The following is a 72089-nucleotide window of genomic DNA, read 5'->3' on the forward strand; positions in this document are numbered from 1 at the left end:
CGCTTAGAAGCAGTAAGCAGTAAAATAGGTTATATGGTCGCACTGGACCGAGGAACAGTCAAAGGTTTAGACGGCCACAATGGAGCATGGACCGAATACAGAGACCCACTTGCTGAAGCAAAGAATCTTTATTCAGGCTTGCATCGGCGTCGAAGAAGATGCAATGTGCAGCTGAAGCAATGCGTCGGTGACGAGCCATACAGTGGATGAGATGCGTAGAGAGTCTCCACGCAGTGGCAGTGATGCATCATTTCAGCGGCTCTGGTTCGGATGGTGATGTGATGCTGCTGCTTCTGTAGCAGGCAATGATTTTTTTACAAATGCGATGCACCAGCCCTATTACATGTACTTACCGGGACGCCTCGGTTCCAATCCACACAAAGGCAAAAATGTGCCTGTTCTGACCAACGCAACGACAAAGATGTGCTGGTTCCAATGAATATACATGGGTTTTGATTGTAGAAGCACCTTAGGCCTCATTTTCAAGGGTCCAGGACTGGGGTTGTACCACTTGGCAGGGCAGACTCACAGCTTGTAGAGTCTGTATGCAGATGCCATTATTTAAAGTCTTTGATATCCCTGAGACTTAGGATAAGAGGCAAGCCAGCAAGCCCCTGGAGTCTCGCTGGGTTCAAGTGATGAAGTTCCAGTCGTTATGACCCAGGGAGGAGAACAGCAGGCAGCAGGACAGATCAGAAAGGCAAGAGTCCTGCAAAGCAGGAGTCTAGTAGAGTGACAGACCGTTCAGAAGCACAGCAACTCTTCTTCCTTGCAGAGTGGTCACAGGTCCAGACGTGATCTCAAGTTATGGTGCCACAGGTCTGGTACTTATACCCAGTTGAGCTTTTGAAGTGCAGGATACTTTAATGAAAGCACTGAAGTGTGCTGAAGTCCTTCCTTCCTGCCCTGGCTCCAGACTCACAACAGGGGTGCATGCAGCTCTTTGTGTGTGGACAGGGCACAGACTCTTCAGGTGTAAGAGTGAGGGTCTGCCCAACTCCTCCCCCTCTTCTCCCAGGATGGCCCATCAAGACACACCTCAGTTTCCTTTGTGTAAGGCCATCTAGAGAGTATACACAACGCTCAGCTGTTACCCAACCAAGACTGAATAGAGACAGGCAACAGGCTCAAACTAGCTAAAGCAAGTAGATTCCAACTTTATAAAAGTGGCATTTTCTAAACAATTATTTGAAATCCTACATCTCCTTAAGTTATGATTTTAAACTGTGAATCCAGTGACACCAAACTTGAAAAGGATATCTTCTTCACAATTAGGAATTACATTTAAAATATGTAATAAGGTATTCCCAATGTTATCCTATGAGAGAGAAAGGCCTTGCAGTAGTGAAAAAATAAATTGGAGTTTTTATCTAGTAAGACATGTAAAACTTAAAAGTACATGTCCTGCCTTTTAAATGCATTGAACCCTGTCTTGTGGGTCATGCAGACCTTATGTTAGGGCTAACTTACATCTACAAACAGGGAAGGTTTAGGCCTGGCAAGAGGTTTATCTTGCCAAGTCGAAGTGGCAGTGTAAACTGCACATACATGGTCATGGTTAGAGAGCTACTAAAGCGGTTGGCACCATGAGTACTGCAGGCCCACTAGTAGCATTTAATTTACAGGCCCTGTGCACATGTAGTGCACTTTACTAGAGACTTTGAAATAAATTGAATATGTCAATTGGGGTTAAGTCAATGTTACCATGTTAAGAGGAGATAGCACAAGCACTTTAGCACTGGTCAGCAGTGTTAGACGGCGCAGAGTCCTAAAAGCAGAAGAAATTAGGTCTGAAAATAGAGGTAGGCAGCCAAAAGGTCGGAGGAAGTCCACCCTAAGGCTGCAAGGCTTAATGCCTTTATTCCCCCTTCTAGTGAGTTTAAAGGACTGAAGTGCAGCTGAAGGGCTGCCACTCTGCTAGACTTCTGCTTTACCGGACTCCTGCCTTGCTGTGCTGCCTTGCAGCCTTATGGTCCCATGCCTGGGAAAGAAGGATTGGACCTGCATCACTTGAATACAGAGTGGCTCCAAGTGCTGGCTGGCTTCCTGATCTGAAATCTCAGGGACATATTAGACTTCCAACTTACATTCTTCTGCACCTGGGCTCTGCCATCTGTGAGCCAGCCCTGCCAAGCAGTGCCACACCTGTCCTGGACCCTTGGAAGTAAGGCATAAGGTACTTGCTGCAGCAAAACCCACACATCCTCTGTCAACACTGCGCATCATCACTGTTGCATGGATCAGACCTGACACATCACCCTTTTTGAGTGGATCAGAACTGGTGTATCACTCCTGTTGCGTGGATTGGAACCAGGGCACTGCTCCTGTTGTGTCACCAGAACAGGCTCATCACTTCTACTGCGTAGATTGGCCTTGGTACTCTGCCTTTGGAACCACCACTTCACAAGGTCTCCACATCTCCGTCGACAATATCCCCTACGACAATGATGAAACTTCGCATCCCAGCTCTTTGCACATCAGAGTTGACTAATCATCTCGGCTGCACAGATCCGGACCACTGCATTGCCTCCTGTTAGACCTGGCATCATTGGCGTGAGTCTCCCTTCCATTTTCACGGATTGCCTCCTCTGTTTTTATATGTTTTTGCTGGTTTTATGCTTTGGGCATTGTGCCACTGCTAATCAGTGCCACAGTGCAAGCGCTCTCTATGTTAAATTTATGTACTAATTAGTTGTTCCATGATTGGTTATTTGATTTATCTGTTAGACCCTAGTCCAGTGCACCATGTGTGCCCAGGGCTTGTAAATCAAATGCTGCTTGTAAAGTGTGTTCCAGGCCTGCCATTTCAAGGCCTATGGGCAGTCTTGCACTGCCATGTCGACTTGGCCAAGTGCACCCACTTGCCAGCCCCTAAACCTTCCTTTTGCTTCATATTAGACATCCCTATGGTAGGCCCAAGGGCAGGGTGCATTGTAAGTATAAGGTAGGACATGCTCTGATGTGTGTCACATGTTCTAATAGTGAATTACAGCAATTTTCATCTTTCATTATTGAAGGCTACCTGTTCTCCTTAAGCTAGAATGGGCAGTTAGATTATTACATTCTTATAATCCTAACTGACTCAGGGAACATGGTAGAAATTCGAATTTAGTGTGCCTGAACTCAGAATAATAAAGTACATATTTTAGTAAAGTTGGTTTTAATATTCTGTGTTTGAAAATACCACTTTTAGAAAGTAGGTATTTTCTTGCCTAACTGTCCAGGCCTGCCTCTGCTAGGTTGTGTATTCCTTATCTGGGTTTGTGAGTGACAGAGCTGGGGGATTCCAGGAGACAGGCTGGGGGAGCCCGGTGGTGAATAGAGAGATCTGCATCTAGATGGGAGGGAGGAGTTGCACCTGGGACCTAAATAGGGCTGGGACTTCCCTCTACAATGCTGGCTCCACCTCCTGTGGCTTGTCCGATGTCTCTGTCCTGCACAGTGAAAGGAAAAAGAGAGTCATGTAAACAAAGTGCTCAGGAACTGGTTGGGACTAGGCAGTGGCCTCTCTGCCTTCAGAAAACAAAGGATTTTGGGGTATAAATATTGGAGCTCTGAGCCCAAGAAATTAGATCACTTCTGGACAAGAAACCTTTTGCCAAGGAGTAGAACCAAGGAAGCTGCAGGAGTTTTACTGCCCCTCTGCCAGTGTGCTGTTTGCTGGGATGGCCTGCAGTGGATGCATCATTGCCAAGGAATGGAGAAGGAACTTTTTAAGGACTTTTATCGTTTACAGAATATTCTCCAAGGGCTTGAACTGTTCTTGCCTCCTGCTGAAGTCTCAGGGACAAAAGACTTCACCTCCCACTCCCCACTGAATTTCCTTGCTGGGAATTCTAACTCCAGACATTTGCGTGTTGCCGGGAGCTGGAAGCACGACGCATTGAGAAGAAGCGTGTCACAGCCACAGCTGAAATCGCTGCATTGTCGGAGAAGCGAGCCTTTGCCGCATCTCCCTGGAAGCGTGTGTTCATCGAAGCTGCCTGCTGTCGCATCACCGGGGAAGCGTGACGCCATTGAGAGAGTCGCCATCACATCACTGGAGAAGCGTGTCGCAGGGCCTGTCGCGGCTCCAAAGTACAGAGTCGTCGCAAGGCTGTCAGGGCGCCATCGCATCGTCATCGCATTGCCGCATCAAGGGCACCATCTTCCCACATCGCAACTGGATCATTGCCTCAAGGCGCCATCTTGCGCACCACAACAGGCTCGCAGGCCGAGAATCTACGCATTACCTTCGCACCGGTAAGGATCACAACGCATCCCCTGCTCTGCGCAAGCATTGAGGCACGACGCATAATCTCCCCTGGATCACGGAACCGACCCATCTCTCCTTTTGCGAGCCTTTTGTTTACTTTGCATTACGCATCCAGGTACTTTGTTGAGAACTTTGTCGCATTTACCATTAACTTGAACTAAGCAACTTTAATCATCTTTTAAGTAACCTTAAGTGTAGTATTGTGGATTTTTGTTGTTTGTGGTCTTGTGTTTAAGTCTATATAAAGAATACTTATTTTTATAAAACCTGAGTTGTATCCATCTGTAGTGTTTTCACTGTATTACTGTGTATATTCACAAATGCCTAACACACTGCCTATGAGATAAGCCTGTCTGCTTGTGCCAAGCACCAAGGGGTTGAGCAGGGGTTATTAAGGTATGTAATCCCCTTATCCTGACTTATAATTAAGGGTCCCTATTTGGACAAAGGTGAATACCATTACCAACTAGAGACCCCCAGATCTAACATTGGTGGTCAGCGGTGAGGATTTGGACTTTGCATTTGTTTTTCATATACAGTGATTGGTGTACACTACTAGTGAGTGCAGACCAAACGCGACCACATACTTTTTTTTAAATTGTTTTCCTTGGACTGTTAGGTTTTCCTGAAAACTGCCAATTGTTACTACCATGAGTAAACCAGCATCTGATGCATCTGTGGATCTTGAATTTGAGGAAGAGAGGTTGGATACCTACACTCTGAAACAACTCAAACATCTGTGCAGGAAATTGAAAGTTGCTACACCTGGCATTTCTAAAAAGGGAGACTACCAAAAGGCGCTGAGGGCCTGGGTAGAAGCAAGAAATTCCCCTGATTTTGTGGTGGAGCCAATTGTGGATGCTGATGGGCCTATTGAGAGGCCAGTGTTTTCAGCTAGGGGAGGAGGGTTCTTTCCACCTGGCAGCAGTATCTCTTTCAAAGGCCTGTCCCCTAGAGAGTTGGAAGACAGTGAGAGAAATAGGGCACTGAGGCTGGAGTTGGCTAAGTTTCAAACGAAGAGTCAGTGGGAAACAGAGAATAATAGGTTGTCCTTCGAAAGGGAGAGAATGAGAATGGAACATGAGAGAATGTTGAGGGAGTTAGAGATCAAGGCCAAGGGCTTAGAAATCAATCCCTCTGGTGGCAGTGCACCATCTGTGCCTTCAGAAGGCAGAGTACATATTCCCATGGATGTCATCAAAGATTTCCACAAAAATGAAGATATTGGGCAGTGATTTGCAGCCTATGAAATAGCAATGCTGGCCCACCAGGTCCCTGAGAAGGATTGGGGAACAGGGTTGTGGGGTCGCTTTTTAACTGACGGTAGGGATACTTTGTTAGACTTTCCCAGTGATCATGGGATGTCTTATGCCCGCATGAAAGAAGCATTGCTGACAAGGTATGGGTTAACTCCAGAACCCTAGAGACAGAGGTTCAGGAATTGTAAGAAGTTGGAGGGAACCACTTGGGTAGGATATGTGTCTTTGTTTTGCAGTGCTATGGATGGTTGGGTGAGGGGTAGCAATGTTAATAATTTTCAAGCGCTCTATGATTTGATTGCTAGGGAGCACCTGTCTGCTAATTGTTTTCCAGAGCTACGCCAGCACCTTATTGATAGCAAGATGACTAACCCTAGAAAGCTTGATGAAGAGGCTGACCTCTGGGTCAGTACCAGGGTCCACAAGGGTCTTGTGCCAAAGGTGGGCAGGGTCCCCAGCAGAAGAGTGGGGGGGGGGGAAAGGGTAAACAGGTGAGTTCCAGAAAGGGCCCCAAGTAATTCCCAAGGGAACCAAGGTAAGGGTACCCAGCATCCCCCTGAGAAGAAGTCGGGATCCCCGACAGGTAATCCTGTTCATAGGGGGCCTGTTACCTGCTTTCAGTGTAAGCAGGTGGGACACCGTTGGTATGATCCCCAGTCTCCGCAAAAGGGTCAGTATGTGCCACCCCATGCACCACCCCGTCAGATGGTCAGTGTAGCCCTGGGTAGGGAGGAGAGGGGTACCCAAGGTGAATGGGGTCCTGCAGAAATGTCCCTTGTCTCATTAGAAGACTTTGAGATAGTCCCCAGAACTCAGCTGCCTGATAACACTAAGAAATACAGGCAGTGGGTGACCATCAATGGCCATAGAGTGGAGGCTCTGAGAGACACAGAAGCAAGTGTGAAAGCTGTCAAGTGTCACTTGGTGTCTGAAGAGCAGGTAGTCCCTCATGCATTCTTACCAGTTGTTGACACTGACAACACAGAGAGCCATTGCAAGGTGGCTCAAATTCCCTTTGAGTGTGGGGGTCTCTGGTACTCTTCAAGTACCTTTGAGGCCATCCATGCCTGTTGATTGTCTGTTAGGCAATGATTTAGAAAGCTCCTCTTTGACTAAGGTGGAGAGGAAGGCGCATTAAGAGATGATGGGTCTGCCTGAGTGGGCATGTGTGACCACCCGTCTATGGCAGCTAAGGGTGTTCAAGAGACCCTGGAGCCTGAAAGTATGGCCCAGGGACCTGCCTTAAAGAAAGGAGGCAGGGCGCATGGAAAACCAGCCCCCATTGTTCCCACAGTCCAGGAGAAGGTAGACCTTGAGGCGGATGCCCTGGAACCTACAGGGGAGCAAGTTTCTGAACTGGGGAACCTACCTGAGCTGACCCATTGGCCGCAAGAGGGGTTCACTCCAGAGAAGTTTTTTGTGAAGAGCAGCAGAAGTGCCCTTCTCTTGTGGGTTTGAGGCAACAGGCCACAAACCAGGCAGCAGGTGATCAGTCTGTTTCACATTAGATCTACTGGGAGAATGGTCTCCTGTATAGCAAGCCTAAGTTTGCCTGGGTCAGCCCGTGTGCTGGTGGTACCCCAGTGCTTTAGAGCCATCCTACCTGCTCCAGGGCCGGGTCGCTCCCCTGCCGCCTCAGCACCACCTGTGAGCGCTCCCCCCCACTGCTGCCGTCCTGACTGGGGTTCGAGCCTGTGCCCAGATCAGCCGTGGTCTGTCTCCCGTTTTTGCCAATATTGTTTTTGTCGGTTGCAATTTCTGCTTGTTCCTTCCCTTACTCCGCTCCGTAGCTGCACCCTCTGCCCCCCTCACCCCCCCACTTTTGCCTTCTGTGCCCAGCTGTTCCTGTCGCTCCCATACGGCCAAGCCCTCCTCGCTGCCCCGCTCCCACCTCCCAGCTGCTTCTCCCTCGCTCCTCGCCTCTTAAGGTGGCCGTGGACGTACGGACAGGGTGACCCTCGACCCTGCTCCAGGGCCAGGTCGCTCCCCTGCTGCCTCAGCACCACCTGTGAGCGCTCTCCCCCGCTGCTGCTGTCCTGACTGGAGTTCGAGCCTGTGCCCAGATCAGCCGTCGTCTGTTTCCCGTTTTTGGCATTATTGTTTTTGTCTGTTGCATTTTCTGCTTGTTCCTTCCCTTACTCCGCTCCATAGCTGCACCCTCGGCCCCCCCACTCCTCCACTTTTGCCTTCTGTGCTCAGCTGTTCCCGCCGTTCCCATATGGCCATGCTGCCCTCGCCACCCGGCTCCCGCCTCCCAGCTGCTCCTTCCTCCCTCCTCGCCTCTTATTGCAACCACCGCCAGGATGCGCAGCGGACGCGCGCAGCGGGTATGCCGATTGTGCGCCGAATGGCCGCCAAAGGCAAGCCCGTCTGCGCCCATCTGCGCCTGGACCACGCCCAGCGCCAGAACCCCTGGTCCTCGGGGCCGCCAAAACACCGGACTGCACTATGACGCCAGCACCCTCCTGCCACCGGGCCTGCCCGAAGCGCACCCAAGGATCCTTCACCTGCCGGAATTGCAGCTTTACCAGCATTCGGCCCACCAAACCATCATCAAGAGAACGCAATCACCTCCGATACATCCTCCTCAACACCCACTCCGCTCGCAAGCACGCCATCGAACTCTGGGACCTTCTCGACTCAACCACCCCCGACGTGGCGTTCCTGACGGAGACCTGGATGAACACCTCCTCAGCACCAGATTTCGCAATAGCCATCCCAGAAGGATACAAGATCTTGCGCAGAGACCGCACTAAGGGAGTGGGAGGGGGATTCGCCATCATCCACAAGAACACCCTCAGTGTCTTGACCAACACCGACGACACCCTCGCCACTGCTGAGCAAATGCACTTCCAGATCAACACCGACTCCAACACCACCCTCAGTGGAACACTCATCTGCAGACCACCCGGACCCCGACCACAGTTCAGCGACACCATCGCTGATCTCGTCAGCACCCACGCCCTCGCCTCCACGGACTACATCCTCCTGGGGGACCTGAATCTCCACCTCGAGAACAACAACGACGTCAACTCCACCGCCCTGATCAACAACCTCACCAACCTCGGACTCAAACAGCTCATGACGACTCCCACCAACGCCGCTGGACACACACTGGACCCCATCTTCTCCTCAAGTCCTCACATCTCCTTCGACCACACCACCAAACCCCACTGGACCGACCACAGATGCGTCCACTTCATTGCCACGCCACTGCTGGGGCAAGGTCACCAAGGACCAACTGACCACCACCCTAGCCTTGGGACCACCCGCTGACCCCACTGATGCAAACACCGCCGCCATCAACCTCAAACAGTGGATCAACAACTGCGCCGACACACTCGCCCCACTAAGGACACCTGCCTCCAGCCACACCAACAAGAAAGCCTTATGGTTCACCGAAGACCTCCGGTCCTTCAAGCACGCCTATTATGAATACGCAAATGCGCATGATCTGTCATTTATCAAAATGCACACAAACGGTTTTTTTAACTTTCCTAGCCCCGAACTTCCAAGTAAGTTGTCAGTCATAACTGAAGTGGGAAAAAAAGAAATCAAATGTTCTACAAATTTGCAAATCCTATACCATAGACTGCAGTCTTAGACAACTCCTGGAGGATCATAGATTAACTCTCAATCCTGTAAATTTATTTACATAGAGTTTCCAAGAACAAACATATTTCATCCTTATTAAATTATCACTCTCCACACAGCAGTAGTTAAAACATAGAGTACCCATTGTAGATGTTGTAAGACCTTCACACAAGACATGGAACAATAGTCATGATAGTCTGTGCCCTCTGGCAGCGTGCAACCAAAATCAGTAATTAGCCTCACCAACACTGCTTTAAGTATCCCTTAAAAATTAGATGTAAATAGTACTTTTAATGGAAAGAACTTTCTAAGGGGAGATTGCCAGCACTCTCCCAATGTGCGGAGGAGACGAGACCTGATTGCTGGGCTGAGCTCACATCACGGCATAGCACTAGTCCATTACCAAGCCCAAACACACACAAAACTGTGGCATCTGGTAGTGCCTGCATGAGAAACCAAACGATAAAGTAGGGCAAGAGGGATGTTTTAAGACCCTGCCTAAGTATTATCCCCCGCTATAACTAAACTTATAAACAACAAACTTAGGGGTCTGAATCAGAATCCAATAGTGATTCTCTAATGCTGTACCTGTGCCAAAAGGTGGAATTAACAGACCATATCGCCAGAATGTGAGACACCGGTAACCGTGAGTCACCCCTTGTTGAGGATTCCCATCAAAGTCTTGTATGGATCAATATTATCATCTGGTAATCCTTATCAGGTATTGTGTCTCTTGATCATTGAGACCACTAGCATACCCTGATAACCGGTTTGGGGTAGCGACCCACAATCACTCAGGTAAACCACATGATGTTGACATGATGGGAATGTGCAGTGCAAAAATAATATATGTGGTGATTAAAAAAGGATAGGGAACTTAACCAAAACTTATTTTAATGAACGTTAGCCCCTTCCTGTTTAAAAACAAGAACAGTTTGGCATAAATATCGCAGTTCACACAAATAGCTGCGGAGAGACCAACATGTTTCAGCCTCAGAGGGTGATTCCCCAGTCTTTCATCAGGGTCTCTGTTCTCTTAATAATGCTACTGCTTGTGAGTGATGAATAATGTGTGAAAAACTATATGAAAAAACACACAAGTGAAATATAACAGTAAAGGATATAATGTTCCTTCATCTGTACGAACTCCTCTTCGGCACCTGGTGTCTTAGTATTGTCCAGTGTGTCCGGGGAGTGGACCTCACCTCTTCCTGGACCTGGCTAAGGATATGTGAGACCCCGCTCTGTCCGTCGTTGTCTCGAACTGTGACTGAGTCAGGGGGAGGCCACAGTGCAGACACAGACTGAGCATTTGAATATCCTCTGAGGCGGAAGCCGGAGGACTGCACACTCACACTTGACCTTTGATTTTAAAAATTGTCACTTTCATTGTTATCTGTGCTTTTAAAAATCGAACGAAGCTCACCTTGAACACAGCGCCAGCTTGTCAGCGCTAAGCAGCCCTCCCAACCCTCCTGACACAGCGAGCCCACCGCTGATACAGGGGAACGCCCTCACCTCACCGCCAGCGCGGTCAAAGGCTTAGCCACGCCCACTGCGTGACCACGCCCACCAGGAAATAGTACTTAAACGCTGTCAGACAGCGCAACGATCCACTCGCATTTGAATATCCTCTGAGGCGGAAGCCGGAGGACTGCACACTCACACTTGACCTTTGATTTTAAAAATTGTCACTTTCATTGTTATCTGTGCTTTTAAAAATCGAACGAAGCTCACCTTGAACACAGCGCCAGCTTGTCAGCGCTAAGCAGCCCTCCCAACCCTCCTGACACAGCGAGCCCACCGCTGATACAGGGGAACGCCCTCACCTCACCACCAGCGCGGTCAAAGGCTTAGCCACGCCCACTGCGTGACCACGCCCACCAGGAAATAGTACTTAAACGCTGTCAGACAGCGCAACGATCCACTCGCATTTGAATATCCTCTGAGGCGGAAGCCGGAGGACTGCACACTCACACTTGACCTTTGATTTTAAAAATTGTCACTTTCATTGTTATCTGTGCTTTTAAAAATCGAACGAAGCTCACCTTGAACACAGCGCCAGCTTGTCAGCGCTAAGCAGCCCTCCCAACCCTCCTGACACAGCGAGCCCACCGCTGATACAGGGGAACGCCCTCACCTCACCGCCAGCGCGGTCAAAGGCTTAGCCACGCCCACTGCGTGACCACGCCCTTTATTCCCACTACAAATGTGCCGGCCATACCAGCGCAGCGGACGAGCGCAGCGGGAGCGCCGTTTGCGCGCCGAAGGCGCGCCTAAGGCAAGCCCGTCTGCGCCCGTCCGCGCACGGCCGGGCCTAGGGCCAGAACCCCTGTCTGATAAATCCGCCATAAAGGTAAGATACTCTCGTCGGGACCTCCTCAGTCTAAGACCCCCTAGGGCTCCCTCCTGCAAATATGTGCACGACTTAAACGGAATATTCAGTAGCTGCACTCACTGTCACCCAGTCCAGCTTAAACTCCCCACCCAACCCCAAAAACCCTCAGCCCTTAAACTCGCGACGCTAAATTGTCGCTCGCTCCCCAAGCACGCAACACGGATTAACCACCTTATAGAAGACCTTGATATAGACGTCCTGTTCCTGACGGAAACCTGGCTTTCGCCACACTCGGCGTCAGATATGGTGCTGGCAACTCCACCTGGCTTCCTCATTCAATCCCTACCGCGTCCCTTAGGCAGGGGTGGTGGGGTCGCCATCATCCACCGAGATCATTTTCTCTGCAAAACTAATGATGCGCAGATCCCCGAATCTGAAAGCCTGCATTTCACTATTAAATTAGACCCGACCATCTCACTTACAGGGCTCCTAGTGTACCGCCCTCCGGGCTCCCCAGGCATCTTTGCTAGCGCTCTCTTGGATACGGTTGCCACACAGGCCCATGCCATCACCAACTTCATGATTTTAGGGGACCTTAATATCCATTTTAATGACCCTTTAGACTCGGTGGCTGTCGACCTGATCACCGATCTAGAGGCTCTCGATATCCACCTCCTAAACTCCGGGGCCACTCACAACAAAGGGCACCTGTTGGACCCTGTGTTCACGAGCACCCTCACTATGCATGCGAATGAACCCCTCCCTCTCCCCTGGACGGACCACTTCCTAGTTGCATTCCAACTACCGGGAATGTTTAAGAAACCCCAAAATCCACCTACATACTCCAGGGACAGGGCATGGCCCAAACTCTCCACTGATGAATGGACCAGGACCCTAAAGTCATCTACACCTGCTTACGCAGATGACCCGGCCATCGCCGACGGTAAATATAGAGAGTGGATCACCACCTCCCTGGACTCTGTCCTCCCACTTAGAAATCGTGAGAACAAAACTGGCAAACCAGTTTCTGCACCTTGGTATACCGCGGAACTCCGCTCACTACGCAAAGAGTGCAAGAAAGCTGAACGATTTTGGAGGAAAAATTGGCAGCACTCCAACAAGGAAGCCTATCAAAATGCAGTCAGACTCTACAAAACTGCCATTAGGCGCTCTAAAACCGCACACTACGATACACGGATAAAAGAATCCACTAACTCAGCCAGGGAATCTTTCCTAATTGTAAAAGAGCTTCTGAAAGTCCCTTCCACCCCTCCCACCAACTCCCCCCTGGTAGACCGGAGCAATGAATTAGCCACCTACTTTAATGATAAAATTGCCCGTATCCTAGCATCACTTCCACCTCCCCACCCCTCCAGTCACACGGACAATGACCCACCCCGTAGGCAGATTGATGACAGTTCACACCCCCAACTGGCAACATTTAGGCCAGTAACCTGCAACGAGGTTAAAGACACGCTAACTAAAATGAAAAGCGGATCTCCTTTGGACCCAGCACCCATCAGAGTCCTCAAAACGGTAGCACCCGTCATCATCCCTACTATCACGGAGCTCATAAATACCTCACTTGCCCAGGGATCTGTTCCGGCCAGCTGGAAGAGTGCAGTGGTGAAGGCACTCCTCAAAAAACCCCAGCTAGACCCAGCAGATTTGGCAAACTATCGGCCAATCTCACTCCTCCCAGGCATTAGTAAGATAGCCGAGAGACTGATCAACGGACAATTGTCTCAGTTTCTGGAGGATAACGACATCCTTCGACAATCCCAAACTGGGTTCCGCCCGGGCCACGGCACAGACACGGCCCTTCTTGCCGTCATCGAGGAGGCAAGGCGCATTCTAGATTCAGGAGGGTCAGTGGCAGTGATCCTCCTGGATCTCAGTGCTGCCTTTGACACTGTCAACCACCGTGTCCTTCTCCAGCGGCTGGCAGCAGCAGGGCTCACCGGAACGGCACTCAGATGGATGGAGTCCTTCCTTGCCGGGCGTACGTTCCAAGTGTGGGACGGCAACCATCGCTCTTCTATCCTTCCCCTCACGAGCGGAGTCCCTCAGGGCTCGTCCCTGAGCCCGACGCTCTTTAATGCCTACATGGCCCCCCTGGAGGACGTGGTAACACCATACGGTATAAAAATTGTGAGCTACGCCGATGACACACAACTGGTCGTCTCCCTTTCACAACTTGACGACCACCCAGACAACCTGGCTAACTGCCTCACAGAGATCCATGGTTGGATGTGTGAGTCATCTCTAAAACTTAACGGGTCAAAGACCGAAGTGATGCTCATGGGGAAACAGTGGGCGACTATTCCCTCAACAGTCTGGCCAGAAGTGTTCGGAGAAACTCCCATCCCGAAACGCGAAATTAAGACCTTGGGAGTATGGATCGAACCCGAGCTATCAATGAAAACACAAGCGGCCAAAACCGCAGGTACTTGCTTTGGGCTCATGCGCACCACACGCAAGATCCTCCCCCTACTCCCCCTTGCATCCAGGAAACTATTAGTCCAAGGGCTTATACTATCACGCCTGGACTATAGCAACATGGTCTACTTGGGGGCCCCCGAGTACACCCTGGCGAAACTGCAACGTACTCAGAATGCAGCAGCCCGTCTAATCATGAATCTCCCCGCCAGAGCATCAGCGAAACCTGCCATTAAGGCCCTGCACTGGCTCCCTGTTCGTCAAAGGGTGGAATTCAAAGCCATGTGTACGGCGTACAAACTGATTAACGGAAGCGGCCCCTCCATCCTCAGCGACCTAGTTACGCCCTACAAAGCTTCCAGATCCCTGCGGTCCGAGAATGAACATCTAGCTAACATCCCCAAATTCAAAAAGACTCGCACGGGAGGTCGACGATTCTCTGTTAAAGCCTCCACAGGTTGGAATTCTCTCCCACGTGCCCTCAGACTCGAACCCAACTACTTAGGGTTCAGAAAAAAACTGAAAACTCTCCTATTCCCCAAGTAATGCCTTCCCCCTCTTCCATCTCTTCTGGATATACAAACCCTCATAGCGCGGGGATGCCTCCGGGTCACCAGGCGCTTTATAAATCACCAAATAAATAAATAAATAATAAATGTGAGAATTTGGTGAAAATGAAGGCAGTCACACATGCTTGCCCATTGGGCATATGTCTTTTGCTTTTCTTTTTTTTCTTTTGTTTTTTTTATTCTTTTGTTTTTATATACAGTACAGATAAACAGTGGACAGATAGTTCAGCAGTGGGAAAGCAACAACCCAATCTGAAAATCTCCATCGTCTCCAATCGCCATTGGGCCAGGTGCCCCTGCATAATTGTGTCTACGAGAAACTTACGCAGAAGAGAAGTTCGTTCAATGTACGCATTTTCCGTCGCAACAATAATATGTCTAAAATCAGGTTGAGCCTTGCTTCAGCTTAATGTTGAAGCGAAAACAAAATGTATTTTGAATTCTTTTTGTTTTCAAGCCACTTATATTGTGGATGGGAATGCAACCCCCCTGTGTCCCTGACTATTCTTGTCTGTAAACAGGAAGATGAATATGCTTTACTCACTACCAAGAACTGCACTTTTTGACAGAAGTTAAGTCATTAAAAATGCCCCAAATGTTCTGTAACAGCAATCCTATTCTGTATTCACTTTGGACACCAATGGTTTTTCCGTGACACTGCCTAAAACCTTTATTATAAGAAGTCATTCTCATTAATCGTAGCAAAACATGCAAACATCCCTCTAAATAAATGTTCCTTCCAGAGACTTACGCCAGGGTCTCAGCATCTTCATGGAGAAATAAAGCCAACAAGAATCACCCCTAATTTGAAATTCAGTTTGTCTCATTAATACTGATAACTGCGTAGTAGACCTTTGTCACCTTGCATGAAATCTAGAATTTAAAAATTGTTAATTAAAAGCCTAAATTCACCCCGGGCTGAGAGCAGAGTCAGAGCTACAGGTACGAAAAACAGACAGCACTTCACAATTAGTTGTGCAGTATTGCGTGCAGAGATGACATTTAAATTCTCACAACTTCTGCCAGATATGCAGATTTCCCTTCAGTCATATTTGATACATTAGAGTAGCGTTTGCCAAACTGTAGGTGGTCAAGAGCTGATTTTTGTGGGTCGGGAAACTCAAAGCAATAAGTAAAGATGACTTTAAATTCTGTATTTAACTTCTCAAATTTGCAGTGATATATTGAAAGAGATCAAATGTCAGGGCCCTATATTATTTTTAACATGGGATTGGTGTTTATTCTTCTTTCTCTGACTTCAAAGTGGGAGGAAGTTTTAAAGTGAATTATGTGACAATGTAGAATGATGTTTTTTGCAATAGACAACAAAATCAAAATGCATGTAAAAGAACTGTATACATCCATAAGTTAGTAAAGCAAACATGAAACCCTATATCTGTACAGAACAATGTCATACTTACACTCCAGTACATAGATCTGGGCCTAAATCCATTGTTTTTTTGCTCCCCATGCCATACCAGTTTGAACCCAGCCATATGCAAATCAGTCTTGACCCTGCACCCAATAGGAACAGTCCAGCACGAACTTCCAGGCCAGGTTCTCCCTGAACTGGAAGCAGGCATCCTAGGACCGGTTTCAGAGTTTCACCCCTCATCAGCAAGAATAGCTTGACTCCAGTGGCATGGAGAGCACAGGACCCAAGTCTGGATATGCCCGTCCCACTCTGGGTTACAAATGCAATAAAGAACAATTGATGGACAGAATGCAGAAAGACGTCAAACATTCACCCCAGTTACGAGTTCTGGACCTAAATACCTTGTTTTTTTTGCTCCCCATGCCATTCCAGTTTGAACCCAGCCATATGCAAATCAGTCTTGACCCTGCGCCCAATGGGAAAAGTCCAGCCCAAACTGCGAGGCCAGGTCCTTCCAGGTGTGGAAACAAGCATCCTAGGACCGGTTTTAGGGTTTCACCGCTCATCAGCCAGGATAGCTTGAATCCAGTTGCATGGAGAGCAAGGGACCCACTTCTGGGCATACTCGTCCTACTCGGGGGTGACAAATGCAAAAAGAACAATTGATGGACAGAGTGCGGAACATTAGTGTCATTTCAATGAAAAATTAGCTGTCTGTGAATGACAATGAGCGGCCACACAATTGTTTAAGTACATTAAAAATAACCCCATATCATGTCCATTAAAGGTAAGTATGTCATGAAAGTTTGCTGTTCTAAAAAGTTGGTTGTGGTTCTAAAACGTTTGGGAACCACTGCTTTAGAGGGTAATGGGAGCACAGGAGACTGGATCATGCAAATGAAGGGAAGATCTTCGATGTTATAAATTTGTAATTACAAATAGTGGTGCATAAGTTCTGTCTCAGGACTGCAACTTCAGAGACTGTGTGTGCAGTTTTAAACTGCCATTTCGACCTGGCAAGTTCACCTACTTGCCAGGCCCAAACTTCCCTTTTATTACATACTAGCAGCCCGTCCCGATGTTGTCCGGGTATGAATTGCTGCCGGCCAGTAGTATATTGTTTTGTAGGATTTCGTTTTGATAGCATTTCTTATCTGTGACAGGCCTGTGAAACGCTCCGATTCACAGTGCACTGCTGATGCACTTAAGAGTGCGTGTTCAGTAGTGTGTGAACTCGAGTTTCCCTACTTTATTTTTCCTTGCAATATTGTATAGCGCAAACGCGACAACATGGCATGAGCACAATTTACATTACAGAAGAACACATTCATTTGTGGTAGGCACGGGGAGACAAAGCGATTTGCCTGGAATCACAGGATGTTGAGCTGATGCCGAGATTCGAACGTAGCTCCCCAGCTCTAAAGTTCGCAATTCTAGAACTTGTGGCGGGAGGTGTGTCTAAAAGTGTATGTCGGTGCTGGCCATCAATGAGAGAGACCTGTACATTTTTCAAATGGGTGGTGAAAAAATATAAGTATGTTGCTGGAGATGTGGGCCGCCATGCCACCAATGTACTTACTGGGGGAGGGTAAACAAACACCCATTATTCCGCAACTTTCTTTCCGCATACCATCACTCCGCATACTTTCATTACGAAAGTACCATGACTCCGCAATGCCATTATAACGCATGGCATCACATTTTATATGCTTTTACCATGCATACATTTACAACGAAATTCGTTGTAAATGCATGAATGGTAAAAGCATGTTTTTTTTAATGTTTGGATAAGGTAAGTATGGGTATAGGGGTATATGTTTTGGGGTACTGAGGTATATGTTTTGGGGTGTTTGGGTATTTTAAGGGTTCAGATATAGTTTTGGGTTATGGGGTACAGTGGTAGTTTTAGGGTTTAGGGATAGGTATGGGTTTTGGGGTACAGTGGTATTTTTAGGGTTCAGGGCTAGGTTTGGGTTTTGGGGTATAGGGGTATTTTTAGGGTTCAGGGGTAGGTTTGGGTTTTGGGGTACAGGGGTATTTTAAGGGTTCAAGGCTAGGTTTGGGTTTTGGGGTACAGGGGTATTTTTAGGGTTCAGGGCCAGGTTTTGGGGTATTTTAGGGTTCAGGGGTAGATTTGGGTTTTGGGGTACAGGGTTATTTTTAGGGTTCAGGTCTAGGTTTGGGTTTTGGGGTACAGGGGTATTTTTAGGGTTCAGGGGTGGGTTTGAGTTTTGGGGTACAGGGGTATTTTAAGGGTTCAGGGCTAGGTTTGGGTTTTGGGGTACAGGGGTATTTTAGGGTGCAGGGTTAGGGTTGGGTTTTGGGGTACAGTAGTATTTTTAGGGTTCATGGCTAGGTTTGGGTTTTAGGGTACAGGGGTATTTTTAGGGTTCAGGGGTAGGTTTGGGTTTTGAGGTACAGGGGTGTTTATAAGGTTCAGGGCTAGGTTTGGGTTTTAGGGTACAGGGGTATTTTTAGGCTTAGGGATAGGTTTGGGTTTTGGGGTACAGGGTATATTTATAGGGTTAAGATGGGTTAGTGTTTAAGGGTGTTGGGGTATTTTAAGGAGTAAGGGTGGGTTATGATTATGGAGTGCAGGGGTATTTAAAGGGAGCAGGGTGGGGTTAGCACATGATATGAGACATGGCATGAAGGGGGGAACGTACCACACCCCCACAGCGTTTGTCACGCCCCCAGCACACGCCCACAGCACAACGCAGACACCCCCACAAGGGACTACTTTGCTGGCTCGGTTCTTTTACCTTTTAAATGTATATGGTGGGCGTCTACATAGCCTATGTCCTTCTACTGCAACTGCCCTTTCCAACGCTGTATTGGGTGTTGTGATTGGTGCTGTGGTTCCTGAGATTCCCCGCCTCAAAGGTTTGGTTTCTCTCTTTATTATATTAGTATAGATAAGTCACCCCTAAGGTAGGCACTAGGTAGCCCCATGGGCAGAGTGCAGTGTATTTAAAAAGTAGGATATGTACTTTGGTGTTTTTGCATGTCCTGGTTGTGAAATACTGATAAATGTGTTTTTCACTACAGCAAGGCCTGCCTCTCACATGGGTTGGCCGTTCTTATCTTCTCAGAGGTGCTACAGCATGAGTCCAGCCACTGACACAGTATTACAGGTCCTTGAAGTTGGAGGACCCATATAGCAATGTCAAGGACTAGGCTGCATGTTTTTGTTACTGACCAAGATGCTGAATGCTTGATCTGCAACCTCCACATCGTCTAGACTGTCCTCTGTATCTTGGTCGAGCAGTCACGTCCTAGTTCTAAGAGGTGGACTTCGATGTAGACTAGGTTTGCGATATACAAATACCACATTCATACATACATAAAAAGATAGCTACTATTCCTAGATCTTGTTTAGTGAAATGCTTTAGTTCTTGGGAAGAATGTCCAGGAATCTAGAATATGGTATATCAAGTCTTTTAAAATACAGTGCCTGAGGGTCGATGCTCAGAGTCCCACTGAGTCTCTTCAATGATGAAGAGAGCTGGGCTAGCTTCTAAACACTAGCCAAGATGCTAAACCGTGGGAGATGAACAAAGGGTACGAGTGACCTTACAGTCTATTTGCTACCTCATGATTTGGGGACACGCAGGCATGTCAGATGCTGGACCAATGCACAGCCTAACAATGGTAAAGAACGTCCTAGGGTTGCAAAGTAACACTTTACCAGTACGCAAGGCAAGAGATTGTGGGAGGTCCAGACAGTCAGCACATCAGACTGTGGTTAGGGTATAACAGGGCTACTGAAGAAAATTCCCTACTGAATCAAAAGGGACTAATATATAGGCTGGTCTCACTCTTTTCCCACAAACAGAAAACAGGTGCTCTATGTAGGACCCTTCAGCACAGGAGAAAAGCTATTAAAATGTGATGTCCCACAGGGATCAACTCTTAGTCTCACTTTATTTAATATCTATTTATGCCCTCTGATGGCTCTAATGGAATCCTTTGGTATTTCGACCACATCTTATCCATATGACATTCAGTTGATTCTCTCGCTTGATAAGAATTTCTCTGGCTCCAAACTTTATTTTAAAAACTGTTGTACCCAGATTACCCGCTGGATGGAAAATAACCAGCTTAAATGCACTATAGATAAGATGGAAATCATCTTATTTGGGAGGAATAATAAGTTTCAGACATGTAACTGGTGGGTGGAAGGTCTGTCTGCTCCAATGTCCCCGGGCAAGGCAGCTAGAAACTTACGAGTTAAGTTTGATGGGGATCTATCTTTTTGATCACAAATTCTGGCAGTGTCAGGCATCTGGTTTACATTGATTAAACTCATGAAAACGTTTTTTTTAAATCCTGCTGCTAACTGCAAGGAAAACTGCAGCTACCTCACTGATTACAGTGAGGCCAGACTATCACAACCAGCCCTGTTTAGGCATTTCAAGGTACTTATTGCACAAGCTTCTAACCATCCAGAAAGCGAAAGTCAGATTAGTGCTTTAGATTAGTACCCGGAAATATGGGGCACCGCAGGGGCTTAGTGACCTCCGCTGACTACCAGTCCATTAGGGGGTGCTATTTGAAGCCATGACTCTAGTCTTCAGGGCTTTACATGCTATTGGTTCTAAATATCTTGTAGTTCGCATTGTGCACTACAACATACCTAATTTCAGGCTTAAAATGAGAGGTGGTAAACTTCCTAGGGTGTTAAGATCTAAAGCCTGTAATCCGCTCACCCCTTCTTTGAGACTGGCAAATGAGGAAACAGATTTTTGGAAACTTTTGAAAATCTGGCAACTTTGGTTATCTGAGGAGAAATTGAATCTGATAATATAATTGAGTAGGATGGGGCTAGTTGGTTTCCCATTTGCTAGGTTTTTTGGGCCTTCATTGCAATGATTAAGATACTTTGGGGCACATTCACAAGGCAATATCGCTGTTTTAGCAGCACTTTTCTGCCGATCAAGCGGCAATATTTTTATCGCTATACTCACAAGCTGTCTCTAACAGTAGTTAGCGGCAGCTTTCAGGTGAAATGGACCTTTTTCAATATCGCAACTTCAGTCAGCGATAATTATCGCTAATGATATGCAAGGCGTTCCATTGTAAAAGCTGACGTTATACCAAGATTTCCCTATTCACAAGGGGAATCCTTAATTTAAGATGACCAAAGAAAGTGGCTATAACTGCAACTAGAGGCAGTTTTTAAGACCAGAAAATATCTGGTCCTAAAATGGAGATAACCATTGGGGCCTTATTTCTGCAGGTTTTGTTGTTGGACCGTGCTGCAAGCATTGTTGCTGCACTGCCCTGTCACAAAATTACAAGACAGGACTGTGCACCATCAACAAGATAGCGCGCATTCCTGTGCCCCAGTCATGAAAAGTGTTGCAGCGCTGCGACAAGCCAGCGTTGCAACACGCCCTTCTTACGACAGCACGGTTGTGCTGTACTAACTGGACAGCGATCCATGACGCAAGTAATGACAGTTACGTCAGGAATCCTGACGTATCTGTCTGCTCTAAAGTCAAGAATTGCTGCAGTTGTGTCACAATCATGACGCAACTCCAGCAAGGCATGGGGCCAGCCTATCTCTGTGGCACGGCGTCACCCTCATGCCTGCCATCAGGCAGGCGGAAGGTACTGAAGCAGTACAGTTCATGAGGGGAGCCCGAATGTCGACACTGTTGGAGATCCATCGGAGGTGGTTTTGTGCTGCGGTGTCATCGTTTGGAAGCAGTGGCGGAGTGTTGGTGCTGAGAGAGTTGACGAGATGTTCAACAGTGACCTTGATCCAGCTGCGAGAGGTTGCGATGATGGCGTTGGCATCCGGGGGGCAAGGGAAGACATGATGTAACCAATGATTGTTGGTCCAGGAGAGTCCGGTGTTGTTGCTGAAGTTAAAGCTCCAGCTTGGGGCGGTGACATGCTCAACCGTGTGTCTGGCTATGTGGCCTGTTGATGTGAGTTGCTGCTTGCGTCTGATGTTGGTGACCTTCCCCAGAAGGCGGTGGTGTCCTAGTCACTGGGGTTGTCTAGATGGAACTTGAGATCGCGTAGTAGGATATTATCAGTGGATGGGAGATCCTGGGGTACAATGAGGTCAACAATGGTATTTGAGAATGGGGTGAAATGTCCAAGGGGCTTGCACATGAGTGTGCTGCAGTGGATGTGCTTGGGCTTTGTCCGGATCTGGGAGTTGAGGTGGTCCATGGTCACCCTTGGGTCATTAGAGTGCGTGGTCAGTCGGAGTGTGCCTCTGTAGGTGATGGCAATGCCTTGTCCTTGAAGGCTATGCTGCTCTTTGTGGGTGCTAATGTAGCCATCAGTGATGGTGATGGCCCGTCTGGAGCAGATATTGGTCCTGGCAGGCGATATGACGTCCAGGGTTGATGGCGAGGAGGGTGCTGGTGTTGTAGCAGTGGAGTGTCAAAGAGGAAGGCTCCTTGGTGCTGAGAGCGGTCTAGGGGCAGACAGAGTCAAACGGCGTAGCCTATGGGTTGTTTTTGTCACATGAGACGACCATTCCAATGCAGGCAGTACATCATTAACAAAGCAACTCCGATAATGCAGGTGCCATCACATTGCATTTCATTTCAACGCATTGTGATGTCAGTAATGGTGTCATTTCAATCATTATGGGTGGGTATGTACTCCAGATGTAAAATATGAAATGAATTGGGTGTTTTTGGGGGTAAAATATGAAAATTGGGGTATTTTGGGGGGTAAAATATGAACATTGGATGCATAATTTGGGCTTAAAAAGGAATTCCTGTGTTCACATTTGAGATTGGGCTGCAAAGGTTAGTTTAGGGTTGCATTCACTGGAGTGGGAATAGTGATATTTAGGTCAACGCTATACAACACCTACTCCACTGTTGCAATGGGCCTAGTTGTAGTATGCATTGGAATTTAATGCGATGTTATGGCATGCGTCGCAAACAACTATGTGCCTCTGGCACATGATTGGTACGCCCACTGTGCATGAACGCACAGCGGACAACATTGAGAAGTGCTGGGGGGGGGCATGTGCTGCATGCAGGTTGTAATGCAGCCTGCATTGCAAACAGGGAAGTACGCATGACTGTTTTGAGTGGCCTGAGTGGGCCGTACAAACAGTCATTGAGCACTTGAGTGGGCATGACAATCCACCTATGCCCTGCTCTGTGTTTGGAGCACTCCAAACCACCCTCCCACCCCTTGAAGATACATAGATTGATTGCAACAGTTAGTTATCATAATGTGATGATTGTTCCTCTTCTGCACTGCTTGAGGCAGTGTGGCAACGCTCTTCCGCCACAGCAGAAGAGATGCCACTGGGGGACATCATCTACTTGTAATAGGCCTGAACGACTCGCCCCATGGCTTTCCTGTGCTGCGCGTCCCACCATCTCCTTACCTGTATCGGGAGAGGGTGGTCAGAGGGCACAGCCCGGGGCCGGGCCACCTTCCCCTCACAACATCTGCCACTGGAATTGAGCATGGTGGAAACAAGCGGGCGAATTGACACTGTTATGCTTGGAAGTAAAAGAAATGGAAAGAAAGGCAAAGGATTACAGATAGGTTTTCGTACCTGTGGCAGGACTGGGGTGTAACCTAGCACCCCACTGGCATTGGGCAATCTACTATGAATCACCATATCACTCCTGTTAGCAGCTACCACTGACCACATCATTTAAATGACACATTTCATAGATATGGCCAGGGTTGTCCCGTCGACTAGCGAGAAAAACTCAGCCCACGTGCACCTCACCACTCCCCGGACTGAGTATTTTTTCATCCAAGCATTTTAGAAAATGTTTCACTAGAAGTGCTCACTTAAGCCACTTCTTTCCTTGTAAGCGTCTGGCAGGTTAGCGGAGATGACTCCCCGGGTCAGATCTAATCATCGGGTCCTCGTGTTTATTTGACCTTTAAGCAGGTTTTGTTCCTCTTTCCTTTACTTCTTCAGGCTGTTGAGGTGAACATTTGGAGTTTCTGTGAATAATGATGCTCACCGGAGAAGTGTGGCTCAATGATTACAGCGGCAGACCCTGATGCTGAGGTCTAGCTCGGGACCAGGGTTCAATTCCCGCCTCAGTGTGACTTGGGCTCAAAATTTCACGGACCTGATAATTCTCGCCTCGGTGCCTATTCCAATCATGGAGTCCCACTCTGCAACTCTGGGCAATAGCTTGCTTAATCTCCACAACGGCCCCCACAACGCTAAGGATGCCTGGCCTCCACCTTGGGGGTGCCCAGGAGTGGACGCCTCACAGGGAAAGCCAGGATGGGTTCCACAGCGGTATTCGTAGAAGCGCCTTGAGACTCTTGCGGGTGAGTAGTGCGCTATACAAGCACTGTTACCAAGAAGCCGCGCAGCCGCGCGCGCGCGCACTTCTCTACCCCCGAGTGCGCAGTCCCATGAGTGGAGCGCGCACAGAGGGCACAGAGGGCACATCCCGGGAGAGTATTCACGCTGCCGCCGCTTTTAAAAGGCACACGGCGCGAAAAGCGGGCATTTCCAGAAGTTAGGAGACAGCGGCGATAGGGGCGGAGGTAAGTGTTTCCATGTGGCCCTTTGTGTTATGTATTTTCCTAAAAGCACCTGTATTGTTTTGAGAGTAACGCGAGGCTGCGGGGGAGATGGAGTGCTTTTATTTAAGAATCCATGTTAATTGCAGCCCCTTCACGAGCGGCGATTAACATGGATATTTAAATAAAAGCACTCCATCTCCCCCGCGGCCTCGCATTACTATCAGAACAATACAGGTGCTTCAGGAAAATACATAACACTGTAGGCCTTGCCCTCTGCAGCCCCAATGCACGCCTCATTAAATCATGCTGTGCTGCTTAAATGACGCGAAGCAGCACTCAGTCCCCTTTTCGAAGAAAGCCGGTGGAAACCTGAGCCTGCACAACACTATGATAATCATGTGCAGGTTCACCCGACCCTCCCTTAACAACCGGGACATAACCCAGGCACTACCCAAAAACCGACACTTTTCTACAAATTTCACAAATGTTTCGGTTTTTGGGTATTGCCTGGGTTATGTCCCGGTTGTTAAGGGAGGGTCGGGTGAACCTGCACATGATTATCATAGTGTTGTGCAGGCTCAGGTTTCCACCGGCTTTCTTCGAAAAGGGGACTGAGTGCTGCTTCGCGTCATTTAAGCAGCACAGCATGATTTAATGAGGCGTGCATCGGGGCTGCAGAGGGTAGGACAAGCCCACCAGCAGCCGGACCCCGGAGCTCTTCCCAGAACGGGCGGTAAAGTAATGAAGTAATGTGATTTTTTTTTAAAGAGCACAAATATAAATCAGCAACGTGCAATCAACATGTGTTAAATTACAGTCAAGTCGCTGTCAGTCAATCAGACCAGCTTTCTGTTTTGTGTGAGGCTAAGTGAGAAATGTTGGTCACACATGGCGCAGAGGTTAGTAGCACCTTTGAGCAAGAGGGTGATGCTGCAGCTATGGAAGCAACGAGAAGGGGGTGTCTGATTCTCATGCTATGCAGTGTTTAATAAAGAGTTATGACTGGTGCTCATGAAGGTGAGTAAACAGGTTTGATGTGTTTGCGCTCTTGGATGTAATTTTCTTTTTAAAAGATCCAGAAATGGGGAACCCATCTGTAGTGACTTAGTTATTTCTCGTGTAACTAAAATAGTTTAATTCAACTGACGTTAGATGGAAATCTCCCTCTCTGCAGAGGCACCCCTCATACTTTTAGCCTTCCTCCTCTACATTTTGCTGAATTGGTTTTTATTGGCCTTCGGACTTTTTTGCTTTGCCATGTGCAGGTAACATTCCTAGGAAGTTGCTCTGGCATGTAAAATCAATTATCCTGTCAAAGACAGATATCTACTTTACAAAAGGTGGAGGGGAGCATTGGATGTCCTTGTTGTTTCCTTGTGGAGGTAGCTATTCTCCATTATAGTGTAAAAGTTTCTTAAATCATGGATTTCTACATTACCCCACACAGACTGAATGAGGGAGAAAACGGTTTCCAATACTGAGGCTCACTGGATTTTACGTGGAGGAGTCAGTTGACCTCAGTCGCGGGAGGGAGGAGGATTAACATTAATGATTAGTGACCGCAATGTGCGATACAAATCATTGATACATATCATTGAGATTCCTACGGTGGGCAAGAGCACTTTCACTATTCCTCCTGCCTCCCAATTAGAATGTGTGGCAGAGCGTACATAGTAAGCTGGAAAGACGTTTTCAACTGGCATTGCGCCTTTAGTGCATTGTGACATGAAAAAATGAATGAATTTGGAATTTGTATTGCGCGACTTAACTAAGCATGGGCGAATTTTGCGAATCTCGCGTTCGCGAATTTTGCGGATTTGCGAACTCGCAATTCGCAAAATCCGCGAATTCTCGCGAATTTGCGGATTTTTTTTTGTGTGTTCGCGCGGGTTTCTGCCAGTTTGCGAGGGTTTTGTACAATTTCGCAAACGCGAACTTACCTGTCGGGTCGCAAGTTTCGCGAACTTGTTGTTTCTACGTGTCCAGCCTGTTTGGGACACTCTTCTTCATCACTGCCACTCTCTGTCACCACTGCCACTCTCTGACTACTCATGCCACCCTCTGGCCCACCCATGCCACCCTCTGTTTCATCACAGCACCCTCTGGTTGTCCAGTCAGTGTACATTATTGTGGCAACGCAAGCACACCTTCCCTGCCTCAAGTGACCTGAATTAATTTGGGGCTGATTAATGTGTCACAGAATATTTTTTTAGCTGGCACCTGCTTCCTTAGTGCTTCCTGATTAGTGATCTTTTGCACTTGCTAAGTGCTTTCATTGTTGCAAAATTAGTTACAATACCTGCCCTGCCCCAACTGACAATAATGAATTAGGGGCTGATTAATGGATTTGAACTTCCAGCCTGGCTCCTGCTTGTCTCCCTTAGCTGTAATTCAGGACCTTTGTGGCATATGTGTAACTATTCTGAGGTTCAGAGCAGGGTCACATAATAGTTGCAACTGGCAACTGAACTCTGGAGGGGCCCCTCAGGAAGCACTACAGGAAATGGCTACTAATGATGAGCCTGAACTTTTTAACCTGGTAAGTAGTTTCAGTTTTGCTAAGATCGTATTTCTGCAATTTTGCGCTTATTCGCGGGGCGCGAAGTTGTACTGGGAAGCCGCGAACTCACGCGAACAGTGCGAGCAAGCCATAAAATCCGCTGCTCGCGGATTTGTGGATTTTGCGGGAGATTCGCGAATCTCGCGGATTGCGAATTTACCGAAAATCCGCAAAATCCGCGAGCGAAACGGATTTTCCGCCCATGCTTAGACTTAACCCGGAGGCATCAAAGCGCATCTGATGGAAACAGCTGAGAGGTGGGTGTCACCAGATGAGGGAAGTTACAGGTAGGCTTCTGTGAAAAGCCAGGTGACATGTGGCTTTGCTGTCACAATTGCTGACATTTTGCAAATCGTAGGCTTTTTGATGTTTAGAACAATTAGAATATTGGTTCATTAGCCCCTAGAGGTCTCTGTAGAGACTAAAGTGCAGTACACATTAAGGGCCAGATGTACATCTGTTTCTAGCTCTTGGGAAATCAGGCCATTTGCAACCGCTAAAAAGAGTTGTTGCATGTGCAACTCCTCTTTAACGAGTGAGTAACCTATTACCAACTCGCAAAATATGGTTTGCAATTCACTTTTAGGAAGGGGCATTCCAAGGGCGTCCCTTCCTAATATCAAGTCTCAGAGGGATGTTCAATTGTTTTGCAACCGCAAATGCGGATGCAAAAAAATCACAGTTACCACAAATTTGAGATTGGTGCTAAGCCAGTCGCAAATGGGAAAGGGTTCCCATGGGACGCCTTCCCCTTTGTGTTTATGCGAAAATATTTCTAAGACCAGGCAGTGGTCCCAATGACCCCTGTCTGCGCTTAATAAATTGAAAAGAAAAGTTTTCTTTTTTTTCTTTAAAAGCATCCCGATTTCCTTTCAGGAAAACAGGCTGCATTGGAAATAAAACATTGCTTTATTTAAAAAGCAAACACAGACATGGTGGTCTGCTGCCCGCTGCAGGTCACCATCTCTGTGATTGTAGCCCATTTCCCATGGGTTGCACATTGTGACCTGTCTCATGAATATTGATGAGGCAGATCATTTGCGTACTCCATTGGTAATCGTTAATGTGTCTGAGACATGCTAGTACATTCCATTCAGCAAGTTGCAAATTGCAAGCCGCAAACAATCTCAATTTGCAATCCGCAAAACAGAATGGTCTTACATTTGGCCCATAGTCCTTTTCTCAGCACATAAAGAGCCAGGCAGATCCATTTTACAAGCCCTGTTGATGGTACCAAAGAGACTTAGAGGGATTGCTATATATTCTTTACTGCCATCGACTGAATGAAACAAACCTGGATTGAGCATTTCACTGACCCTTCCATGAAAAATTCAACTAAGGAAAAAAAAATTCATGTACAGAGGTGTGCGATCCCAGCTTCCGTGACTGCGTATATCTGCCTGCTTCTTCAAAGGACGAGCGACGGGAGTACCAGGGGGCTGGCGGGTCGAGACCTCTCTGCCTGTACATCTCTGTACCTTGATGTATCGACGGATAAAGACAAATCACAGAAAAGCTTGCATCACTCTTGCCTCTGTACGAGTCATTACCCAAGGCAACACAACTTTGGCCAACTGAGAAATATAAAGTTGAGTAGCCAAGCATCCGCAACGCTTTGCCCGAAGGCACTGTTGCCGTAACTGACTCTGTGCTGTAAAAGTTTTTTAGTTTCATGGACTTTGCTATTAGAAATAAGTTTACAAAATATTGCTCCTGACCAAATTGTAACTTCGAGATTGGTATACGTAAAAGAAGAAACATTATATAAAGAACCATCATTGTAATTTACTTGAATATTCTGATGAGAATTTAAAGTTGTCAAAGGAACTGCTAGCACTACTGATGGGGTGACCAACCGTCCGTAAATTTCATGGACCGTCCGTAAATTTCATGGACCGTCCGTAAATTTGACCTCACGGCTGTTGTCCATGAGGATCCCTTTTATGGATGCCTTTTGTCCGTAATTTTGGGGATTTCAGGGAACAGAGCTGTTCTCCTGCGAAAGGCCTCAGCTCCCTGATGGGGCCGCCTTGCACTTCTCTGAGCACAAGAGCAGCCCCACCCGCCCATTGTCATTCTGTGTGCGGCTGATTGACACATACAGAATGACAATGGGCCAGTCTGGGCTGGCACAGCATGTGGTGGCCTCCTCCGGCCTCGGTCTAGGGCAGGGCATTCTGTCACCTGGAAGTGCAAAAACCCCCATGCTGCTGCTACGTGAGAATCCAGTTAATCGAAGGAAGGCAGTGAAAAAAGTTCAAAGGAAAGGATTATTGTTCTTTAAGAGTCTCATCATTTTAGAACTGGCTTATTTTCAATATTATACTCAAGGAAGCCATGGTTGCTGCTTTTTTATTTTATGCAACTAACAACCATTGACAAAGCCAATAGTTCTGGCTTTGTTGTAGGTGTAACGTTACTTGTTCTAGGTGTAACATTACTTCTTGTAATATGTATCTGGATGTAATAACAGAAGCAACAAAAATACAGTTAAAGCGCCTTTATTCGATTCACAGAATCATCAAAGCAATTAAAAACTTCATTTTCATTAAAAAATATGTAAGTAACATAAAAGACAATATATGTAAAGTACAGTGTTTTAACAGTATATTCAATGATTTATAAAGTGCAATTCCCTAACATTCACATCATAAAGTGCATTTTTAATTCATTTTAATTTTAGCAGCATATAAATGAAAGTTTATATAGGCCTACAATTAGTTAATATTTACAACACTATTAATTCACAATTTCTAAATACATTACTGTTCTTCGCCATGGCTAAATATAAGCAGTAGATCATCAACAAGATCCTAGATGCCTAAGGTACATATACCCTACAATATTTCATCATAGGTGTAGGTTTGACTTTTTAGCTATAAAATATTTAGTACCAAAGTATACAAGCACAAGTAATTGAAATACGATTCCCGAAGACCTAACATCATATTTTAACATATTCCCTCACTTATTAAAATTTTAAACCTCGTTTTAATCTAATAAAGTTGGGTGATAATAAGAATCTGCTTAATCCAAATACAACCAACCTAGAGGTATCTGGTTTGAGAATGCGTCACATTTCAGTATACTGCCTAATGCCATTTTCCTTGGGATTTCATAGAGAGTACAAAAGAATAAGACATGAGCTATGTCTTCTTCTCTTCCACACTCGGTACAAATAAAATCATTACCCTCATCAGCCCTTTTTCCCCACCTAGATGTAAGTTTCTTGATTTGCAACGTACCGTATCGAAATTTTAGATACAATATTTTGGCTAGTAGGGGCTCAATGTCGTCCATAAAGGGTTCGAAGAGGGGACTTATTTTAAAACTTAGGAACTGGTTGATAAGTGAGCCATGACTAGAACTTACTACAACACTGTGATCAATAAAATTCCAGAATATGGTGTTACATTCCTTTTTTGAGTCAGGGGTGAGCTGGTCTGGGTGTTCCCAATACCTGCTCAAACCCAGGCTCAGAAACCACCTACGGATATGGATCAGCCATGGAAATGTGACATAAGTGTCAAGGGCAATCAATTCGCTTAATGCCTGCCTATATGTCTGCAACTCTTCCTTTGTCCATATTCTAATCCAATAAGAAAGAGACATCCATATAGCCCTATGCTCAATCCGCTTAAGACCCAGGTCCAACATGAGAGGAATCACCAGGGTATTTTGTGGGAGGGCAGTAAACCTCTTCATAATTTTATTCTCCCCTAGGATTAGTGGAGAAAGGCCCCCCCCTCCCCATAACTCTGAGCCATATAGGGCGGCTGATTGGGCCCTAGATTTATAAACTAGTAAGGCAGGGGTAATTGCCTTTGATGATATTGAGAAAAGTTTTTTTATGATTGGGCCTGCGTTTTGGTTAAGAATAGGTTTGGATTTCGCAATCTGGGGATTCCATGAAAGTTTAGAGTCAATGCTCACCCCCAGGTATACGAAATTTGACACAGGCTCCAAGCTAACTCCATTTGACTGCATTTTGTTTTTGAAACATTTGTAAGGTTTAATGGTCATATACTTAGTTTTTATTGGGTTAATTTCAAGACCCTTTTGTCTCTAATACCCAACCAGCGTACTTAAGAGGTTTTGAAGACCCCTTGGAGTTTGAGATAGCAAGATGGTATCATAGGCAAAAGTTAATGCACAAATGTGTTAACCTCCCAATTTCAGGGAATCATGGTTAGCTTTTTTAAGGGACATAATCATATCATTGACATACAGGAGAAACAGGGTTGGTGCCAGGACACAGCCCTGGCGCTCACCCCTTTTTACGGGTATCTCCTCTGTCAATTCTCCCGCTTTCCCCCATAGCACTTTTGCATATGTATTCTCATGTAACTTAACTAGCTGTAGTACAATGTTGCTCGGAACCCCTTGCTGTAAAAGACTAGTCCAAAGACAATCTTTTGGAATAGAATCAAAAGCGGCCTTCAAATCTATGAAGGCCACTTACAAGTGCCCATGACACAGCCTTGTGTACTTCCATGCTATAATTATTAGTTTCAAGACCTGGTCTATGGTACTTGTTTTCTTCCTAAAACCAGCTTGGCAGGAGGAGAGCACATTATTGTCCACGATCCAATCATTTAACTAATCTAGAATATGTTCAGAGTATACCTTTTGTAGTATATCTAAAAGGCTGATAGGTCTATAATTTGCAGGTTCTTTCCTGGAACATTTCTTATGAATTGGAACTATCTCTGCTCCTTTCCACGAATCAGGAATGGGCTGACCATTGGCATACCATTACAGAGAAGATTTATGTAAGAGGTCCAAACATGTGGCTCGTGTTTAAATAGGTCTCCCGGGATCTTATCAGGGCCAGGTGCTTTAGACGATTTTATGGCAGCAATTGCCCTTGTTGTGTCTGCCATACTAAACTGAAGGGTGGGAGCTTGATTAGATGACATAAATGTGTCAACAGTAGCTGAGGATGTTTCGTTTACATTAGCAGGATAAAGGTGGGCAGTATGATTATACCAGGACTTAGGATCCAGGTAATAATCTTGGGCCGGGATGTCTGCCTTAGTACCATTTGCTATGATTTTCTAAAACAGGAATTGGTCATTTCTTTTAGAGGCTGATAACAATTCATCCCAGCTATCATCTTCCCACCTCCTACGTGCAGCTTTCTGAACATTACTGTAAACACCCCTTGCTTCCCTGACCAAAACTGTGGGGTCGATTATGATTGCGGTGAATCCGCATCATCCGGGCCGGTGGAAGCCACCGCCGGCCTGGAGGATGCAGATTCACCGCCGCGTTCAGAGAAAACACCCACCGCCAGACTATGATGGCAGTGGGAACATCGGCAGACGGCAGGTCCGTCCGCCGCTGATCCGCGGGGTGTTGACCGCAATTTGGTGGCGGTGTCTGCAAGACACCGTCAGCCAAATTAGGATGTGTGTGAAAACATGCTTTCTGTGGCAGCTTTTCCGCTGTGGAAAAGCATGTGGACCTTTGCTTCTGGGGGCCCCTTGCAGGCCCCCAGGGTGAAGGGGGTTGGGGGTGCACATGGGGGGTACCTACGGTACCCCCTGCATTTGCATGCACAAAGCGGCAGGCATCGCGCGGTGCCTGCCGCTTTGTGCATGCAAATGCAAAGCATGCATTTTCAACCTTGCGGCGGGTGCTGCTTCAAGCAGCACCCCCGCTATGTTAACGATACGGGATGTGACCGCCAGGGTGGCGGTCACATCCTAATTGGTATGGAGGGAAAGCCGCTGCCCCTGCGGACGGTCCCTCCACCTCGGGGGTGGCGGACGGACGCAGATCCGTCCGCCATCATAATCAAGGTCTATGTTTTTTGTATCCAGGCCTTACATAAATTTCGCTTAGCAAGGGAGCAATCAGAGTCAAACCACAGGTTGGAGTGCCCAACCTTGGTTTTCAGTTGGTATTTCCAAAGGCCGGTTTAGTTAAATGGGCCTTTATACTTTCCATCAACATTTGATGGGTTTGAGTTATCGTTGGACCACTAGTGCACCTTTCTAAAAAATATGACACCAAATCAGCAAAGGTGTTATAAACATGTATTAAAAGGTCAACATTGCCCAAGATAGCCGGCCACTTCAGAGCCCTGCTATTATCAGAAATCTGTGGTTGGATCACATCTGGAACCCTAGCTAATCTAGAAGAAGAATGGAACATAAAGAAGCTCCCTAAGAGATCCAAGCACAAAGGGAAATGATCACTATCTTTCCCTGTACTATCTACCCTAAATCTCTCAATAAGATTCCAGTAACCAATACTTATCATAATATAGTCATTTCGAGAGGAAGATAACCCTCTTGAAAAGGTATGTGAGCATTTAGGATCTAATTGGCTTCTGCTGTTGCACGATCTCAATCCCTTCTCAATAGTAAAATTAAACAATTGTAGGGCAGAGACAGAGAGTCTCGTCATCTCATCTGTCTCCAGTAAGGGAATACCCATTGCCAGATCTTGTTCTTCGATAATCGTGCTTACTCCCTGCAAAGGCTCGTAGCAACAATTAAAGTCACCTCCAATTATGAAAAGATCATTAGAAAGGGCGGTATCAAGCCCCTCCTCTAGCCGTGTAATAATTATTGACTCCTGCGACGGTTCTCTAGGTCTAATGTATATATTAAACAAATACATCCGGTACTTGTTTGTAAATTTAAAACCAAGGCCCAAGATATTGTTAGTGCCAGTGGGAACAATATTTACAGAGACATTGATGTAATTTTTTATCCAAACTAATAGGCCACCAGATGGTCTCCCTCTAACAGATTGGCGCGCCTCAAAGCTAAATGTCCTCTAGCCAATTTTGAATAAGGGTTCCCTGGCCCATGATTCATGAAAAAGACAGATATCAAACAAGTCAGTATATGCTAGCCAGTCCGGGTCTTGCAATTTCCTTTCAACCCCGGCTATATTCCAAGATACCATCTTAAGTCTACATTGAGGTAAAAGCTGTAGAGGGAGGTCGGAGATGTTTTGGTTAGTTACAGAATCCCTCGATGGTTCAATTTGGGGGCAGACACTGGGGATAAAAGTTGGCTCATCCATAGATTCATTAACATCTAATGGATTACCCCCAGTCCAGTAATTCTCACAGGATAGAGACGCTTTGGAATATTTCAGGTGATTGTAAATGCTAACTTGCTTGTGGAAATGGTTGAACTATTTCATTCGCTTCAAGTTGCATACCTGGAACTTGAGATAGTCAATCTATCACTTCTAGATCGCTACAGGATTGTCTGTTAACATATTGGTAAGAATCAATGTTTCCCTTTGTTCTACACTGTCTAATACTGATGTTTGATTTAAAAAGGAGATGGGATCTTAAACTCATAATGATAAGGTTCTCAGGGATATCTTTGGACCAAAAGGATGCCATTATGTCATCTAGGTTCCCTGTGTCCTGAAGGATCCTTTCTACATTTTTTATGTCCGAGCTACTATTAGACTGGCATTGCCTTTCCTTCCTAAACTAATGTATTACCTTATTCACAAGAGAATTCCTGTCTTCTCTGTGGCTAGGGATTAACCTTGGTACATTAGTTAACACCTTAAGTGCTGCGCCTATTCCAACGACCGACGGCACCACTACCTCGGGAGTGCTGCCGTCGGCCGTTGGACGTTCCAACTGCACCTGCGCAATGAAACGTTCAGCACTGGAGCTGGACGTTCCATAGCTGCTAAGGTGTTAAGAATACTCTATGCAAATTTTGCTCGTGATCATATACAGAATAGCAGCTATGATTCTTTCTGAGGTTTCCCTCCTTAACACCAAACTGACTTCCCACATTAAATACCCCCATCCCAGGGCACAATGGGTATTGATTATCCAGGAACCTAGTTGCATGCCTATTTTGATTCCCAGTAATAACTTGCCTCATTAAGGTCGTTCTATCTAGAGACTGTGGGGGTTCAGGGGGTTTCGATCTCTCATGCAACCCCCCGTTTCCAACAGTCTCCTATTACATCTTTGTGGTAGATAGGAGCTTCCTTTAGGTACCTTATTTGTGCATTCGTGTTCAATAGTTCTATCTATTGGTTTTTGTGCCCAGTTTCCTATATTGGGGGGATCAGATTTCTTCCCTATGGGTGTTTTTACCCCATTATCAGCTACCGTTATACCTTGGTTTGATGGGAGACTGCTTGTAAGTGCCTCAATCATTCTTTTGATTACCATGACCTCTTCTTGAACAATATTAAGTTTTCATACAAAGCCTGTACCAGGTTATGAGTAGGATTTATAGCATTCTGCAGGACTTCCTCTGGTGTACGCAGATCTTTAGAGCAAGTTACAACTTTGCTTACTATGGAATCTACACGGGGTTCCTCCTCTTTAACATCTAGTGGCAGATACCTATTTGTGCACTCTATACTTATTACCTCATTGCTCAGTGAATTATGTTGATCCCTTCCCATGCTTCCACAATCACTAATAGCGGGAGAGGGAGTCGTACCTGTACCCTGTCTGATCTTTAATGGGGCCACATATGGGGTCTGGTTTAACTCTTTGCCATGGGGTTGGTGCACGATAACTGAAGGACTAATTGGCTTTAGCATACCATCATTGTCTTTCCTATTATAATAGGAGGAGATTTTACCCCTACCTTTGGCCTTATTCACTTTCCCTGATGATAACATAGTTTCTACCTCCTCAATTAACTCATCGATAGCATCAAGGGTACAAATCTCAGCTGCTGATTTTGGTGGCTTCTGTAGCCTTGCTATCTTTTTCTTCCCTGAATTCAATTCGGCTGCTTTCCTTTTCCCCAATATTGCCTTCCTAATTGAGTTAAGGGAGGCTAGCTCGGCTGATTAGCTAATATGGGAAGTATAGGTAGGGGTATCGCTTAAAGTACAGAGACACAGTAAGATGTAAAAAACTACCCAATTCAAAATTACTACACTTATGCAAATAAAATATTAATAGTACCAAGTAGTATCCCACAGTAGGCCTAAGTTCTAGAAGAATGAAAAACGGCAAGAATAAAATAAACTTTACATAGTATATTAATTAAAAATACATAAAAAGTGAATCGCAGATGCTTAAAACAGAGGAGACCCCAATTTCAATGCTCTTCAGCAAGATTTTAAATGTTCAAATATGTCCATCCCTGTACAGGGACTTGCATTCATTCAGTCTTACCGCAAATTAAAGCTGGAAACAATGCGGGGATTTGAAGCAGCAAAACCAAGAAATATGGCTCAGCCCGGCCTTTTCTGGGCTTTGAGGGGCCCACCCTTGGCCCGCGCTTGGCCCGGGCACGCCCGCGCTTGTCCCACGCTGCGGGAGGGCTGCAGCAGTTTTAAGCGCCTCCAGGCGCTTGAGATGTGATGCGGCTAAAGTGCACCCCCGGGGACTCTGGGAAATGGAGTCCCGGCGCGTGGTCCCGGCATTGCAGTCCCCCATGGACTGTTTAATGGCAGTAAGGCAGAGCGGCAGGCTTGCGGCGAGCAGCAGGCAAGAATGGGAACCCACGCTGCTGGAGGGCTGCAGCACTTTTAGGCGCCTCCTGGCGCTTGAGATGTGATGCGGCTAAAGTGCGCCCCCGGGGACTCTGGGAAATGGAGTCCTGGCGCGTGGTCCCGGTGTTGCAGCCCTCACGGATTGTTTAATGGCAGTAAGGCAGAGCGGCAGGCTTGCGGCGAGCAGCAGGCAAGAATGGGAACCCCCAAAAATCCCAGTTGGGCACAGATTTTTAGCTTAGGTGTTTTAATCCACACTCTTAATTACATCAAACACCCTTTTGGAGAGACCCCCTTAGTTTTTTCATCCCACTTAAAGCTCTGGAAACAACACCATGTCATAGTCCCCTCACGTCCAGGCACTGTGCATCATGCATGACTCATGCCTTCCACTTTTTTAGATTGCCTATGTGCTGCGGCATAGTGAACCCTGCCCCACCCCACCCCATACTTTAGGAACTACAGCGAGGGTGGAGTTCTTGATGGTCTCTTCTGTCTACAACTCTGCAGACAAAGGCTCAGCTCATAATTAATGTGAAAAGGTGAGTGAGTAAGTAAGGGATGGGTGGATGGATAGCTGGATGGATGAGTGAAATGATGGATGAATGGATGAGTGAAAGGGTGGATGATGGGCGCGTTAATAGATGGATGAGTGAAATGGTGGATGGATTGATGAATTGATAATTGAAAGGGTGGATTGTTGAATTGATAAGTGAAAGGGTGAATGGATGGACGGATGAGTGAAAGGGTGGATGTATGGCTGGATGAGTTAGTGAAAGGACTGGTAGATGGAAAAAAGGATGGATAGATGAGTGAAGGAGTGAAAGGGTGCATGGATGACAGATAGGATGGATGGATGGATGGATGAGTGAAAGTATAGATGAGTGATTGGTTCAATGGATGGATTCATGAGTGGATAAGTAGATGGATGGGTGGGTGGATGGAAGGATGGATGGCTAAGTGAAAGGGAAATGGAGAGAGAAAGGTAGGATGAATGGGTGAAAGGATGAGTGACTGGATTGATGAATGAGTAAGTGAAAGGATGGCTGGATGGATGAGTGTACGAATGCATAAGGTGAAAGGGTGGATTGATGGATAATGGACGGATGAGTAAAAGGGTGGCTGGAGGGAGGGATGAGTGAAATGCTGGAAGGAAGGATACGTGATGGTGTTGGACACACCGGAGATGGAGGGAGTGGAACAACCTTCTAATGATGTAGAAAACACAAGATATTTTCGTTGTACTTATTCTTTTTGTTTATCTAAGTTCCAAGAGTCGTTCCAGTTAATAAAAAAGAGACAAAAACAAAAAGTTTGATTTTTGGAAGCTCTTCTTTATTTCGACGGGTCCTTGAAGGTTGGGATCGCCTAAGATTCTTACTCGCTGTCCCAGGCAGGAGGTCAGGGCATCCGGATAGACAGAACGATGGAAACAAACAACAACAAAAAAAAAAGAAAAAGAAATAGACCATTGGTCAGTGGCTGGCGTCTGGCTCTTGTGATGTTAGGATGGGGCGAGTGAGGGGTTCACCGGTTCTAGGAGACATGGGGAGCTCAAAGAAAGTGGTGTCCTCCCACAAGACTACCCGTGCCCTCCCCGTGGTACAGTCAGACTCAGGAGACGCTGTCGTACCTGTACCAGCCACCCTCCTCCTGGAGTGTGGCGGGTCTTCGCACGATGTTTGACTCCTCCGACGAACTCTCTAGGCTCTGCTTCCTATTGGAGGGCGTCCGGATCATGGGCAGGCAGACTATCTCCACTCGATGTCCTCCACGGTGTCTTCTCCCCTCCGGTCGCGTCTTTCTCCCCTGATACACGGGTGCTCCCTTACTTGACCACTTCCTGTTTCAACGTGTTGGAGCTGGGTTAGGCGCTCCAAGCCTGACGTCACACCGATGAGCTCCTCCCCCTGCTGCCAGCGAGGGGAATTAAAGGGACCCAACTCATCCCGTACCTGTGTTAGCAGGACAGCGTCATAATTAAAGGTCCGTGAGTCCTGTTCCCCGGGTCCCTCCCTACAGATGGATAGGATTGTAAATGGTTGAATATGGATATGGATGGGCACACAGTTGGAAGGACAGAATGAATGGTGGAAGACTGAATGATGGATGAAAGTATGATTACACATCATAAGCCCCATTATCTTAGGCAACATTTCCAAATACATTGACTTTCACATTTATATGAGTGATTGTCTCTATATAATATGTGTGTGTTGTAACGCACTCCGACACTCTGCCCTACATACTTGGTATGAGTAGCACTATAAAAAGAAATTAAATACACATGAGAGATGCTCTATGTGAAGATGAGGGGCGCCATTGCAGGGTGGTTGCAAGGTCAGACTGGACGGACTGTGCATCAGGCGTTTTCTCTGGGACCTGGATAGGTGGGGTCGGTGCGGCGGTTTTGTTACCACAAAACTTGCTCAAAACTGCACACATACTATAAAACCATGAAGTGCACAATTGTCTCAACCTAATATAAACTTATTTTCACTTGTACTTAAGTGGTTGTCTATTTACTTACTTATGTACTACTGTGCAACCTCCTCCGATGTGTCTGTAAAACGTACCTTTTGTCCTGAATTTTGACCTCCTGTCCTGAATTTTTGTCCTGAATATTGACCCTTTGTCCGGAATTTTTACACTCACTGTCGTGAATTTGCACCCATGCCAGTTGGCCACCCTAACTACTGACCAGACAGTGTTTCATTGGATTGCGAGTGACGCGCAGTGATAAATAATCCAAATAAACATTCTTTGGTAGAAAAGGCAAGTGGGCGTCATGCCTTGACATGCTAGATGAGCTGCGGGCGTAGGTGAGGCGTGCGCAGATGCAGAGTGGTAATGGGGGCGCTTCAGCGTCACCCTTGATGCGGTTGGTTTGCTGAGGTGGGCAGAGAAACAAAAGGTTCAATGTTGTCAGTCCTAATTAGGGGTGACGAAGAAGGAAGTGCACAATGCGGATTGTGTTTCTAATTGCGATCTGTAGGTGTCGTGAATAATGTTTTCGTGTTCTGAAAGGTTTAATTACAAGCTCACTCGTGTGAGTACTTCGTTATTACAAATCTTCGCTGTTCCACTGCACAACGCAGCTGCAATTAAAGGCCGTCATGATGCAACTCACTTCCGGTTATGTTGTTCGCCCATCATCTCTTGGAGTATTCTGGTGTGGTAATCAATGTTTCTCAATAAAAAGTGACATTTCTTTACAAGCACATCATAATTCTTTAACGGCAATCCCCAGCGATTTTGTATTGGAACTTTCCTAACGCAGGTTCAGTAAAAAGGAATATAAATATGGAACTTTAGATATTGCAGCAGATTAGACAATCACGTGCTATAAAACAACAAAACAAAAAAACATCCTTCTGTAATGAGAAAACAAGGATCGAATGGACGTTTTGAAGCATTTAATATATGATTTACAAATAATTTCTGGCCGGAAATGTATATTAACTTCCGTAGCTGCTTAGAGTTACGCCTGTCAGAAATTCAACAAACGAATCCGGGTAGACGTAAATGTTTTTAGTACCATGCATTTCTATTCCAAGAATTTGAGAAGTGGGGTTGGAACAGGGTGTGGCTAGTCCTATAAGTTTGTGAACAAATAATATGCATGTGTGCATACACATATTAAAATACAAGCATTTCCTCCCCTGAAAACCATCAGAGATTTACTCCAGCCAAAGGGTAAACTAAGTCACTTTGCAGTTCCGAAGAGGATGAATACGCAGCCTATAAATAAATCTTGGGACGGGTGCAGTACTACGACTGGAAACCTGCACAATCCAGGGGTAAGGACTATTGCACCTTTTTTTGTAGGTAGCAACACCTTCGATCGAAGAGTTCCTTTTCGGAAAATGGTCCACAATAATTGGCTTAAATTAGTTTTTTGCAAAATTGGAATACCCAGCAGGCTATTAATAAGATTGTCAAAGAATAAGACATTTGGGGTACTTATGTGCTGTGATTTGGCACAGGTAAGCATTGCCTGGTCTTGTCAACCAAATCTTGGATTTGACTACAGAAGCTGAACTAATAGAATTCAACTGCTTATACCCTGCATAGACACCATGTTGAGGAAATATAAGATATTCGATGATAATGATAACGTGTCATGAATATTGAGAGATATCAGAAATGGGAATACATGTGAGTCTAATATGGTCAAGGCCTGTTGATTCTTCCTTCGGATCTCGATTATTCAAGTCAATGATAACAGACCTTGCATCAATGTTATTTAATCTCAAACAACAATCAAATCATTAAGTAGATCCAAGTACACCTCGAAGGACTGATCTCAAATATTTATAGTTCTATTTGCATTTTTACTTAGTTCTCATCAGTAGGACCATAGATTCTGGAGATACTCTACATGCTCACAATGAAGTTATCAAGAAAAGAATATGCATCAGTCACGGGGGGGGGCAAAAATATCAGCATCCCTGTATCTCTGTATTGTAGTTTAATGTTGAGTGCGAAAAGACAAAAATACAGCACTTAATAAAACAAACCCCTATCTTAAATCGAAGGTATAAATAACTGGAGGAAATGAAAATCTGTTATTATGCATAACATAAGGACAAGACTGCTAGTTTGTACTGTAGACGAGCACCCTGAACACATTGCCCGTGATGAAGTACTTACCAGTACAATGTTACCCCAGGAGTGGCTTGAAAGTTGGATTTCTAGTCAAGGAGTGAAGCATATTTGCCCATACACCCCTTTCATTTTATCTAAGTGATGTTTTTATGTTGCTTGCTAAAATATAATCCCCAAATCTCAGTAGAGAAAGAATTTCTATTCTTCAATTCTCACACAAAGCAGAACTCATTTCTAAAACATTAAAAGAAATGTATCTGCTGCTTAGGCCTTTTGAGAATTATTGTTGCATAGACATATCATCTTCAGTGTTGTTAGAAATGAAGTCAAAGCCAAGCAAGTGGTTTTGCAGAGGCCGCCCCCAAAGGGGACCTCAAGGACCGGCACCATAACGACCGCCAAGACCCGAAAAAAACGGTTTGGGCTGCTGCGATGTGTCTAAAAAGAGGGGGTCTTGCCCGCACAACCCCCCCCCCCCCCCACCCCCAGACAAATGACCACCAAAAGTGACATCGAAATACTGGGCCAATCGAGGGGCCAAGTGAGGTTTGATGGGGGGTGGCGCTGCCGACCAGAAGGGACAGCGGGGGTTATAAGGGCACCACTCCCCCAGCACAGCTCAGTTTTTTGACCTGAAGGTGGTGCCCAGGACAATTTTCAGTACCTGGAGAGGTCTTGTCGAGAGACTGCGGCAGGAGAGGAGACTTTCGAAGGCAAGTGGCCCTCAGAGGTCCTGCAGGGGAGATCCTGCAGGGTGGAATACAGTGAGCGGCGGGGGTCCAGCCGAGTACACCACTCACAGCCCGGCATCGGCAGCTAGGAGGAACAGTCCCCAGCACGCTCGCGGGGTTGTAGCTCGAGTGACGCCATACTCTCCCTTCATGGAGCAAGGCCACAGTGTATCGGAAAGGAGGCAAGCAGCAGCGGAGGATGCCAGCATGGTGTGGCCAGACCCAGGATCAGCGAGTCGGCGTGTGCAACTCCTGGTCAGGCGCCCGGCACATGAAGAGGGTGGACCAGCAAAGAAAGCTTCTCCCTTCTGCTGTAGTGCTCGGCCAGGGGCAGAAAAAGTTAGAGGATTTAAAGGCACACCGTGTGTGCTTGCTGCTGAAGACAATGTGCCTCGAGTGACCGGGGGTCAGCCAACGGTCACAGGAAGGAATACCAGGATCCATAATAAACTGCAATTTGAAGCCTGCTTAGCACACTGGACAGTGTGCCAGGCTCAAAAACTGAAGGTCACTTGCTGCATTTGTGAAGCTGCCAAGCATTTCTGAGAATCAATTAGCAAACTTGGTGCATAAGTGAAGCAGCAGCACCCCACTGAACCCTGTACAAGGGACTGGGGCAGCCCAATTTAAGGGTGACACGACCCAGCCACCACAGCAGGAAGCACAGGACATTTGGTGAAAGCCCTGGCAGAACATCAAGAAGGCCAGAAATACTTCGGGGGACTCCACAAGGGGCTGGGGACAACCCAATTTGAGGGTGATGCAACCCAGCCCCTGCAGCAAAAAGCACAGGGCACAAGCCCTCACAGTCAGGTGGCCCGTCCACTATAGAGCAGGAACACAGAGACCGAGACCACAGGTGACCAACCAAGTGAAATGGGAAAGCTACTGCAACGGATAAATGGCACAAATTGGCTGCAGCCGCATCTGGATGAGGACGCAGGCGAAGGGCCAAGCGGTCAACATAGGGGTAAACCAATGGGCACCGACAGTCTGCCAGCGACCAGGAAGCAACAGAGACCTTCAGTGAAACCAACAAAGAAGGCAGAGGTGAAGAAAGGGTGCCGGACAGGCCTGCTGCCTGTAGCCACCCAAGCAAAGTTGGAATCCAGCGGCTAAGCCAGCAGCACATTGGCAAGTGGTGAGCATATTGGCTAAATAGTACATGAATGTTTGAAATCAATCGCCCTCTTATTGTTCAATGGCTTAAGCACACATGGTCAGGGCATAGCGAACATGCGGGAGCCACACAGGATATCTAGGCTCCCATAGCACCTTGTGGATCCAGGGTGCACATGGCTAGAATGTTTGTAGGGGCAGCAGGACAGTAGTGCCAGGAAAGTCGACAGATCAGGGCCATTAAACAGCCAGGCCACAGGGAAGGGCACAAGTGGGGGACTAGTGTCCCCCTGTTAGGCCTGGGGCAGCACAAGGATGGATGTCAACCCTGCATGGTTGGGACAAGCTCCATAGGCATATGCAAGGCCATCACCAGGGCAGCCATCACTGATCACTATAGTGACTTGGTTGGCAAAACCTCATCCCACTAGCAGTAAAGAAAGGATATGGAGGGAAGAATTCATCTATTTTTTTGCACTATTAGAAATACAGTTAGATGGGTTGGACTTACCAGCGTGCAACGAAAAAGAGGCTGACGGGAGGGAGAGGAGAAGGGAGAGTAAGGAAAGAAATGTTGGCAATTGGTTGGATGCATTCAGAATTATGGCATGCATTTTTGTAGAAAATGTCCACACTGTGCAGTGGACCTCTGGCTATATGAAGCCAACATCCACGGGGCACATAGGCAATTTCCAGGGGATGCCTGGTTGGAGTATGATAAGGGTTTTAGATTGAAAATGCAGACACACCCAAAAATTGAATGGAATAAGGAGGATGTGCCAGGGTTCATCCACAAAATGCTGGTAGTAAAGGAGGTCAGGACATGGGTAGGAAAAGGCCAACAGTCCTTTCTGAAAACCCCCTATTAGGGTTGGATCAAGTCGTACCATTGACCTAAATTGCACAACTGCTTGAAACCCCCACACCCCAGCGGGCCAGCGGCTATCTGCTTGAAATACACAACCAATGAATACACATGGGGGTGTCGTGCAAATCCCAACACATATGTTCAGGATGCAGGGGAGGACAAAGTGCCAGGATGCAGGTGCACAAACCAGCGCAGGGAGTAGAAAGAAAAGATGAAGAAGCACTTGCAGGGACCCAGAGGCTGGGAAGGGGTAGGTGAAAAGTAGTGGTTTCCAGTTAGCCAGACCGCCCATCAACACGCAAGAGCACATGATGCTACCTAACAGATACCACTACAAGAGAGACACAGCACTTTTAGTGAAGGGTTTTGAGGAAGGATTTATAATTCCATTTGAAGCTCACTGCCCATTGTGTGTAAAGAACCTAAAATATGCCCTGGAACACCCACAGGTAGTACCCCCAAAAATTGAATAGGGGAGGATACTCGGAAGTATTGAGGTCCCCCTGCCATTCCCCTTGCCCAAGGAGCTGGTGATCTCGCCCAAAAGGGTGGTACCTAAGAAGGAAATTGTCCAGTTCAGGCTCATCCCTCACCTGTCTTTCCCCGAAGGCACATCAGTAAATAATGGGATCAGTCCTGAGGCATACTCAGTTGGTTATGCAATGGTGTTCAACATTATTGACTTTGTAAGGGCTAAGGGACAAGGGGTTCTCTTGGTGAAAGCAGATATTGTGTCAGCATTCCGCCTTCTCCCGATTCACCTGGCAATTTTCATTTGCTAGGTTTCCACTAGGAAGGGGCAACCTATTTTGGCAAAACAATGCTGATGGGTTGCTTGGTGGAATGTTCTTAGATTGAACAATTCAGCACCTTCTTAGAATGGGCCTTACATGACTGACACCCACACGGAGGTAAGCTGCACTACTTTGATGACTTCCTGTTGGTGGGACAGACTCGGTCCACAGATTGCAGGGACACACTGGCAGCATTCCAGTACCTAGTAAGGGAGTTGGGAGTACCTCTGGAGTCAGAGAAAACAGTGTGTCCCATAACGAAATTAACATTCCTAGGGATAGAACTAAACTCAGAAGCAGAAATGTCTGGACCGCCTGAGAACAAGGTAAAGGAGTTCAGAGAGGAGATAAGGGCAATATGCAACAGGGAGAAAGTGATCCTCCATGAGTTGCAGAGGCTGATCTGCAAGCTCAACTTTGCAGCCACAGTAATCCCAGCCAGGTGGACCTTTGCTTGGTGCCTAACACAGCTAAAGGTTGGGCTAAATGATAAACATCACAACATCAGGCTAGGGGCAGGGGTGAAAAGGGACCTGATCATGTGTAATTCATTCCTCACAGGCTTCAACAGGCTACTAACATGAAGTGAAGGCTGGGTAGCGAGCCTTGGATGTTTGTGGTGTTTAAATCCCATTTCAAATTTCATGCAGGCATTTTAAATATGCCCGAAAATCACGATTGAGAGTGTGGACCTGTCTTCCCTAAGTATAAAGATTCAGGAGGACGGATTCATTGTGACATTTCACTTATTCATGGTGCAACATTGGTCCTGAGGATGGTCTCGTTAAGTTATGAAGTCTGAGACCGAAACGTCGACGAATTGACACTGTTTTGCTAATACCATCTGACTATGTATTGTATAAATGTATATAGTTGGTAACTAATGTATATATGGCATAAATTGTATATATTGGCCATATAATGTGCAAAGGTGTCTGTTATGACTGCTCATATGAAGAATTTGAGTAGCAGTTTTTTTGTTTGAGTTGCCATTTCATGAATTGTCATATGGATATTTACCTATGCTGATTTAATAATTTCTTAAGTCATAACGTAAATTCAATGATTATATAAATATAATCTCCGGTTCTTTAATGAATGATGTTCATTTTTATGACATTCATATAAGTTGCTAAATGATAGGAAATAATTCCTTCAGGAACTTCTCTGTTTTTGTTATTGGGTAACAGCCAGGCATATAACCCTATTCACTGATGCAGCAGGCAGCATATGGTTCAGGGCAATTCTGGGAAGTAGGTGGTGCGCGGGGCAGTGGCCAAAGAGATGGCATGATTTGGGTTAACCAACAAAATCACATTCCTGGAACGATTTCCCATTACAGTTGCACTGTCAGTATGGAAAAGAAAGCTGAGGAACATGAAGCCAACACTTTGGTTTGACAGCAAAGGGGTAGTGCAGGCTATCAATGAAGATACTGCCAGGTGCCCTGACACACTGACATGAATGTGTTGCATGGTTAAATTACAGTTGGAGGGGAACATAGAGCTAAAGGCATGCCACATACCGGGGTGTGAAATTCAGTAGCAGAAACACTTTCATGAGCGCAGATGTACAAATTCAGGGAATTGGCCCCAGAAGCAGAATGCAGGATTACTCCATCCCGAGAGGATTTATGAGGCTTGGCAGAAAAGACTTGTTGGTACTATTCCAACAGGCACTCACCCTGGGAGTGGCAAAACGCTACAGGAATCACAGAGGAACAGGGATGCAGGTCAGGAGGCCTAAGACACTGGTAGACCCAGGGAAGACACCCATGGCAGTGGAATGCTTTATCCAGTGAGCATACACAGAGAAAAGATCCAAATCAGGTGCACAGGCCCACATGACAGGGGTAGAACATTTTGCAAAGATATACATGGGGCAAGACACCACACTGCCACCCACTGCATCGGGGCAGCCATGAAAGGGTGAAAGTGCATAGAGGGGAAAGAACCTGACACACGGCCACCGATTGACTTCAATAAATTGACCCTGCTAATGAACACCCTGGGGGAAGTGGTGAAAGACATATTTGAGGTAACCCTGTTCAAGGCGGACTTTGCAATGGCATTCTTTGGGGCATTTAGTGTCAGCGAACTTGTGGCACCTGCGAAAAGAGGCTTGGCCATAGGATGCCTGCAGGTAGCCGACGTCAAGCCAGGAATAGCAAGAATAGAGATGCTGTTGATAGGGTCAATAACAGATCAGGTATGCAGATGGACCTGGGTGCAACGGGAATACGTAAAGGACCCTAGATACTGTGCGGTTGGCAAACAGCATTTACAACGCTGTCATTACATTGCAGTACTACTATAACATCGTCGTTACAACAACCGCGTTGTTAGTACCCGAGGCATTTACATCGCAAGTCATTATAACGACTTACTTTAGGGGGCGCTGAGGTATTGGAAATTATTTCCAACACCTTCGCTACTGTTGCGCACACTGGAGTAGGAATTTATTTATTTAATTATAAAGTTTTATATGGCGCAAACTTGATCCCGAAGGATATCAGAGCGCTTTACAATTTGAGATAAAGGTAAAAATTAGAACAAAATCAGCAAATTTTATAACCAAAAAAACAAACAAAAGATACTATGCTTACAACCTTCCTATTTATAAGTCCAGCGGGCACCCTACTGCAAGTCGTTGTAATGACTTGTGATGCAAATGCTTAGCGTACTAGCAACGCAGTCGTTGTAACGACCGCGTTGTAAAAGCACGCAATGTAATACTGTGCATAGTAATATGCTATAATCTGTGCGGTGTGCTGCCTCTTGGCCTACATGGTGATATGTCCCACAGGGGAGGGCCCACTATTTAAGCACAAAACGGGAATCTCCTGAATACATTTCAGCTCATTGCGGTCATGCGTCAAGCTTTAGTTAGGGCAGGGCTCTCAACAGCAGTCTTTGGATCGCATTTCTTTAGGATTGGGGCAGGTACATCTGCTGCACAACAGGGGATCTTAGGCTGGGATCAAGGCGGTGAGGAGGTGTCGTCCAACTGCATAGAAGTCATACATGAGGCCACAGCTAATAGAGAAAAAAGGGGGAAGAAGAAACCACAGAGAGCTGTGCTATCTGACATGGGATTGTTACCTTAGCAGGGAGCTGCCCCAGGCTGGTCTGGGTGATTGTCCACTCATATATTACCCGGATGCACACATGGTGGCTGTGTAGATGTCACAGGCCAGTAGACACGTGCGTCAGGTGGTGGGGCTGCTCAGTGATGAAATGGAACCAGGTTTCAGTGACTCTAAGGGAATTGCAGGTGGTGGTTACATGGCACCCCAATGTCTTGGTGATACACCTGTGAGGGAACGACCTTGAGCACTTGGGGAGGAGCACCTCCTCCATACTATCCAGATAGGCCTATCAGAGGCAACCAAGCGGTTCGGCAGCACCACCATCATGTGGTCCGAATTATTCACCTTGCTGGTATGGTGAGGCACCATGTTAAATAAGGCAGTTGAGAGCTCAAGGAGGGACTCGAACATTGCAGTTAGCAGATTTTGCAGGACTAATCACCTGGAGAGCATCAGGCATGGCCTGATCAACCCAGAGCACCCAGAGCTTTACGCCCAAGATGGGGCGCATCTGTCGGAAGAGAGGATGAAATTATTCTGGGCCAAGCTATGGGGAGCCATGGTATTGGCAGGCTCCACATAAAAAATGTAAATGGGACAATGATGTTGGGGGGAACCACCAGGAGACGGACGCCTTCCTTGCAGCATGGTGGATAAGAAGGGATACATTTGTTGGTGATGGAGGAACACTGGCATGGCAGTCTGTAGGAGGAAGGCCACTCACCTGGGGATGCCTTACGGCAGGGTGAGTAAGCCGAAAGGGGGTAGCAAACAGAGATGGCACTCGTTGCCCATACTTGCTAAATGGCAGGGCACAAAATGCACAAACAAGGTAGCGAGTTGGGGCATAACTCCAGGGAGAGGCTACACCTCCATGCAATCGGTGTGATAACTAACAGAAAACTTTATGACCTGAAAACCGGGAAAATAATATTTATGACTACAAAGGGAACGAAGTAACAAACTGTCATGTGGATGATTTATGAACCTGTAAGATGAGCAAACTGATTTATGGCAGTGATTTATGACAGCCCTTGAAAATAATTTATGGCCTGGTCATAGCAGTATTACCACGGCACTGTACTGTAAGAGCTAGTTCACACATCATGCAAATAAAACTGCGGCAAAGTCAACTGTAATGTAATAAAATACAAAACGTGTTGGCAACTTCATTGAATGTTTGTACCTGATTTGTACGACAGTTTGGAGTGGGTACAGTGCGGGGTTATGCGCACTGAAACATACATTATGAAATGTGAACTTCTGTGACTACCTGGACATCCATCGATGACTACCTTTGGGAAATTGTTGGTTGAGGATTTAGAGGTCGAATCACTGAAGTTACAGTTGAGGTTTATTGACTTTGGATTATATCACCTATTCTGTACTGGTATAAAACATCAGGATCTAATTATTTCATTTTCCTTGTAGGGGGACTTTTTAAAGATGTCAAAAAATTCCAATTTGACAACAGATACTCTTCAGTTCGAGATGAGTCAGACTGAAGTTCACAGTAACGTTACACTAAAACACACTTATACATGACATGGTCAAGTGACTGACTGACATTTATACCGGGCACCACTAAATGATGTTATAAATTGCTATCCTGCTTACTCTGTAGCTCAGTTCAATATTGTCCCTTTTATTTTGCAGCCTTAACAAGTACCTGACTTACCAGAGCAGTGGCTTCAGAATGTATTGCCTGGGGAAGGTTTCGACATCTTGATGTCCCATGTTACTTACAGTCTATTATGTTTCAACATACTTTAGAATTATCTAACCTTTTACTATGAAGGTTAAGAGACAATGATGACTAAAAATAAAATTAGCTGTTTAGGTAAATCATGGATCTATGTAGACCTACATGGTCTACCACTGTGACTCGCTTTGCGCTTACAATAAAAGCGAATTCACGGCGAGCAGCTACAATGTTGATAGTGCTCAAGTCAATTAGCAATGTCAATTGTTGTTTCACATCCTCTGTTTTGTAGTTTCTGAGCTCAAAACTCTTTAATCATTTATGCAGAAACAGTGCATACTCAAAGCACAGAGAACTTTAAGATTCAATGTATAATCCTTTAATTTTAATGTATAACATATATTTTCTTCAGCAATGGTTGACACAGTGAGAAGGTGGGATTTGGCCTTAAATTGAACAAGTATTGTGTCAGCCATTACTTTGTTTAAAGCTCTTCTTGATCAAACACCCATCATTATGGCTCAGGAAGGATCCATTGTGCACAAGATTTACAGACATCTAGATTACCAGACCATATTGTATCTGCAGCTTGGGAAATAAGGGGTCATTTTGAGCTTGACAGAGCAGGAGACCTGCCTTAAAGTGACTGCACCTCCTCCAACCCTGCACAACTTGTGGTTCCTGCCTCATTTAGAGGTGCAGGATTCACTAAGTTTCTAAATGTAGAGCCTCATTGGGCTCTGCCCCTGGGATTCTACGACCCAGCAATCTATAGACCATGGAGCGGCAAGGGCAATGTGATTTAAAAGCAATATATTCCAGGTATCTATGAAAGTTGAGATAGATGCATATTGCTACACAGGAAGGAAAGGTGGTCAACCATAAAATTAAAGACATCATAGGGATTGTACACCAGAATCAAATTATTCTCGCAAAGACTTAGAAATGTATCACTGATCTAATGATAGCAATGATAATTTTTTGCCACATGGTATAAGAAACCGAAACACCTAGAGCAGAGATTTTGTATTGGTACAGCATGGATCATGTACGCAATAAACCTAATGTATTATTAGTAATGATAATTGGCAATATGTGAATAATTAGATGATAAAAGTAACTTTCTAAAAATGGATCGTGGCTAATGATAAGAAACTCTATAGAATAGGTAGACAGGTTGGTCACTCAGAACAATTGAACTGCTGAAAATTGTCTGCACAGGAGAGGCTATGAATGGAGAAAATGTATATATGGGTGATGGAGTGAGGGGAAAGCATGTGAAAGAAGAGGTGATCATATACAAAGCCATACAAACTGGCAGGGAAATTTATTGACCCCCAAGGCTGAATAAAATGCTAAAAGTATCATTGGACATGTTTTGGTCGCTGATTCATAGAGCTCCAGTTGCCAGTTGGCCAAACCTTTCAAATCCAAAATACATACATTGGCCTTTGACCTAGCGAAATGCGATGCAGGGTGCGCTACGAAATTCGTTTTATTTAGTAATTTGTTTACTTACCTTCAATTATCCATATTCCAGTTGTTAGCACCCTCCAACCTGCCCCTCCCCCGCCCCGCCTCTCCGCCCCACCGAAACTCCCTCCACGGGCGGTGGCTGGTAATTGGTTGACTTTTAACTCACTTTCTTTTAATTGCTCCTCTCCAAACTCCCTGTTGCTGGTTGCCTATCCTGCTTGCCAAATTAATGTTTTATTTTTCTTTTTAAAAGTAAGAAGCACTTGTAAAGGCACGCTTGGTCACTCTCAAACCTTTATTATGCTTTACTTTAACCTTTTCTAATTATGTTTATTTAACATTCTCACATGGGCTTCTGCCATGGTGGTCCTGCTGTGGTGTTGTTTGTGAGACTTAAACAGCACTGCCACAGATTCGCAAATGCACATTCCTGCATGGGAAAGAATGCACCACGTTGTGCATTCCTTTCCATGCAGGAACCGAGGGTGCAAATCTACAGGGGGAGCACAACATTTGCCCCCCTGCATGTAACCTCATTATTAGGAGCAACCGTGGGCCCTAAGGTCCTCCTTTCTTTCCTCACCACCAGCAGTTACATGGAAGAAGAACCTTCATGAGACTGCTTGTGATGAAGAAAGTCATAATATGCTTGCGGGTGCCTCAGGGCACCGCCAAGCATATCGCAGCACTCAGACTGCCACAGGACTGTCATGGAACAATCGGCGCTGACCACAAAGTCCTAATAGGGCGGTTGGACCGCTGGTGCGGCATGGCTGAACGGCCACCATTGCACCCCGAGAGTCTGGCGGTCCTCTGATAGCCAAACTCGGAAACAGGGCCTATATGACTATAAATAAATTGTGTTCTTCTCCCTCCAGGCTGATCGGAGGTCTTAGTTGGCTAAAGACACCTCAACCCATTTGCTTTTAAAACCTGCCCTTTTCCCATAAAGTCAGTCCATCAAAACTGTTTGATAAGACAAAAAGACTTTAAAAGTAAGAAGCACTTGTAAAGGCAAGCTTGGTCTCTCTCAAACCTTTATTATGCTTTACTTTAACCTTTTTTAATTATGTTTATTTAACAATCTCACATGGGCTTCTGCCATGGTGGTCCTGCTGTGGTGTTGTTTGTGAGACTTAAACAGCACTGCCACAGATTCGCAAATGCACATTCCTGCATGGGAAAGAATGCACCACGTTGTGCATTCCTTTCCATGCAGGAACCGAGGGTGCAAATCTACAGGGGGGGCACAACATGTGCCCCCCTGCATGTAACCTCATTATTAGGAGCAACCGTGGGCCCTAAGGTCCTCCTTTCTTTCCTCACCACCAGCAGTTACATGGAAGAAGAACCTTCATGAGACTGCTTGTGATGAAGAAAGTCATAATATGCTTGCGGGTGCCTCAGGGCACCGCCAAGCATATCGCAGCACTCAGACTGCCACAGGACTGTCATGGAACAATCGGCACTGACCACAAAGTCCTAATAGGGCGGTTGGACCGCTGGTGCGGCATGGCTGAACGGCCACCATTGCACCCCGAGAGTCTCGCGGTCCTCTGAAAGCCAGACTCTGAAACAGGGCCTATATGACTATAAATAAATTGTGTTCTTCTCCCTCCAGGCTGATTGGAGGTCTTAGCTGGCTAAAGACACCTCAACCCATTTGCTTTTAAAACCTGCCCTTTTCCCTTAAAGTCAGTCCATCAAAACTGTTTGATAAGACAAAAAGAAATTGTACTCACTTCTGACAGAATTGTACATGCCTACCTGTTTGGTGAAAAACAATAAATACATTATTCAAAAATATATACAAGCATGTTAAGAACTCACAAAACTTATAGAACGTTACTTATAGGTCACAAGTTTGACACCTGACATGGTTGACTAAACCTCTGATCCCTCTGAATTCTGTAAATAGATACCAGTGACTTAGCCCTTATATACAACACTTAGAAACAGCGAGGCAGATTTACAAGCCCCATGAGACATCTTTACGACACCATTGCATTACTTCTGTACTAATATGCATTGATGCGCCAGTCCTTGTAAATCTAACCCAGCATCTTTAAGGTATTCTTCAACAACACCCAGTAAAGTAATGTTCGTTGGTTCACATAGTTCAATGAAGTTGTGTGTGCTTATCTGACAGCGTTCTATATTCTGTTACAAAAAATAAGTCGCCCTGATATTGTTTTTAGATAAAACTGATTAACTGAATAGTGCAGGGAACATTGTGTTTCCTAAACAAAACATTTTAAAAAAATTAGAAAAAGGCAGAGCTCGCGAATATTCTCTTGGGAAACTTTACTTAGAGTACCAGGAACTTCAGAAGCGAGCATTGCCCATGTGTGAAACCAAGAGCGCAGGTAATCAATCACTGAATGAAAGGACATAGGCACTGAAGGGAAAATACCAAGTACCAGAGACATGAACCGATTCAAAAGAGGCCATATTGATCATTCCAGACCTCATAATTGTGTAGAGAAAAGGTACGCTGTGAGCTTTCATTTGCGATGTCAGCCTACTTTAGAGAAGTGATTCCAATCTAAATAGAACATGTGAAGATGTCAGTGGTAAATTGAGCCGCACCATTAAAAAGAGAAATATTTCTCACGACCTGCGTTTTATGTAAAACAGCTACGCAGTTCTTCCTGATATCTTACCAATCCCTTGCCGAGTATACTTCTGAGAAGGAGCCGCCCTGCTTCGACTGAAACTCATAACCGACTGGTTACACATATCTGCCAATGGCGCATTACGTCACTGAGCATTCTCACTTCAGTCGGAGTCTGAGAGCTTCAGGGAATCGCCCCTCTCTCAAAATCATAACAGAAAAATGTAAATAGTTTGTTTAGAGTGGCAGGCTCTCAAGGTCATATGTTCCAATACATAAAACGTCCTCATTCTGAGGTTTAAGCGCTGCCTCAAGGATTTTGTCTCCAGGCCTCCATTTCATGTGCTGTAGTAAATTTGCCATGCAAGACTTAGGGCCAGATGTACGACTCTTACAATTTGCGAGTTGCAAATTTGGACGTTTTACGACTCACAAAATGTAATTTCCAACAGTGGCTCAGACATTGTGTACGATTCCTAATGGGATCGAAAATTGCATGCCTCATTATTATTCATGATGCAGGTGCAATCTGCAACCCCATTGGGAATCACTAGCACAGCCACCATATCTGTGTCTGCTTTTTCAATAAAGCAGGCTTTTTTATGCAGCCTGTTTTCCTTAAAGGAAAACGGGGTGCATTTAAAACAAGCATTTACAATGCAATAGGTCTCACAATGACTGTTTTGAGCTATTGGCATTGTAAATGACAATGCCTTCTATTTGAGCTATTGGGATTACAAATGACGATGTGTTTTATTTATGCTTTGGTTTGTAAAACAAATGAAAGGCATTGTTTTTTGCAATGCCAATAGCTTAAACTTTCGCAAATGTGCACCTTTACTGCACATTTTGCACAATTGAATTGACCCAAGGCAGCACTGCGAAGTGTATGTTGTGTGACGGATCTTGGCATATTTATTGCACAGGGTCTCTGCTGAAGCAGGCATCTGAGCCGGCACAGCCAGTCGGGTCTTGAACCCCTTCAATCTTAACTTTCAGAGACCCTATATTCCCGCTTTGAAGCCTCGCCCTAAGCAGAGAGCAAACAGAGGACGTGGTGCTTCAAATTCCAAACAAAGGCCCAGGGACTAGCCATTTGAGGCTGTAGACTGGAGACGAGAGGCATTTCAACAGTAACAAGTTGAATTAATAAATAAAAGATTTAAAAAAAACTACCTTTTTTTGTTTTTAGAGCGAGCATAGAGAATTAACATTGAGTGCGCCGATGGGGAAGGAAGAATATGGGGGAAGAGAAAAAACAAGAAGTGTGGGTGGGGTTGAAGGGCAAAGGGGACATGTTAGACTGGAGGGGTTGAGGGAGGTGGTACAAGGATAAAAAGGGTAGAACGGTGGGAGGAGGGGGAAGGAAAAATGAGTGCAGCTGAAAGTATATTTTATTCTGAGGTATTAAATGATGAAGCAGAGAAGGCGGGGGCAGGGGAGGGGGGGAGAGGGGAATGCAGGAGGAAGAGAGATGGGGAGAGAAAAAACGAGGTGTGGGAGGGGCTGGAGGGTGAAGGGAACATGTAAGACTGGAGGGGGCGAGGGAACCCCGTACACAGCACACCACAGACGAAGGCTCCTTTAGGCTATAATAAACTGTAGTAAACCCCAAACTAGGATATTACCCTTGCAAGGATGAAAGGCTGAGCTGTGGCCTCTCCAGATTGAAACCAAGACCGCGTACACAAAACACACCACAGACGGAGGCGCCTTCAAACTAATAATAAATCGTAGTAAACAACAAAGTACAATATTACCCTTGTAAAGATGAAAGGCTGAGCTGCGGCCTCTCCACCCTGAAACCCAGACCCATACACAGAACACACCACAGACGGAGGCACCTTCATGCTAATAATGAAGAGTAGTAAACCTCAAACTAGGATATTACCCTTGGAAGAATGAAAGGCTGAGCTTGGATCCCGTCCTGATATACAATCAAGGTTGTTATCCCAATTCTCCGCTACTCACTGTTCCTAGCGCCAATAATTGGGATGGCTCAAGTGGCCCTCAGGCACGTCCCTGCGCAGGAGCCCTTGCAGAGCCCTGCTTTGAGCCCTCAGAGAGCCCTCCTCTGGGTCCTCCAGCACCCCTCGCATATATATATCAGCTAGGCGATTGCTGGTTAGGCAGGTCGACTGGGCAAGGTGCGCACCTGAGCTGCGCATGCCCACATCCAGCGTGTATCTGGCCTGTGCACATGCACACAAAAATGACGGTGTGTGGAGGGTCAAGGGGAATATTTAGAGACCTGTATGCTACCTCCCCTACTATAAGAACATATGACATACAACAAAGCAGACCAGGTCTAGAGGGGGTGTATGACTATGCCAGTGACTATAAACCAGCTGGATGCGCATGTGTATCAGTGCCGTTAGTAGTTATTGGAAACAAACAGGCTAGAAAAAATCCCACCAGACCACCCTTTTTGGTGGAGTATGCGTCACGTGGGACTTTCTGATCAAGCCATATCACATCCAACCGATTAGTGCTAGTGTGAAAATGGATGTCAGTAATCTTAGCCATGGTGTTTGCCAAAGAAGTGGACAAGTGAAGTGCAGTGCTCAAGAAATGGTGATGAATAAAATTAACTACGCAGGCTCTGACTAAGTGTGCATACAGAAGTCTGTGTGTCAAAAGTTAAAAACACGCCTAATGGAGGGCTATTACTCCATGGCGCTGTGCAGTATGGTCGACATGTTTCAGCCTAAGGGGAATTACCCCGGCTTTCTTCAGGACCTTGAAATGTAAAATAGCTACTGCAACCAAACCCAAGTAATGAGTTGGGAAGGGATAACGATAATGTTACTATTAAACAAATACATATCTACCAGGAATTTGGGCGTCCACTGCTGGGAGAAGATAGTCTTCTTCCCAGCCTTGTGTGGGTGAAAAACCTCACCTCACCCGGCAACCGCTCGGGAGAACGAGGCCCCGCTCTGTCCGTCGGTGCCCCTGTGTCTAAGTCTAAGTGTGTTTGCACTGCTCACCCGGCCGTGCAAACACACAGGGTGCTCACTGCCACCCCTTGCACCTGTCCTGCACCCGTGCATGGAATGCAGACATGCCGGCTCAGCGCCTGGCCCCAACCCGGGGCCTCAAGGCGCACCATAAAAGGAGACCCTTCGGACTGTACATTCTTATGTGACTGTGTGCTGCTGAGCGTGCCCACAAGAGAAAGTGTGTGCAAAGAGTGAATACAGTGTCCCTCGAGCCAGCAGTTGAGTGTGCTGCTGAGTGAACCCCCGACTGTGCTGCTGAGTGAACCCCGACTGTGACTCTGAGTGAACCCCTGAGTGTCACTGAATGTGCTTCTGAGTGAACCCCTCAGTGCGTCACTGAGTGTGACTCTGAATGTACTTCTGAGTTAAACCTAATTTATCTTGAGTCTGCAGTCTGCACTCAGCCATTCATTCACCTGAGGCAACACTTAGCCTTTCTTCTGGTCCATTCCTCACCCTCTTGTTACCCATAATGATGGCCCACTCTGACCCTGGCAGTTCTCCTGGGTGCCCATACCTTGCAGCTGTTTCTGGCGTTGCCCTCGGTGCTGTACGGTCGTCCTGGCATGGGTGCCATGGTGGGCAACAGCTGGCAGCTTCACTCCTGCTTGAATCATTCACCCCGAGGCTGCACCTAGTCATTCATCCCGAGTCTGCACTCACCCATTCATTCACTTGAGGCGGCACTTAACCTTTTTCCCGGGTCCATATCACAACCTCTTGTTACCCATAATGATGGCCCCTCCCAATGTTCTCTGTCAGTGACACCGAGTGCCCAGCCCATACCTTGTAGTGCTCAGTGCCCACTCTGACCCTGGCAGTGCCCCTGGGTGCCCGTATCTTGCAGTTGTCTGGCAGTGCCCTCGGCACTGTACAGCCACCCTGGCACGGGTGCCATGGTGGGTAACGGCCGGTGGCCTGACTCCTGCTTGGTACCTGTGGCAGAGTGTTCTGTGCCCCTCCACCCTGGAGTTATATGATCTGTGTTTGTGACCCACACAAAGGGCCCTTTGCGGGGCTCGCGCACACGTGCCTTACATTCACATGAAATGCCCGGAGCATTCTCCCACCACCCTGGGATAGAATTCCCATTGTGTGCAGACACAGTGGACTGCCCAACAGTAAGCAGGATGTGATGTGAGTTAGCCGTTTCACATCTGGCTGAAAGACTACATCTGTGTTACCTTCTCCCACACCCAAAGGCATGCAGTATTGATAGGAGCCGGGACTCGAGAAGTGAAAAGGTGTGAGAAGTGGTCAAGCTTTTCCTGTAGTAAATGAGGTGCGGGATTCAAAGGTGTGTGATGTCACGTCCCTTCCCCCTGGCATCTTGGTGAATTGAAGGTATTCTGTCGGGTTGTCTCCTGCCATACATTAGCGCCTAGTAAAAGTGCCAGAAGAGGTTTTTGCTATGAGCTATCCTTGAGGAGCCAGTAAAGTATGCACGGTTTAATCCGGAGTCATCTCACAGTTGCTCCCTTTGTTTGAATAGAGCCACCGCCAAAGCTGCGTGTGAGCATGTTAATGAGGGCGAGAGAGGATTGGGTTATCTGGCCAGTATCCCAACGTGGTCTTTGTGCAGTGCCTCAGAGGGCTCCAAAGCACTGTAAACTCAAAATGAAACAGAGTGAGTACCGTGGAGAGCCAACCAACAAACAGGAGAAAGGAACAATCGGCTGCAGGCTGAGGAAAGACTGGATAAGATCCTCGGTGGGGAATATACACAAACGCACACACACATAAGCAAACAGGGACACACAGTTCGAATGCACTGTCGCAGACAGGCACACAACAAAGCAGACAGATAGAAATACACAAACGCACACCGAGGCACGTACAGTCAAACACAGGGACAACCACACACCAAACCCCCGCAAAACCTCACACTCAATCTAGCAGGCTAGAGCTGTCTCCTCTTAATGGTCCCCTCAACAGCAGCACCAGGGCCGACGCATTGAAGGCGAAGCAGCAGAACACCCCGTTCTCCTTTATCGTGGCAGTACGAGGGCTGCTCTTTGCCGATGATCACCGATGGGCTAGCGGGGAAGAGGCGGCCAATTAAAGAAGGGGGAGGAAGGGAGAAGAGGGGAAGGCGTAATGATCAGGAGAAGGAAGGGAGAAAGGCAAGGACCTCCAACAGGAAAGGGAGATGGTGGGCGAGAAAAGTCCGGAAAGGAGAGGTGAAGTAAGGGATGAAGTGAAATAGGGGAGAGGACAACACAAACAGTCAAAGATGTATGTTTTCTTCACCAGACCTAATAAAACAGCGCTCAGGTCCTCGGTGCGTGCTCCCTTTGTCTCAATAGAATCACCGACAAACCTGCGTGTGAGCATGTTAATGTGGGCGAGAGTGGATCCTCTCCACGAAGCAGGAACACTGCACAGCATCGAAAACTACATAGCACGGCAACAAGAAAACAAGCGCGATGCAAAAAAAATTAACATGCTGCTACCAAGCACCCACAGTCTGCCGGGATCCCCCTGTCCTCCCAGTGACCCCTTGGGCTCAATGCCTGCCTGGAGTAAACAAAGTCATAAAAGGAAAGAGGACCTGTGAACCGTGACAACCAATAAGAGAGCTGACTGCTGCATGCTTTATGAGTGACTGATAAGAAAAGTCGTCATGACACTCGTAAAGCAAGCCACCGAGTCTGGAGGGGCCAGACCAAAAAGCCAAAGGGAGGCAACACAGATAGCTGATTTCCAATGGCAGGCCACCGTTTAGCATAAACATTGACGCCAGCCAATGGAAATGAGGGGCGGGGTTTAAAGCCCTTTTGTAAAAGTATTCATTAGCAATAAACCAAGCAGAGCGAGCTGCACATATACGCAGCAATGCTAGGCGAGACCTAAAAAGAAAAATTAAACGTTGCTGTTTCATTTTTTAAGAGTAGGCAGTGGTCCGTGAGACCACTGCCTGCTCTTAAAAGATATTTTCGCCTACATCCACAAAGGGGAAGGGGTCCCCTGGGGACCCTGCCCCGTTTGCAAGTGGCTTACCACCTACTTGAAGTAGGTGGTAAGCTATAGGTTATTTGTGACTGCATGAAGTGTGAGTCGCTATTAGGAAGGGATGCCCTTGGCATACCCCTTCCTAATAGCAATTCGCAGAATAGGGTTTGTACATGGGGCAGACCAATTTTGTAGTCGCCAATGGTCCGATTTCCCATTTACGACCTCAGAAAATGGTCGTACATATGACTCTTAATTTATAGAGTTATTTGCTCCCCTTTGTCAATCTTTGAAGCAAAAAAAGTTGCTTTTACAAGGACAAATCCATCTTTAATATTCACAAAGTGTGAGTTTGCACTTGTAAATTGGCCCATTTACATGAAAAACAACTCCAGTAGGGAGCACGTTTTCTTTGTGGATGCAGTACATTTTGTCTGTCACCCAGAAATGTATACTTGTCTTTTTTCACTCGTGCACGTATAAGCCTAAGAGAACATCTGGGAAAATACTATAGCATGTTCCCAGTAGTGCTCTTGAAAAGTAGGCCAAAACCCACAGGAATACATTTCTTATTTTATTAATTACCCAGGCTTCTAAAGCTTATTTTTGGTGCTTAACTGTGAATCTAAATTTAAATACTATGTTGATGCTCTCTTTAGACATCTAATATCAACTGGTTTTCTAAATGCGGCTGGCTAGCTTGATTCTTTTTTATTTTTCTGATATTGCTTTTTTTAGAAATTCCAAGAAGACATATAATTAGCCCTCATTTTGGGCCTCAGCCCCAATGCAATCAACCAAAACTGACAGATCACTCGACAGATTGGAAATTGATGCACAACTTTTACTTTTGAAAAACATTTGAGCTGAAAATCACGAGAGCTTTCTAACCAACGGAAAGTTGGAATGCATTTATTTGAATGTTGAATCGCCAAGCAGTAGCCCCACCTGGGGAGTACACAGGTAGTGCATGGGAAGGCCGTGCACAGTAGGAGTACGACGAGAGGCCTGAATTTAGTGCTTCCACACTGTTTAAGGGATCGGGATACCAAGATTACAAAAGAAATGCACCCTTGGGATCGTTGCGATGTCATTCACACATATATGCGGTATGAGCCATAAATAAATATAGAACATCAATAAAAAAAAACTAAACTACATTGTAACTCTAGTATGGAACAATAAACACACGTATTTCTCCTATCTTCACTTTCATTTAATATTCATAAACATTTAAGTAGCTCATATATATAATTACCAATTATTATCAATTAATTTGAGAAACTATTTACATGTCAAAAAAAACTTTTCCACTTTCATTCAATGTATTAGTTCAGATCTCCATTATAAAATGCTAATTTTAAAATTACTAGTCAATAAATTCCTTCATTAAGGGACTCATCTATAGTGTAATTAATGCTTCATCTTTAGGGTTTTGGATGGCATTGCGCTCACTACCCTGAGGGGCAACCATCTACCAAATTTAGAGATGTCCTTCAGCCCAGAAGTCATCTCCATACATTGAAAGAAACTGCCATTACAGAGGTTCTTTCATCATCCAAAAACATTGGTTTAGGAGCATGCATCAAACCTTTCAAAAGTGTTTGCTTTCCTGAAATAAACTCCCTAAGTGAGAGTTTGTGTAAAAATTTAAAAAAAGAAATGACCCTCACACCCTGGGAGTCTTCTACCAGAGTGTAGGGCTCATTCTCTTTTCATCTTCTCCACCAGGTTTTGTGTCCTGAAAATGAGGCAGGCAGACCAAAGGTTTGGTGGACATGGTACTCCATTGCATTTGCAACAGATCGCCCTGTCTGCCAAACTCCATGGGACCTCTGCAACTGCCAGGGATCCGCAAACCCTTGGCAGCGGCATTTCCATCTGTCCCAGCCATATGCTTGTGGTGCCGCTGTGGCACCGCCAAGCATATTCTGAGTTTCCTCGTAGCCAAAGTTTTCATAGCGATGAACCTGTTATGAAAACTGTTGCAGTGAGAAACCTAAGGGTGCCCTACAGGGCCCCCTGTTGCCTCAGGGCCATGGGGATACAAACAAGGGGGCACATAGTGTGCCCCCCTGTGTGCATGCACCCCCTGTTACTGCACAGCATATTCTTCACAGACCATGGCATGCAGGAACGGACTTTGGTGTTCCCTCGTGCTGCACCGCTAAGTCTCACTTATGAGTCTTTGTACTGCACTGCCGGACGACCACCAAAGGACCGCCGAACAGACGAGGAGAAAACTCGTAATCTGGTGGGTGGTCAGCAATCGAGTTTGGCCCCATTCCCACACCGCCAAACTCATAATCAGGCCTTAGATCTCTGTTGGAATGCATGTTAACTTTTTTTCACTAGAATTACCAGTAGTACACCTGGCAAGCTGCATGAGATGCAGGTTTCTAGGCATTCAACAGGGATTGTCACTGTTTGTGCATGTTCATATTCCACTGTGTTGAGTTCTAGGCCATTGATGAAGACTTCTGTACAAACGTATATTTTCTTCCACCACAAGAAAAACATTTTCCTAATGGAGGAATCTCTTATATGACACCCCATCAACCCTGGGGTGATCCCTTCCCCATGTCCATCCTGAAAATGGAGTTACTCCATTCTTCAGCTGGAGTAAGTCTTCATGTTTGGCAGTGTTCTCAAACTTCCAAACCAAAGCTTGCTTTGAAATACATACTTCCCACCCCTGCATAGGTTATTGCTGCAGATTTCTCTACTTTCATGGCAATAAAATCTGAAAAATTAAATGAATTTCTACCTGCCAGGAATCACTTTGTGACCTGTTGGTATGTGTAAAACAAAACAAGAATGTTTGACTGTAATTCTTATAGAAAAGGCTGCAAATACGTTTTCTTCACAACTATTTCAAATTCATTTATCAAAGCCAGCATCTCTATGTGATTGTCACCATATTTGTGCCTGTGATCATTAAGGAGGTACACATTTCTGCTTTTGAAGAAAACATATCAATATGTTTCAAATTTCTCCAGGTCATTTTGTTCACTTTCCGTCTGTATGGGGATACAATAATAAAAATAGGGGGCCTCATTTATGAGAAATGACGCATTGCTACGTGAAAGCAGCGATGCGTCACTTCTTAGGGCGCACTCCTTGCGACATTCCTGATGCGTCATATTTAATGTATGACGCATCATGTCGCAAGGAGTTACAGATACGTCAGTATTTCTGACGTATCTGTAAGCGCAAAAGTGACGCATTGCTGGAGTGTGTCACAAAAGTGACGCAACTCCAGCAATGCGTCCTTTCACATGGGGCAAGCCCCATGTGAAAGGGCCTGCATCAGTCTTACGCCTGCTGTGAGGCAGGTGCAAGATTTTGATGAAACAGCGTCCCAAAAGTGAAGCAGTTAAATCTCATAGATTTCACTGTGTCACTTCTACGACCCTTCCTTGCGTCAATACGCTCCCCTTGCATACAGTATACCTGGCGTAGGTATAATGTGGCGCAGGGGTTTGCAAAGTGACGCATCTACCTAGATGTGTCACTTTGTAAATATGGCGCAACAAGGCGCATTTTTAACGCCACTGGAGCGTCACAAAAAGTGACGCACCAGCGGCGTAAAAGTGACGCACAGTCTCATAAATGAGGCCCAGGGTATTTATAAATTAAAATGTGATTAGCTCAATCTGTCCTTCAAAGGTTGCCCCTGTTGTTGGTTCCTGCACTTATTTCAAAAAATCAATTATACTGTATACTCCATTAAATTAACTGCTAATTAAATATGTAAACAATTTGCTCATGAATAATATGCATAATGTGCCATTTTATCTTGCTAAATGATGCAGCTGAGTTCAAAATAAAAATTAACAGCTGTCAACGAAGATCTGTTTTCTTGATTAAAACCAGTCACTGCTGTTAGAACATAATCGTTTGCAGATTTGCGAAGTCAAATTGCAAATGACTGCAATGATATTACTTCTCAGATGCACCTGTTCCTTTCTCAGAGAAAAGTTATTGTACAAGCTTGATAAATGTGAAGGGTTGTGGTTTAGTTTTTATTAAGAGATGATGCCTGTATGTTCCATTTTCAAAGCAAAGTCAAAAGTGAGACTGCGAGAGCAGGGCTTGGCCACAGATGAAAGGGTGGCTTTTTAGGAGAGATCCATTGTGCAGTGCCTCTCGCGGAATCATAATCCATCTACACATGGGCTGCTGCAGGACGCAACCCTCTGGAATCGAAGCTAAGTATTGCTTTCTGCGCCTCTTTAATTACCCTGTTGCAGGGATGGCTGAGAAGCCCTCACATTAGGTAATAGACCTATATGCGGCTGCCATCAATTAGTCTCATTTCCAGCCGTGGCCGCTGCAGGTATGAGCGGTGGGGCCAGGTGAGGAGGAATTTCGAGAGACGACCAAGAGGGAAAATTAAATAAATAATTATGCTAATTTCGCTTTCTCTATAATAATAATAATACACATTTTATAGAGCGCATAGATAATCTGAAAGGAGTGTCCCTGCTCTGAGGCTGAGCATTCGGAACGAAGCTGAGGAAACAAGTGGAATAGGGTGCCTAAAAAAGCCAAGTTTTGAGCTTTTTGTGAAACTGAGGCTGTGATGGGGATTGGTTCAGCCACAGTGGAAGGGAATTTCAAAGTTTAGAAGCAAGAAAGCAAAAAGATCTTTCTTTATTCTGGCGACTTGCAAAAGTAGTGCCTCTGAAGACCTGAAGCACCTTCTAGGCACCTCCTAGGAGAATATGGAGCAAGAAGAGAGCGGAGATCGCTGTGCCCATCCTTCTTTTGGATCCTATAGCAGTAGCAAAGGACCTTAAAGGAGAGGCACTTTTCCACTGGGAGCCAGTGCAGATTCTGAAGTGCCCAACTCATAAATGCACGCTTTGGGAGTTTGAGCAGTAGACGGTCCACCAAATTCTGTGCTTGCTGGAGTCTCTTGACCCTAGCCTGAGAGGGTCCCAGGTATAAGACTTTACAGTAGTCCATCTGAGAGACCACTAAAGCCTGGATCCCAGTTTTCTGGGCTGAGAATTGTAGGAGGTGGATAAAACGTTTGAAAGATCTAATAATGCCAAAACACATGCCTGCTAAGGCTGTGATTTGACTCTCAAAAGTGAGTTTATGGATAAACCACACACCCAAGGTTTTAACTTTGAGGTTAGGCTGTGGAAAGGGATCCAGGAATTCTGGGTACCAGGCTGAGGACCAGATTGAGAGCTCACTGCCAAGGATCAGGACCTCTGTCTTACCTGTGTTTAACTTCAGGCAGGTAAAGTTCATATAGTGGTATACCTAAGACAAGCAGGCCCTCAAATCTACAGCAGCTGCAGCTAAGTTCTTGGACAAGGTGAAGATCAGCTGAGTGTTATTGGTGTAGGATATTATTTCAAAGCCATGTCGCACAATGATGTCTGACAGGGGGCGATGTACAAATTAAAAAGGGTGCGTCTCAGCGAAGAGCCCTGTGGAACTCCCTGAGGCAAAGCAACCACCTTGGAGCAGAAAAGCTTTTCGAGGACCTGGAAAGTGCGGTTTTCCAGGAAAGATGGCAACCACTTTAGGACTTTATGGCTGATACCGTAACTCCATAACCACTCCACAAGATGACCAAGGGACACGGCGTCAAAGCCCACGTAGGTACAGTAGCAGTAAAGCTGCAGTGTCCCCATTGTCCATTGTCTGGTGCATGGACTTTGAGGCTGACAAAAGGACCTGCCTTAACTTGCCTACAGACAAGGGCTTGCAAATCCACAGGGCAGTGCAGGACCTGTCAGCCTGCATGGAGTAGACTGTGGCCAGAAGTGATCAGAAACAGAATTCATGAGTTTCAGCTGAGGGGGTCCTTGTTCCTAGATGTTGTTTCTTCTGTAGTGAGATAAGAGGGTACCTGAGATAAGCTGCAATTCCTCTACCTCAAGCCAGTGAGGAAGAGGGACACACTGGATTTGATGTGCTATAAACAGATACAAATTTAGGACAGAAGAAGCTAGACTACAAACCATGGTTAAGGATCTGGCTGCTATACACAATCAACACCCAAAATCAGCCCGGTTTTAATGACTTAATTCCTTCTTTACCTCAGCTGCAAAGCGAGCTCTATTATAGCATAAACACAGACACTAGGAACGAGGAGAAGAAGCAGGCAGGCTGTTAGGATGTGTGATTGCATCCAAGAAAGGCACGCATTTGGCAAATTACAAGGCAGTTGGGATTTGTGCTGGGTAGCGTAACCAGGACTCACTTATGAAGGTTAGCCTACCTTCTATAGCAAAGCATGAATCTACCACTAAAGATTTTAGCCTTATAGTTGGATGCAGAGAAAGCATTGATTTGTGTTAAATGGGATGTCTATTGCGCATCCATGCCGTGGATAGTCTTAAAATTGATTTTATCTTCAAAGTATATTGATTAGATACCTCCCTGATTGTTCTGATCAGTTGTGGAGGCAGTGGTGACTGGCATCTACCCGGAGGAGGAAGTCAGGTGAGCGCGAGCAAGTGCAAATAAAAAAAATAAAAAATAAAACTTAAACATTTACCTGACATGCACCAGACCTCTTGCTTCCTCTTCTTTCTTCCTCTGCAGCCCGGCCACTAGGAAACTCCCTTGACCAATCCTGGCGTGGTTCAATTACCATAAGAGCAGCCCCCTGATTGGAGGAAACAGCCTCACTTGGCTCTCTGGAGCGCTCTGAAGGCCTGCATTTTCTCTCAACCCAGCTGTTTTAAGACAGCTGGGATGAGACATTTATAGTGCGTATGTATAGCTGGCCATCGCACGACAGCCAGCCAAAAAGACATGAGCACTTTAAACAGTTCATTTACCAGCCCACCCCCCCTCTCTGCTGCTGTCACTCAGCAGCGGCCACGGCCCCGTCCTGACACTTTGTTCAGGACTGGGAGTGAAAAATATAATGGTAATGAATTACAATTTTATTTTTCTTCTCTGGGAGTGATTGATGTGGGGTAATGCTCCTCCATCCAACAGAGAAGCCGCCTCCGTGTGGTGAGTTAATATTGTAGCCAATTGTGATTGATAGCTACATGAGAAAGGGATTTCGGCTATCTCTGCTTGTTTTCATGCGGGCGCTCAAACCTCTATCTGCGGCGATCTGGAAACTGAAAAATATAAAGGACATTCCTACCCCATTCCTATAATAATACTTGGTAAAATGTAATGCTCTTTCCATTTCAGGCTTGTCTACCAAAACTAGCAGTCTTAGATTTATTATAACTTGGTTCGCAAAATATCTTGGAGTGTGGAAAAGAGACTGCGGAAGATGGCTAGAAAACAACTTGCCTCCATTACTTGCTAAAAGAGGGAACAATTTGGCCAGGTACTCACAACTCCACCTATCCTTGTGGAAAAAGTCCAGCTAATTAAGATGATTTTACTCCCTCCTTGATACAACTATGTATTTGGAATGCTGCCAATGGTCATTTTTAATTCATTACCTTATTAAATTGAAACTGGCATTAAAAGATTTTTCTTGGGAGCTGAGACCCCAAGAGCAGATGTGACCAGTGACTCCTGGATGACGTCATCTCGAACTGTCCCAGCATGTTGAGCAGGATGGTTAAGATGGGGTGGAGAGGTGATGTGGGACCCTGGGATTGGTCAGGGGTGTCTAGCTTCTAGAACCTTCCACACTCTTTTCTCGCACAAGGGAGAGAGAGGGCTGTTGGTGCTTTTGTGCTTTTGCTGCTAAACCCAGAGACTGCAACAGCCATGGAGAACTAGAAGGACAAACCCACTGATGCCCAAAAGGACTAAGGACTCTGCACCTCAGTTGACCCCAGGACCAGTGGGCCACTCCAAGGGCCAGTGAGGGTGCCCTCTTACTACCTTGAGGACCAGTTGAGGGCCTCTGCACAAAGAGACAAAGACAAGGGGGAAAGCTGATGGAGGGACGCAGTGAAACCTGTTCCCTTCGAGGTACAGTGGTTTTTAGGCACAAGGCAAGCTGGAATTGCTCCTGGGGCCCAGAGCCTGCCACCAGGAGTAAACTGAGCCCTGGACCATGCAGATCAGCCCAAGGGGGCCTTAGTTATGGCATTTTAAAGGTTGGTGACCTTTGCTGAAATGGACCGTGTGGACTCTGCTGCCCAGTGGGGAATTACCCGCATGGTGGAGTTGGTCAAGGGTGTTGGCGGAAAGCCTTAATTTCTTAATTTGGAGGAGAGGTCCCTTCCCCTGGATGGATTGACCCCTTGGCTCCCATCTTCAAGGGGGTCAATGCAAGCAAGTGGCCCAGGATCCCAACTCTGGACCCCAGCACACTAACAAATAAAAGGGGAGTGCCCTCCTGCCCTCACTTGCTGTGGCCTCACCCCGCTCCCTAACACTTGTCTGTGGGGAATGGATCAGCCACTGCAGGATGCTACATCCTACTATCATGGAGCGTTATCTCTACAGCTAGAAGTGCAGCGCCCTCTATGTGCTGCTCCTTCGTGTGCAATTTATGTAGCCCAGTAGTTGTATAAAGAAGACAAAGGAATGTAGTGGCCTCTAAGGACTGTTTTTATAGTTGACTTTTATGTGGCCTAAAGGTATATAGAAAGCACACAGATACATGATCCGTTCATTCTAAAATGCTTTATTGATATAATAATGTTGACAGCGATTACAGATCAACGTTGATATGCTTTATTGACATAAATAGTTGAATTTACACATAGTTATTATTCATTATTGTATTTACACTAAAAAATGTGTTGTTTTTAACATATGGTTTGCTGTCCTTGTAGTATGGTTAACCCTAGATAAAACCAACATGCCTGTTTTATCTAAAGTGATATCCCCCTAAGTTGTGATGTGTTGTCTGGGATAGGTGGGGAGCACCGTGATTCTGAGGGTCATGATCCTTTGGGGGCAAATGTGATTTCATAGTGTAATATATGGTAAATTCGAGCTGTCTTATGTATATGTTTGTAAATTAATGTGTAGTATCTAGTAGTGTGTGTCATAAATGTACCGATTCCTTTTCTAAAGAAAAAGCCCTGGCTGAACAATCATTTATTGAGTGTTATCACCATGTGCCAGCAAATGGCGATAGTTAGCCCACACCACCTCCCCTGAGTAGGCTTTGGACTGCTCTGCTTTGCTACCATGAGAGAGTAAAGCACTACATTGGGGTGCTTGGTATCCATCAGGATTAAATTGTGGACCTATAAACTGCACAGGTCTCACTTCCTGCACAACTAATAACCCCATTTCCTACAGCACGCATCTGTGACACCTATATGTGGTTCAGTGTCATCATATCTTGATGCAGGACAGAATAGTGACAGAAGCTGATGATACCACATGCTGGTTTGCATGAGCTTTGTGAGATTTTCTGAATCCAGTCTTAAACCTGGGGGTATTTACAAGAGAAGGAACCACATATTGAGGAATCTGTGTTTAGATACAAAATTCATCAGTAACATTGTTACCAAGGTATATAATATTTAGCAAAGTCAGGTGATGCCAAAAACTTCACACTTGATGATTTGAGGTGAAGTATTTTGACTTGGCTGGGTGCTCTGTGGGCAGTAGTAAAACACACTGCCTATGAGGCTGTAACCCTCCCTAGGCTGAACTGTAGGTGCAAGGTGCAGGGAGGGGACAGGGAACAGGGAAGATGGAGACAGAGATGCAGTAGGGCTTTGTGTGGTGGTTGGCCATGACTCTTCAAAGTCAACAGTAAAAAAGGAGCTCTGGCTGAATGGGGATGCTGACTGGCAGGCACCAAGAGAATCGGAAGGCGCAGGCTTTTGAGAGGAAGGTGGGAGTGTCCTACAACAGAGAATAGGGAATGGCTGACAATGGCCCCACTCCACTTATTGGCCTTCGAGGGAGCGTCCATGTTTTTTTCTGTGCCACAAACAGCAACTGAAGCTTCGCTTTCTCAACAAGAAGTACTAGCTAATTGCTTTGCAGGCCTGGAGAAAACTGAAAAAATGTGCCAAGTTTCAAGGCGACACTAACCAGCTTCTCACACTCACAATATTACACAATTGTGAGTTTCATTAATATATCTGTCATATGGCACAGTTTTTGTGCAGCCTGGAGTATACCTTTGCAACATCCACTTTGTGCATTTCAATGTCATCCAGAGGTTGGTGACAGCTTGGGAGATAGAAGGTGCTTCTTCGAGGGGGCGGGTAGGTCCCTTGTAGCTTTGCACCATAAAATGGGTCTAGTTTTACTCTTAGCATTATAGTGCTGTCATACAATGGGAACTTTTTTGCTGTCATGCTACCAAAAATTGTTTCCTATCGAGAATTTGCATTGAGACAGCTTTCGCTTGTGACTTGACTCCTACGTTAATGGGAAACTGTGGGCACTGCGATGTGTAAATTGTTGCTGAAAACGTTATGGCCGAGATACCCGCCACCCCCTCTCAACACACTCCCCAAGGATGGGAAACCGGAAACAGTTCTGAACTTTTGGAAGACGGGAGGGAGTGACCCTCCCGGCCGTATTTATTAAAATATGAAACAAAATTAAAACATTAAAATAACAGTTTCATATTATGTACAATTTCATTACCACATTGCGATGTTTGGCTAACCTTAACATATTCTCTAATACAAAGGTTCTCCTAGCCGAACTAACATTCTACAAAACATTAACTTGAAATTTTGAAATTGTACATCCTAACGTTTAAGGGCCAACGGCAAGGTCGTAACCGGTGTCAAGATCCCTAAACCAGAAATATCCCCCCCACTTATGAGGGGCGACCGCACAGAGGTGTACCTCAAGTGCAACTACCAATTTCCCTTGACTTGACGGGGGCCCCAATAAACTCGGCGCCACTTAAAGGTCGTCCGAGGACTCGTGTGAGGTATCTAGAAGGTAGCGTAGACCCCCTCCCAAACCCCACACAACTTACCACATCTGCCGTCGCAGATATCCTGGCCCCGGGAAATTCCCCAGGAGGGGGCTGTAGCCCCTCCTACCCAGGAAGGGGCCTTGACCGCCTTTCCTTTCTTTTTGGCGTCCCATCCTTAGAAGGGACCGCCTACCCGTTGAGGGGCCAATGGCCACCTCCCTCGAGCGCTCCCATCCGTAATGGGTGACGCCCACTCATAGGGATCTACCAATTAGTGCTCACCGATCATGACCTTACCGCCCGACCAAAAAAATAAATACGACAATTTTAACTAAAATCACTCAATTACCAACAACCATAAAAATTTCACGTACGATCACTGATCATTACTAGTGCAGAATTACTTTATTCACGAAACATACTGTAGCTGACCATTCTTTATTGCATACTCAAAATAATACGACAATCACCATCACCTGCAAGAAATAGAATCACCACATCAAAACTTTATTCAAAACAACTGGCTGTCCTCTGGGGCTGGTGGGTGGGTCAAAATTGGCTCTTCGTTCCGTCTCGAGCTCACGTGCAGCGAGGGGGTGCAGCTTCAGAGCACAGGAACAAGAGGATGCGTTCTTGGCTTGTTGCTCCTTTTATCCGTCTTCAGGGCGGGCGTAAAACCCGCCCCTGCCTGCCCCTAGGGCGTGGCCGTCCGCGTCAGTGTCTAGGCCAGCCCACTCTAGGGCAGGAAAAAGCGCGCCCCGGCTACGCCGCTTCGGGCATACCAGCCGAGGCTCGCCTCCCGCCCAAAAATGGCTTCCCGGGGGGCTCGTGGTACTCAGCCATACGTTCGGGGGGACCGAATGGTCGCCCCTTTCCATATGGCCGAGATACCCGCCACCCCCTCTCAACACACTCCCCAAGGATGGGAAACCGGAAACAGTTCTGAACTTTTGGAAGACGGGAGGGAGTGACCCTCCCGGCCGTATTTATTAAAATATGAAACAAAATTAAAACATTAAAATAACAGTTTCATATTATGTACAATTTCATTACCACATTGCGATGTTTGGCTAACCTTAACATATTCTCTAATACAAAGGTTCTCCTAGCCGAACTAACATTCTACAAAACATTAACTTGAAATTTTGAAATTGTACATCCTAACGTTTAAGGGCCAACGGCAAGGTCGTAACCGGTGTCAAGATCCTTAAACCAGAAATATCCCCCCCACTTATGAGGGGTGACCGCACAGAGGTGTACCTCAAGTGCAACTACCAATTTCCCTTGACTTGACGGGGGCCCCAATAAACTCGGCGCCACTTAAAGGTCGTCCGAGGACTCGTGTGAGGTATCTAGAAGGTAGCGTAGACCCCCTCCCAAACCCCACACAACTTACCACATCTGCCGTCGCAGATATCCTGGCCCCGGGAAATTCCCCAGGAGGGGGCTGTAGCCCCTCCTACCCAGGAAGGGGCCTTGACCGCCTTTCCTTTCTTTTTGGCGTCCCATCCTTAGAAGGGACCGCCTACCCGTTGAGGGGCCAATGGCCACCTCCCTCGAGCGCTCCCATCCGTAATGGGTGACGCCCACTCATAGGGATCTACCAATTAGTGCTCACCGATCATGACCTTACCGCCACAGGCCGGATAGTTGACCGGCTATCCGGACCCCCCACACACTCCTACCTAAAGGTCATGTCTTAAAGTCCCCAGCCAAGCTATCAGGTCTCCTATGAGGAACTCGTTCCCCACCCGGGACAAATGAACACCATCACCCGAATACATACTGTCCCCTTTAATACAACCATGCGAAATAGAATGCAGTGTACTTGAACGGAACAATCGACTCACTTTATTATTAATCTTCCTTACTGAATGATTCAGAGCGGCAACTGAAAGAGCCCCCCGCCATACCTTTCGCGGGATCATATGGGACCATGCGATCGTGCACCCTGGAACTCTTCTCGCTAACCAACTTACAGTGGAAAGCATTGCCTCAA

The sequence above is a fragment of the Lissotriton vulgaris genome, chromosome 5, assembly GCF_964263255.1.
Source record: "Lissotriton vulgaris chromosome 5, aLisVul1.2, whole genome shotgun sequence".
NCBI lineage: Eukaryota > Metazoa > Chordata > Amphibia > Caudata > Salamandridae > Lissotriton > Lissotriton vulgaris.